General features: G+C 43.0%; 3 protein-coding genes and 1 long non-coding RNA gene across 4 annotated transcripts in view; 1 reads left to right on the top strand and 3 right to left on the bottom strand.

Moving 5' to 3' along the window:
* Positions 1 to 7,914: 7,914 nt before the first annotated feature.
* Positions 7,915 to 11,310, top strand: LOC131709302 (uncharacterized). The gene is made up of 2 exons (XR_009311470.1): positions 7,915 to 10,037; positions 10,746 to 11,310. It is a non-coding gene; the product is annotated as an uncharacterized LOC131709302 (long non-coding RNA).
* Positions 11,311 to 26,760: 15,450 nt separating this feature from the next.
* LOC117962704 (tyrosinase-like) lies at positions 26,761 to 37,078 on the bottom strand. The gene is made up of 4 exons (XM_034910946.2): positions 36,256 to 37,078; positions 33,642 to 33,849; positions 33,030 to 33,171; positions 26,761 to 27,451 (listed from the first exon to the last, which is right to left on the bottom strand). The coding sequence occupies exons 1-4, from the start codon at positions 37,012 to 37,014 to the stop codon at positions 27,277 to 27,279; spliced, it is 1,284 nt and encodes a 427-aa protein (XP_034766837.2). The 5' UTR covers positions 37,015 to 37,078; the 3' UTR covers positions 26,761 to 27,276.
* A 13,361-nt stretch (positions 37,079 to 50,439) lies between these two features.
* LOC117962847 (uncharacterized) lies at positions 50,440 to 57,897 on the bottom strand. Its single transcript, XM_059011652.1, has 13 exons — positions 57,772 to 57,897; positions 57,397 to 57,521; positions 56,917 to 57,060; positions 56,171 to 56,248; positions 55,341 to 55,511; positions 54,589 to 54,685; positions 53,876 to 54,099; positions 53,151 to 53,304; positions 52,782 to 52,990; positions 52,357 to 52,474; positions 51,989 to 52,076; positions 51,475 to 51,574; positions 50,440 to 50,572 (listed from the first exon to the last, which is right to left on the bottom strand). The coding sequence occupies exons 1-11, from the start codon at positions 57,821 to 57,823 to the stop codon at positions 52,045 to 52,047; spliced, it is 1,404 nt and encodes a 467-aa protein (XP_058867635.1). The 5' UTR covers positions 57,824 to 57,897; the 3' UTR covers positions 50,440 to 50,572; positions 51,475 to 51,574; positions 51,989 to 52,044.
* A 4,480-nt stretch (positions 57,898 to 62,377) lies between these two features.
* LOC131709231 (macrophage mannose receptor 1-like) overlaps positions 62,378 to 68,599 on the bottom strand; it is a 60,329-nt gene continuing 54,107 nt past the window's right edge. Inside the window, exon 8 of the mRNA XM_059011375.1 lies at positions 62,378 to 62,386. Coding sequence (XP_058867358.1) covers positions 62,378 to 62,386 — 9 coding nt within the window. The remainder of the gene's footprint in view (positions 62,387 to 68,599) is intronic.

Below are 68,599 nucleotides of genomic sequence, written 5' to 3'. Positions count from 1 at the left end.
ATTACTTTACTTTAAATACATGTTAATTTGGATTCATATGTTGTTTTTTTCTGACTTTATGTGAACGAAAAGACACAAAAACGGGCGAATTTTCTCATTGGAAATAGTTAAATTTCAAAATATCACTGTCCTGGTCACAAAAGCAAAGTTTGTGGGGAATAATAGCCATTTTCTATACTTTTGAGGCATAAGCAATTAGGAAATAACACTTACTACCCAGGAACAAAAATTGTGTTACATAGTGTTATTATTGTATTATTGTTTCTGCTATAGGTAAGCTATGTTATTGTTGTTTCTGCTATATTGTAGGGTGTCCCCCATATTTTATAATGATAAATAAATATAACTACCTCAACAGATACAATCTAATGTGTCAGCTGTAAGGAAAACATCAAGTTCTTTAGAAAATGACAAGAATTACAATTAAATGAAAATCACTCAATGTAGAAAAGTCATTGGATATTAAAAAAATAAAAATAAAAGGTTTTTATTTTATTATTATGTTTACTTTTGCTGGGCTACTTTTCAGGTCAATGATACCATAAGTATAGAGTTTAGAATCATAAACCGTGTATTTAAAATGGCGGTATAACACATGTATTATTTCACTGTCAAAATACATACCTTTAGCACTGCCTGTTCTTTATTTATATGCATTTCAAAATATTTGTGTTAACCGTTGTGTAAATACTGAATACCATTCTGAATATGAATACAGCTGAATTGTACATTGCACATAATGTCTTAGAATACTTTATACATATTTAGTATTAAAAATCAATTTTAATACTCGTTTATTATTTTGTGTATCAGCCTCCACACAAAGCCGAGCGCAGTGCGGTATACTGTAATGATGCTGCAGTCAGTCTGCCCGGACTGCACCTGAACCATCTTAAAAACACGAAGCCTCCAATAAGCTCATTTGTAAAAGTTAGTAAAGAATGGCGCTATATAATCTAAGGAAGCTGAATGTGAACTCCTAGCTGGAGCAACGAGAGAGGGAGAGAGGGGGCGGGGCAGAGAAGGAGGCGGAGACGCTGCTAGGCAACCGGCTCCTGAACATTCCACTCCGCTGAGCAGAGACCGTTAGGATTTAAAAATGCGAAAGTTCCGAGCGCCGTTAGGCGCTAAATTAACTTAACATAAATTAACATATCATTGCTGACATTTTAGATACTCAGATAGCACTGTATTAAAAAAAAAATGCTTCAGTTCCAGACCGTTTTCCAACAAATAAAAGAAGGTACATATTTATAAGAAGTATATTTGTTATGATATTAAGACTAAGCCTACGAATGTAATTCAAGTTGGTGGTACAGACAGTTAATCTGCTAGTGTAATCAAATCACAAATATTAGTCAGTAAAGCCCCTTTCACACTACCCGGGTCAGGGGACCTACCCGGATCAGGACCCGGTGCCAGTGATTTCACACTGTGTTTGATAAAGCAGGGTTGCCCTGGGTGACAGACGCATGTGCACAATGCACATATCATTACTGACACAGCCATGCAAGCTTCTCTGGATTGAACCGTCAGATCAAATGATGATTAGAGCAAATGTTTCTACATCCCTGCTGTAATCTGGCTCATGCTGTGTCTCTATCAGCAAAAATATGGCTAAACAGAAATGTTCCTTGCGGAAGTGAAACCTTCATGCAGGCATGGCTGTTTGTTATTGCGTCGGCTCACGAACAGCCGTCATGCATTTTGTTTTTGCTCAACCCGGGTCAAAGCGTGTCAACCCACATCCTGAGGTGGGTCGCTGGGACCCGGGTTAACCTGGGTATGACCCAGGTACGTGGTTTCACACTATGCGAGATTGTGCGGGTAGCCAGGACCGGGGTAGGAGTGCCAGTGTGAAAGGGGCTTAATTCACACATAGACACGCTGTGGTAACTTTAAGAAGTTAAAATGAAAGACTTGATTAAAGTTTAACCAAATAAATAAATAGCTACATTAATAACACTATGAAACAAAAATAAGTTTTGGTAGCTCATACTTATTTAAATTACAAAATGTGACGTGGCCAGAGGCCAGCACTAAACCCAGACAACACTTCACTATTTCACCGAGAACTGTAATTGCACCACGAGCACTTGAGCACTCACTGTGGGCTTGTGTTTGTGTTTCATGTGGGTGTTTAAAGAACGGGACTGTTTATTATTTCGGGACAAACCCGCGGATTACAGTAAAGCAATACACTCCGCTGCATTGCTTTACATTGTTATTATTTACTGTGTGTTCTGTGTCATCAGACACTGGGATATAAAATAAAACACCATTGCACCTGGATTATTGTTTATTGATCACCTGCACACTGTTAACCACTTTGCCACAGGGACTTATATACTAACTGACATATAAATCTAAATTCTATTTAAAACTGTTTGAGGGGCAGACTAGGACAGCCAGAAAGCTGACATAATGTACATTGCTGACAGACAACATTTGGAGGGCGTGTACAAGAACAGAGATTTTCTTTCAAGCATAAAGAAGGTAAATTATATGAATACTGTATTTACATATCTTCTGGTGGATTGATTTGGAGTAGTGATTAAACAGTTTGAAAGATAACATCCAAAGTCCTTTACCGGAGATTAAGGCCCTCGTAATGATCAAACTATTCAGTTTTGTTAGCGCTCCAAAACCAGAGGATTTATTTGAGTTTTGTATTGTTTGTTAAAAGAAGCCGTGTTCCGATTGGAAAAGAGACACGTGGAACAAATAAACATACAGGTACCGTCCTGTTTAAACCCCTCCTTTTATCTACCAAAGACGTGTTAGGAACCCAGAACTGTGTTCAGTTATACTTAGTGTTCCGCATTTTCCATTTTTATCTTAACACATTTTTCCAGGGAATTTTTTGGAGTTTATTTTACATCTATTAAAATAGGGATAAAACCAGTAAAGATTTGTTTTTAATTGAAACATCAGGAAAAGAATCTCAGTATACACACTGCATCAGCTGAGGATCCAGTAACATGGTGCGTAGGTCAGACAAGTCCAGTGCATAGTAGGAGGGGATCAAGAGATTATTATTATTATTTATTTCTTAGCAGACACCCTTATCCAGGGCGACTTACAATCGAAAGCAAATACATTTCAAGTATCACAGTACAAGTAATAATACAATTAAGAGCAAGATAAATACAATGACTTTGGTTCAAGCAAGTACAAGTGTGACAAAATACAATTCAATGATACAGCAGATAAGTGTCAGTGACAGTTACATCAAGATAAGATCAAATACAAAATACTACAGATTAAACACTTGGCAGATTACAGTAGTCTGACGTACAGGATTAAATGCAGTAAAATAGGGGGCAGATAAGAGCAAGTAAAGCGCATTTAAGGAAAGGTGATAAGTGTCCCAGGTGAAGAACAGAGGAGTTCTACAGGTGCTGTTTGAAGAGGTGAGTCTTGAGGAGGCGCCGGAATGTGGTCAGGGACTGGGCAGTCCTGACATCTGTAGGAAGGTCATTCCACCACTGAGGAGCAAGAGTGGAGAAGGAGCGGGCTCGGGAGGCAGGGGAGCGTAGCGGAGGTAGAGCCAGTCTTCTAGTGCAGGCGGAGCGGAGAGGTCGAGTGGGGGTGTAGGGAGAGATGAGGGTCTGGAGGTAGCTGGGTGCAGTCTGGTCAAGGCATCTGTAGGCTAGTACAAGAGTCTTGAACTGGATGCGAGTGGTGATCAGTAGCCAGTGGAGTGAGCGGAGTAGTGGAGTAGCGTGGGAGAAGCGAGGCAGAGAGAACACCAGGCGAGCAGCAGAGTTCTGGATGAGCTGGAGCGGACGTCTGGCCATCCTTTCTCGCTTTGGCTTCGTCACATCGTCTTCCTTTTCTGACTGCAGGTCTGATGTTGAGCAAGTTAAGGAGTCTTAACTTCTGTCTTGCCTTCAGGTAATCATCTGGAAAAAAATTAAAAGGATCTTTTGTTTATAAAATAAGGTTCCTGCCCTAACTTTTTCCCACCCAAGGGTTCAAACTAAACCTAACTGACACTTTCCTCCTTTGGATAGTAACTTGGCCGACTCTGATTAAAGGCATCTGTTATTCAGTTGCAATATGGAATATACATGTATACATATCCAAAATATTTGGTTACATCTTTTTGAAAAAAAAAATAAACACAAATGCCGTGTTTGTGTGAAAATCCTGAGCTCATGTTTGGTCCAGCCCTGGCCAGGATCTTCTCTGTTCTTGACTGCTCTGTCAATTCTCTCCTCATCGTTGGAGTTTGGCCACCAGGCTATTCCATCCTTATACCATGTTGCGGGCACCATGTGGATAGTTTTATTGGTCACAAATTCAACTATAAGATACAGATCTAAATCTAACACAAATAGACCAACACATTCATTTTTAAGCTTTTATAAACTGGTCCTGTTGTTTTAGCTTCCATTTTGGATACTGCTATATATAACAATGTTATGCTGCTCTTTGCTGGTATTGCTATTTTGATCAGTCAAAGACTTTCTTCCACCTACTGTGACTATGCCCAAACATTACTAGAAATGTTTGTTAAGCACTCTGGCAAAATCTATGGGCAAGATATTTTAGTATACAATGCTCATAAACATTGTACACTAAAAGAAACTATCGAAATTCCGTAGCCTTCCAGCGATCAGCTTCACGTGGCGAGGTTTCCTTGCAAATTCTGCTGGTATGTAGGCACGCATATCTGTCAAACTAGTGGGCAGTCTTTCAACAAGGCAGGCAGGCAGCACTTGAGTGGTCCTTTTGTCCAAATATTTCTCAAGCACCAAACAACCCCCAAACACACTAAATGCATATAATCCAGGGGAAACTGCGAGAGCAATCCAACGGGAATTCCACGAGCCCTTCGTTGCATTCACAACAGGTGGGGGAGTGTCACTGATATCATTCACCTGCATTTCATTTTCTTCAGTCACTCTTCTGAGCAGTCTGTCTACATTTGCACGAGCCCTTCGTCTGAGAGTAGAACTGGAGAGCAACATCTTTCTGTTCATTATCAAAAACTAAAAAAGTGCACTCTTAAAAAACAACAACGTGGAAGACTATATCAATATAGAAAAGGTAGGACAGTATTTGAAGTTGCAATGAAGTTTTTCAGGACTAAAAGGTGCATTGAATAAACTACAATATTCAAACTTATGAAACAGGAAATTACACATTAAAATTAAAACACTTTCTTTAAAAAAAAACCACAACATGAGTTTGTAACTGAAAAGAATAAACCTGCAGCTGCATTAGACGATCCTTTAACACAGATACGGTAATAATAATAATAATAATAATAATAATAATAATAATAATAATAATAATAATAATAATAATAATAATAATAGAAAAAAAACTGTTTTAACACAAATCACATTAATCTGAACTGTGGCTGTTTGTTACCGTTAATATTTGAATTCCGTTCATGTTCACAAATCCTAACTCATTAAACTACTAAACTAAATTCAGCTTTTAAAAATCTATGGCACAACTGTATATAATATTTCCATAAATAATCTAAACAGTACTGTGAAACACAGTAGGTACAGATTTAACATGGGCACTATTTAATCTTTTAAAGGCTCAGTACATTTAAGGTCGTACAATCAATAATCGGTGCATTGAATAATTGTTGCACCTTTAGTATATTATTTGCTCAAATGTATTGTTGAATATCTACAGATCTTTTTCTCCTTCCTTTCTTTCATAACACTTCAATACTTGCGCATCAACACAATGAAAATGTAAGCTTTTTATTTTTTTGAAGTGCCTGCTCGCATGCTCCTCAGAAGGCGCTGCTTGCTGTTCATGGCGGCGCGCTGAGCTGCCTCTCCGCACACTGCGTGCCGTTTTGAAGCGCTGTGTTTAAGATATTTTCATGTTTGAACTCCTGGCTCTCTGTTAAAATGCAGTCTGTCCTGCCATCAGTTCCCCTGCCTCCTGATAAAACGGGAACAACATGGAGTTTTTTTTTAACGCTGTCAAACTGAAGCCAGGGAAAATCTTTTATCCCCTGTTGGTTGAACTGTCGTTGATAAATCAGTGAATGGCGGGTATGGGATTTGTAGTTTTTAATGTGCGATTAACAGTGGGCAGTGGAAACCAATAAACTACATTCCCAGAGTGCATTGCGATAGAGCTTTGAGTTTAGATCTGACTGTTTGGTTCTTTTTTTCTCTTTTGTTTTATACTTTTCAGCTTTATAAATAAATCTCGTTTATTGTTTATATTCAACCTTTAGGGATTTCTAGTCGCATACGTGCGCCTAAATTAAAATGTGCGTTCACACAAGCATTGTGTTCGTCTCTCATGTGCAGAAACCGGACCCATAAAAAATATAACGAGTAGATCTATCGACGTTTGAATCAGACGCAAGAACGAAATATCTACAAATATCTATTCTTTCAAGTATACCGGTAGATCATTACTATAAGGTTCAGGCTGCACTCCCGATAGCTCTAGACGCATGCTCGGAACATTTTACACACCTTAGAGGAAAGAATATTTATCAGATATGATTCTCGCTCTCTCCTTCCCGCTGCACCCAGTCAGCCAATCGGAGCTCCCCTCTTGTCACCCAGCCAGCCAATCAGAGCTCCCCTCTTGTCACCAAACTAGCCAATCAGCGCTCCCCGCTGGTCACCAAGCCAGCCAATCGGAGCTCCCCTCTTGTCAACCAGCTAGCCAATCAGAGCTCCCCAATTGGATACAGTCACTCTAATAAGCACGTGTACTGCCCTGACTCACGAAACTGTGCGATTGTAGTAGGGTCCTATTATTATTATTATTATTATTATTATTATTATTATTATTATTATTATTATATCACGTGTGGATGGTGTTTCTCATATTATTATTTGATAAATGTGTATTGTGTGTGTGTGTGTGTGTGTGTGTGTGTGTGTGTGTTGATTTATTTATATAAATGTGTGTTTTGTTGTTCAGCTCTTTATTATTATTTCTCATCTCGAGTGTGGTTTGATGGATTTGCTTCACTGGACCCCCCTAAACTACTTTCTCTCTTTCCTCTATGGAACTATACGAGCGAAACTCCGATTGGCTGAAGGACTGTCTGCCCAATCCACGCCCCTCCCCCCTTGTTGCTTAGCAACCGCGTCTCCCGTTCCACGGCTCTGCTTGCCAGCGGCTCGCTGCTTGATCTCCCCGCCCTGCCAATCATCTCCTGCCTTTATAAATGCGGAGGAATATTGTGAGAGGGAGAGCCCGACTTGTGAAGGAGACACCCTCGCTGCAGACTGGAGCTGGAACGCGGAGAGACTTTATGAAACTGATAGATCCAAGTATTTTATATAAACTGCAATAATATAATATGTGGTAACTAGTTTAATTAACTTCACTATAAGAAACTGATCGATTTAGAGTTTGTTTTATTGTATCATCCCTATATATACTAGACAATTGTTATAGACTGTGAAGTGAAGGTGGCATTGTCATATGGTTTACATTATTGTTAATGTGTTTGAGATTTTTTAAAATCAATTATTACTAATAAAAAAAAACTTGTAAAGATTATTTTTGGTGTGTGGTTGCTTGGTTTCTCCTGGATAAAAGAGTTTGTACAGGAACCAACCACTCGAGGTCCTTGTTCTCAATAAACACAAGGTGGCGCAGTCACATTATTAACATCGATTTAGCAAAGACCTGTTACAAAAAAATAAGGGGGGGAAAGAAATATTCACAAGGTGAAATATTGGGTCCTGGGGGGGGAACAGATATTCTGTGACACCGGAACAAAACAAGTCCTGGACACAAAATCCATCACAAAAATAAACCCTTCTTTACAGAGGAGGGTTTATCACCCTGTCAGTGTCTGCTTGTCTCTGTCTGTGTGTGTGTCTGTCTGTTTCTGTGTGTGTGTGTGTGTGTCTGTCTGTGTCTGTGTGTGTGTCTGTGTGTGTTCCTGATTTTGGTTTATTATTTTTTTCTTCAGATTAACGGATTGGCGTCGACTGGATCTTACGTTCAGAGCGGACAGAAAGACAAGGCTGCCTCCCAGTCTCTCTTCACTGCCAGTTACGTCTACTAGACCAGTGCGCTTGTAGCCCGTCGGACTACGATTCTGCGTTGTGTTCTGGTGTATGGATAATGAACAGGACTCTGGACACTGGCTGCCGGTTTCTGGTCTTTTATTCTGAATTAGATGAAATAAATGCAGTGAATACAATGGAATGAATGGTCATGAGCTTCTCTATGTTGCACGCAGTGCACACCTGACATGAGGAAAAGTAAAGTGAGCGAGTGCTTACACGTGGGAAGCTACAGACACCCTGCTAGCATGTACTGAAACTAGCTAGCCTAACATTGCAACACTCGCTAAAAAAAACTCTTAACAAATTACTATTTCATCACAATCAATTCGTTAGCAACACAACAATGCTGGAATACATTCTAACATATTTACATAAAGTTTCACTTGTTCTAAACTTTTATATTATATGTACATTGGCGCATACGCAAACACATACCTCTCCTCAGTAGAGCCAAAGACAGCCTGAGGAGTAAAAACCGCGCGCTGCTGACTGGATTGTCCCGCAGGCCAGAGCAATACACCACAGAGCAATCGATACTCTCCACGGATATGTAAAATAAAAACAAACGGAAGGATTTGGGTGAAATACATACAAATTAATATTAATACTCGTTACACTGGCAGTATCCCAGAAAATACCACAGTGTTGGTCTTGTCTTTTAATGTCCTTCTTAGCTCTCTGAATTTGTTTTGCAGGGATATTGGCCTGTCTCTTCCAATGTTGTTTGTACCGATGTGGATGACTACTACCGGGTCATCTCCTGTTCGTTCTAGGAGCCTGTCCATGTTCTCAGTGATGTGCTTGACTGAGGCTCCTGGAAGGCAGCACACTGCTGTAGTAAGGGAGTCCAAACTGCGAACTGAACTTGCTGTGTTTCTCAATATGGAGTCCCCAACAATCATGACCTCCCTTCTTTTTGCTGCCTGGTCAGCACTGTTTATAGGGTCCTGGGTGTTGTTTCTTTCATTCTCTTGATGTTGGTTTTGATCATCTAAATGTTGAAGTGGCTCAGATTTGTTGGATGTCTGGATTTCTGGTGGTTGTGTTTGATGAAGTTTCTTTTTTTCCCTCCTTCTGCCTATCTGAACCCAGCTGTTTTGACTCTCTTCCATCTCCCTGGTGGCTTTCAGTCTGCTAGGGGTGCAGACATCCATGAATTGTGGGTGTGTCAGCTCCTGAAGCTCCTGTTGCTGTCTCATTTCCACCAGCTCCATTTCTAACAGGCTTACTCGTTGAAGCAAATCCTGGATCGTGCGGCACTTCACACACACTTGGTTGAGCTCTGTTGGGTTTTCTCGGATTTCCCACATCATGCAGTTGTCACAGATTACTGGCTTGAAGACCATGTTTGTTTGTTTTTTTAAAGTTTAGTTTAACTTCTGCAGCTGTCAACCTGCTTTCAAACTGCTTCTAACTGTGAAGTACTCGTCCACTCATACTTCTCCCACGCTGTCGCTCCACATGCTGTCACTGTGAAAACTGGCTGCCTTTTGTTTGTTTAGAACTGAGTTGCGATGCTGGCTCCGCCCCTCCACCCGTGTCTCAGAACGGCGGCAAATTTGAATCAGCTGCTCCAAGTTTCAGCTCGTTATCAGAAAAAGACACACAGCTGTTAGACTTTAAGCTGCAGTGTTTTCTGATTAAAGCAATTCAAGATGTAATTTAAAGGCATGTTGCTTTTCTTTGTGGTGTGCTGGCTGACTTTGTGACCAGGCACTGTTCTGCCTAGCAACAGGAAGCCCCGCCTGGTTAGCATCTCAGCCAATGGCGATCCAGGCAGGACTATATTAAGGCAGGGATTTGAGAGCAAGGAGACAGGGAGACAGGGAGACAGGGAGACAGGGAGACAGGGAGACAGGGAGACAGGGAGACAGGAGTGTGTGCAGGCAGAAGCTCTCAGCCTTGGAAGAATCATTTGGAATTTTGACTGTTTGCTGAACTGCTTTTCTTTTTTGGTGGAACACTGCAGAGGGAACTGGTCAGACTTTCAACCATTGGATCCAACGGGTTTGGAAAAATTATTCTTTCTTATTATTTGTTTTGTGCAGGACAGTATAGGACGGAAGGTTGTATTTGTGGCTGTTATTATATGAGATAACCAACATAGCTATAAAAAGGGATTCACATTCACATTTTCTTTGTCACTTTATTTTTTAATTAATTGGGACACTTTATTTTTATTTGTTGTTTTCTTTTGTTCTTTGGCGTTTGCTACCTGACTGTTTTGTGAAGACCAGGGTTATTGGTTGGTGTTCCAGCTTCCGGACACCCAGGCTTTTCTCCCCACTGATCTAGGAGACGGGTTGTATTTTGAGTTCTATCCACTCTGAAAGAAATAAGAAGAAAGGATTACTTGTGTTATTGTTTATACAGACTGGACCATTTTTTAGTCTATTTTTATATTGAAAAAAGGAAATTAAAAATACTTACCTACGCTGGTTGACACCGTACAACCCTCTTGGGTGCATTCGAAGCATACGGTGTGTCACTTACCCTACCCCCAAGTTTTCAGTCCAGGTTCCAGGTCAGCTCGGTGGCAGTGGACAGAGGATCAGGTGAGGTCCGAGGGCATAGTAGGAACATGGGAGAGAGGAGAGAAATGCGACATGAAAGACTGGCAGAAGGGAAGTGACCAGAGCTTCTGGGTGGAGGTTGTGGTTTACTTACCTGTGATTCAGTTCCTGGCGCTTCCCCTGCTTCACTCCTCTTTCTCAGGTCCGACAGAGACAACGGTGGACGGGAGGTTGTGACGAGTGCCAGGGAGCGTGGAAAGAGAGAAACGTGAAGTGAAAGACTGGCTGAAGGGAAGTGACCAGAACTTCAGAGGACGGGGTGTAGTTTACTTACCTGTGGTACAGTCCCTGATGGCCCCTTTTTCTTTACCATGCTTTCTGATCGCAGGTTCTTCAGGGTGGTGGTCAATCAGCTGGGAGAGGCCCAGCAGAGAGTGGCTGTCCTATCAGCGACGAGGAGTCCGATCACGGACTGAGCGAGTCGGAGGGGGAGACCCCGGGAGCATGGGATTTACCCCCGGACCATTTACTTTTTTTGGTTTGTCTTGTCTCTGTGTTACGACTGATTGTTTTGTTTTATGTGGACCTTGTTTTTATTTTCTCAGAGTGACCAACAGGAGGGGATTGCCTCGAGTGTGCTGTGGATTTTTTGCTTTTTGTTTTTTTGGCATTCCCTGGTGTGGTCTTTTTAAACTTTAGTTTTAGTATTTTTTTTGTATCGTGTGTTTTTACTACCCTGTCAAGAATAAAAAAATGGTTTTACCCGATACAGATCCATTGTGTGTGTGTGGGAACCTGAGAATCAAAGAACCTGAATGGGGGAGCATAAATACTATTCAGTTGCCAAAAACAAGGTGGCATAGTTGTCGGCTACTTAGGTATTATCGTCAAGGTTATCTCAGGTAACCCCACCCGTGACATTATCCCATGCTAATGTGGTTAATATTTTGCTTCAAGGGTATCAATAAATAATATAAGACATGTCTAGATCACTTGACAGACCCTATCAACTGTAATCTGCATATTGTATGTGAAAATTGCACTGTTTTCTGATCATGGCACTACAGTACCTGGTCACTGAATATTCTGAAAATGTTCACCAGTTTTGAACAACATGCATCTCCACTGTTGGTGAATTCTATCTGAATTTAAATTGGCTTCATCTTTGTTTTTACAGTTCCATTTTGGCAAGGAAAGGAAAAGAGCGCAATTAGATTCAGAGGCATCTAAATATCATTAAGGACAGGTATATAATATAATTACAGCGTTGCACATTGAAAAACTGCCAACTGCCAAATCTGCCTGTACTTGAATCTCCCGCTGGTGCACTGCAGTGAGGGAGGGGCCAAAATGTCACAGCACAGTGTGTTTGTTAAATCGTTTACCATTGGCTAAAGGAGTAGTTGATCCAGGAACAACAACTGAATGTTGGTTTGGGAACCATGGTGACATGTCAAAATCCGGTCGTGTGTGCGGGGTGCGCCCTATAGCCTGGAGATCCCTGGTTTGAATTCAGGCTATGCCATCGCTGACTATGGCCGGGAGTTCCCATGGGGAAATGCACAATTTGGCCAAGCACTGCCCTGTTGGGGAAGGTTTTAAGTCGGCAGGGTAATCCTTGTCTCACTGCGCACCAGCGACCCCTGTGGCGGTCGGGCGCTTGTGGGGATCAGAGCTTGGGCAGGGCCATACCTCAAGTGTTTCCAGGTACTAGCAACTTCTCTGGACTAAAGTCTGCCTGGTCTGAAATATTCTCTCTTCGACCCTTCTCCCTCTCCTCTGCATCTCTTCTTCTCTCATTTGCGCTCGTCTCCTTGTTCTCAGGCACAGTGCCGCCTCCATCTTTCCCACAAACTTCACTACCAGTCTGCCCTATTTATGCTGTGATTTCGTAGACATGCACCTGCTTTTAATTATTGTTGCTATTACAGTTTCTACCAATCGCTTACATACATTTCTTGAAACATTGTGCTTCTTTTCAAAACAGTTAATACAACACTCAAAACTGAAACATAGTTTGAAAAATGAGACATTTAATTTGCAAATTGCTCTAATGCTCTCAAAATCAAATATATGTCACAAAATGAAATATGTACATCAAAACAATACAACTTGTCATCTAATGAAAAGCTCACATTATCAGCCATTTCACAATGGTACAGTAAATACTAAATGCAAAACATCAATACAGTGTTTAACCCTTAGTGCAAACTCTCTCAGCCTTTGTCATCCTTTTTGATAATCAACTTGTGTAAAATCAAACATGTTACCTTTACAGTAAGAGATACATACATTTCCAATGAAAATTGTTTTTACAACAAAAAAGTAGTTTATTAATTTCTTCCATTTTTTAGAGGAACTCGCTAACAGTAAATCATAGCACTCATAAAGACACAATTGTACCAAAGAACACAGTGAATAGAAATAAATATATATGGAATATGGAACTGTGTTTCACATCCTCCCTCTCTGACCTGCTCCATTTCTCACAAACAACTGTAAATTCACCTTTGGTCTCTGTTATTCATGATAAAGGTCTGATGGGTGATTAAGCAATTGAGCAATATGCATTTGCACAGGTGAGGTATAGAGGAATGCAATTGGAAATAATTGCTTTCTGTTGCAAACAAACAGTTTGATTTTGATTAACAAGACTCATTCAATTGCATTGTGTGTCAAATGCTGAGACTTGTATCTTAAACACTTGTGTTCTGCAAAAACATGTTTAAGATTTGCATTTTGTGCAACCATAAATGACTTGTAGTTATGCAAAAAACAATGCAGTTTTGATTGTGTAGGTTTTGGCATTTATGTCTTTGACCAGTTTCATTAACATTGATTTAATAAATCGAGAAAACCTGTAATATGCAGTGAGGTGCCTGGTGATGTGAAATAATGTATAATGTGATCTCTTGTAACAATTGTAAGTCGCCCTGGATAAGGGTGTCTGCTAAGAAATAAATAATAATAATAATAATGTGACCCTTTACTGAATACATTCTGAATATCAATACCTGCAATGTGATTGCTGTAGCCATCATTTGCATACATTTCAATGGTATTTTCATGCATGTTAATTTTTTTACCACTTGCAGTTATCATGTTGATGAATATGAAGGGGATGTAGCACACAGTAAACAGGCTTACTGCACTCAAAACAGGTTACTGCTGTTTCATGCATCAGGCCCTAGATTTAGCTAGTGGCTACTGGCAGGTTGAGATGCATAATAAAAATAACAATAAAAACTGTATTTATAGAGCACTTTTCCAAACAAAATTGAGGCAAGACAAAATACAAGACAAAAGGGCAGTATAAAATACAGTAATAAAAAGACATTCAACAGAATAAGGGACAGCATTAACACAGATCCTTGAAGGCTAGTTTAAAAAATGTGTTTTGAGGCAGGTTTTAAAAATCTCAACAGACTCTGTGTCTCTTATAGAGCTGGGTAGTGCATTCCAGAGATGTGGAGCAGCACTGCAGAAGGCTCTGTTTCCCATGGACCAAAGCTTGGTTTTAGGTGGTCGATATTGTTGTTGAAAACGTTCAAGAAGCATTGAATCACCTTGATGAGGTATTTGTTAGATTACTGAAGGCTGGGCTCAAAGCAAAGCCACCTAAATGCCATTTATTCAGGTCTCTGATGAATTATTTGGGACATGTCATTTCGACTGAAGGTGTGTGTATATTATAGGAGGTTTATTCCAAATTTTGCTTCAGTGGCAGAGTGTGACGAAGTGCCCGCCCCTGTGTGTATTGTGTGTTATGTGTTGTATGTTGCGTGCGTGTGTTAATGTTGGTGTATAGTCATTGGTACACGGGATATAAATGGGTGTGTGCAGCACGAGTATTTAAATTGTATAATTATATTTAGGCACGGGATTGCACTATCACTTCACATGCATTTGAAGTATAGTATGTGAGCACGGGGTTGCACAGAATTAATTCACGTGCTGGGATTCAAGTGAATAATTAATTAGTAATTGAATCCCAGCCCAACAGTATATATAGATGCACGTTTGACTCACTCGGGGTTGGGTGTTCGAGAGTGGAGAACGGGTGAGAAAGTGAAGGAGAAACGTTAGTGAAATCATCTATAAGTGTTTGTACTCACCGTGTTTGTTTGTCTCTCCGTGCACCGTTTGTTAGTGTGTGTTCGTCTTTTGTTTGTCTGTTTATTTTGGCTCAAGTGCCGTGTCCTGTGTTTTTGTTTCAAACCTTTTATTTTCTGTTCTGTCTGTTAATCATTAAATACTGAGCATGATCACGCGCTCAGCTTCACCAAAACCCCAAGTCTCTGTGTATTACTTCCTGTTTCTGGTCTGACGCCACCCACTCCGGCCGTCTTTGTCACACAGAGCCGTTGTATAGACTGACAAATAAAGGGGCTAAATTTGAATGAAACAATGCTTGTCAAGATGCCTTTGATGAACTGAAGTCTAGGCTTCAACTTGGCCTGTGCTAGCATACCCTGACCCTAGCAAAGCTTTTGTGTTCGATACTGATGTTTGTGATTCTGGTATCGGACCAGTCCTTTCACAGTTGCATGAAGGGGGTGAAGGAGTAGTAACCTATGCCAGTCATACTCTATGCAGAGAAAAATGACTCCACTACAAGGAAAGAGTTGCTTGCAGTTGTTGTGTTCCTCAAGCATTTCCGGCATTATTTGCTTGGTAGGAAATTTCTGCTGAGAACTGATCACAGCTCACTTCATTGGCTAAACAACTTTAAGCACCCTGAGGGACAGCTAGCTAGATGGCTAGAACAGTTAGGCCACTTTGAGTATGAAATAGCGCACAGGCCTGGAAAGTTGCATAGAAATGCAGATGTGGTGTCAAGGTCCGTTACCTGTTACACCCAAGAAAAACAAGTATATAATGGTGTTAGCTGATTATTTCACACTCTGGGCAGAGGCTTATCCCTTACCTAAACAAGAGGCTGTCACAGTAGCAAAGGTCTTGGTAGAAGAGTTTATCTGTAGGTTTGGAGTGCCTTGCAGTATTCACACTGATCAGGGCTGTAATTTTGAGTCCGCCTTGTTCAAAGAGCTATGTTCTTTATTGCAAATGAATAAAACAAGGACCACTGCTTACCATCCACCAACTGATGGATTGGTCAAAAGGCTAAATAGGACAGTAGTTGGCATGTTGTCCAAGTTTTTACAGGCAAATCAGAATAATTGTCAAAAGCTGCTCCCATATGTCATGGTGGACTATAGGAGTAGTGTGAAGTCTTCCACTGGGTTTACATCATAGAGAGTAATGTTTGGGCATGAAATTACTTTTCCAGTTGGTGTAGTTATGGGAACGCCAGTGTGTCAAGAAAGTCAGAGTGTTATTGAGTATGTACAACAGGTGGAGGGGTATCTGAGAACTATGGGAGAAACTCTAAAAGAGCATCATGCTAAAGCTTCTGGGAGACAGAAACACTGCTATGATTTAAAAGTAACCCCTCAGAGATACGCAGAGCAAGAGATGGTTTGGATGTGACTTTGGGAAAAAAGGGTCAATCACCAAGAGTCCTTTCAAAATTGTCAAAAAGCTTTCTGATATCTTGTATGAAGTGGAGCAGTGTAATGGGGGGTATTGTGTAATTGTGCACTACAATTGTTTAAACCCTATGTTGCTGAGTACCTGATGTGGTCTCCCTGGAAACAAAACAGGAGGTTAAAAGCATTTCTGAAACCACTGATTCATCAGTAGGTAAATAGGGAAAAACAAACTTCTGAGTTAAGCTACCCTCAGTCATGCTCTCCCAGGAAGCAGTGTTAGGCATGGCTTGTGGCCAACATTTCCATTTGTGGGGAAGCGTCCTGAAACTAATGCAATTTGTCAGCCACATAATAATGTTAACACCCAGCCCGCTGTGCATGACTCAGAAATTGCCCCTAGTGAGAGTGCTGTTGAGACTGATGGTCAGGAATGCTCAGAAAACAATAATGTTAATTAAGGTGTCCCTGAAGTGGAAGTACAACCCAAAATGGTCCCTCCTGATACTTTTGACACTGGAACTGCCCAAGTGGATTCGGCTGAACCACTTAATGTGGAGAATTCTCAAAATCAAGCACTATCTGATGTACCTCAGAGAGTTATTAGAAGGTCAGTTTGGCAAAAATATTATATCCTGAATGTTTAGGGATAAGTGAACGCAAGGTCGTGTTCCTCTAAGGGAGGGTGTAGTGTGACAAAAAACTTAACAAGTACAGCTAATGCTGTGGTTATAAAATTACACTGGAGGACATCAGTGACACTTCATAAGTGAGTTGTTTGTGTATGGAAAAGTTGACAATTGTTACATAAAATTGCTTATACTGTTCAAGTAACATAAAGTTCTGTTTTCTTTTTATTACAGACAATTGAGGGTTTTCATGTACATTGAAATACACTTGGGTTTATATTGTAAAGTGTTAACTTTCTCAAGGTTATGTGGACTTGGTACTTTGTTGCGTTTACATGTAAAGTCTTTCATTTTCCTGGGAATGCCTACTTTTCCCCAAACGCTATGAAAATGAAGGAAAGTGGGAGGGGGTCAAGACCTCTTGATTCTCGTGCTTTTTAGCGTGAAAGTCACCAAAATGCTGTTTACATGAGCAGAGAACAGTCTCACGAGAAAGAATTCACGTGTCACCTCAAATTGCAATAAAAAAATCAGATTTGCTGATGGATTTTGATACGATGCATGCTGTTGCCAGCCACACTGCTTTTAATTTCACCCATAATCGGTCTGGGGCTTATATAAATACAATCTATTTTGCCTAAATACATTAAAATCGTATGAGCAGCATATATGAACCTGTTCTGTTAGTTAGGTTGTTGCAAAGATTAGCATACTGTATCTAGGTTTTTTATATAAAAAATCAATAGATGGAATAAAATTGTATTCATTATGTAACTCTCCTGCAGCAGCGAACACATATATTCTTCCAGTACTCTCACTCATCTATTGTCTTTTCCATGGCAAAAATGTTTTTAGAGCCGGAATACTTCAGTAGGCTGTTAAAAGAGCACAACTTTCTCTTGGCCATGTTTTGGTAGTACAACATCATTATGGAAATATTATTATATAATACATGGAATTTTATACAGCACTGTTGTTAATGTCTACATCTTATTGAGAAAGCATTACATTTGGAATCGGAATAAAGGAACTTATTATGCAATACAATTCACATCCAGTCTTCGTTTTGGCACTGTAGCATTTTCAGAATCATATTAAGTACAATTACATTAGGCTACCGTATTTTAAAATACAGGCGCACTCCACTTATAACATACCCCAGGGGACCATGGAAACCAGTATGTTATAAACAAAGTATGTTGTAACCATCATATAATTAAAATGCTGCAGAAACAATTAACTTTAAACTGTAATAAAACCAGGAAGCTGAAGTGCCAAACAACATGAGTTTATATCGCCTACATGCTGTTATTTTCGCTAAATCCATATTAGGAACAGTATGTATTAGTTTAATGCCATAAACAACAGAGTAAAGGTAAATATATACAGGTATAAATAATATTTGCCTGAAAAAGAAAGAAAACACAGGTCTACATGTATTTGCTTGTGATATGATTTCCCTTGCTGTTTACACACACTCTGAACGTAATGTCTACTTCTTAGCTTTCCTAGCTGTCCTAACTGTATCTATTTAAATTTAGAATAATAAATAATGTACAGGTTTTTTTTAAACTCAATCATAAATAGTGTTAATCAGCAGTTTGTAAAACTAAAACAAATGGATGCAGACCGATTTTCAGTTACTTTATTTCAGCGGATCACCAGCAACAGACATGGTAACCTCTTATCTGACAGCACTTTGAATAAACTTTATGAACACAACAGCACGATTACCAACACATGAAAAAAGTAGCGTAACGTGTCTTACACTGATATGCATTCAAATCATATTAAAAAATGATCGATAATAAACCCTTCATAAAACAGGATGGGAGTAAAATATTTAAATCATATATGCTGCTGTTATTTACGCTCCAGCAGTGCTTGGATTAAACCAAACAGCCTGAACAGAGCTCGACCACAGATGTTTTCTGAGAAAACCGCATTACTCATGGAATACGGAGGGAAATGCTTAGCAACCAAAACTAGTTCTTCATAAAATCAGCATAAAAACTATTAGAAAAACTAATTTTTTTTGTAATTCAGGCTCAAATGCTTAATTAAAAAAATGAATTTCGGGCTCCAATGCTTAATTACTTTGGTTCTCATGTGTAGCCTACATCCAATGTTTGAAGATATTAACGTCTAAAGTTGCACAAGGACTTTATAAACACATTGTACAGCCCCTCTAACAAACAAAAAAGTTGATATCTTAGACGAAATAATAAGTTATTTTATTCTGATATTTTACATTCTGACATCTCCCATTTAACTCCCCCCCCCCCCCCCTTTTACTGTCCCGGATGTACGTTTTATCCAAAAAAAATCTGTCTGGAATATGAAAACTATACGTTTTCAAAAAAATATCTGTCTGGAATATGAAAACTATACGTTTTCAAAAAAATATCTGTCTGGAATATGAAAACTATACGTTTTCAAAAAAAATATCTGTCTGGAATATGAAAACTATATGTTTTATCCAAAAAAAATCTGTCTGGAATATGAAAACTATACGTTTTCAAAGAAATATCTGTCTGGAATATGAAAACTATACGTTTTAAAAGGAGTATACGCTATAAACGAGTCTGTTTTAACCCGAGTAATTCCCCATTGAAACTTAAGGTTGCGGAAGCAACCCCGGTTCTCTGAAAGAGAAAATAGCCATCAACTAATGAGTATCACCGTCAGGTGATTGAATTCTGCTGAACTTATATGTAAAAGCTGCTGCTAGGATGTCAGCACCCCGCCCCTCGGTTGACTCTAGACCTGTCTCCCGCGAAGCAAATGCAAGAAGGGTGCACTGAAAGTCCATGCAACTCGCCTACGCATTTTGCTGAAGCAATAGCCAGCAGAAACGCAATCTTTAGGGACATGAGCTTCAGATCCACGGTATGGATTGGCTCAAATGGAGCTTTTGTGAGGGCTTCCAAAACTACATCAAGGCGCCATGAAGGAAGGCTAGGCATCCTGGGGGGACGCAACCTCCTTGCACCCTTCAGAAACTGGGATGCCAGTAAATGGTTCCCAGGTGATAACCCATTAATATGTATGTGACAGGCAGATATGGCTGCTAAGTACACCTTCAATGTGGAAGGGGACTTTACCTCATCCAGTAGTTTGTGTAGAAACTGCAAGATGACCACCATGGGGCAAGTAACTGGGTCCTGGCTCTGGGCCAGACACCAGTTCTGGAATAACTGCCACTTGTACGAGTACTGCGACGTGGTAGAAGGAGCTCTCGTGCTCTGAATAGTGGCTATAACCGCCGATGACAACCCTAGGGCTGACAGGCGTTCCCGTTCAGGGGCCAAACTAACAGCTGCATCAGCTGAGGGTTTGGGTGCCACAGATTGCCCTGACCCTGAGTGAGGAGATCCGCCCATAGGGGATCTGTCTCGGTTGGCCATGCAACAATTGCACCAGGGTCGAAAACCAGGTCCTTCTGGGCCACCGAGGAGCTACCAAGAGCACTGTTGCCTTCTCTACCCTGACCTTCTCCAGGAAGGCGGGGAGTAGTGGTATCAGTGAAAAGGCACACAGGAGATGGCTCAGCCACACGTGAGCCAGTGCGTCTACTCCTAAGGGACTGTCGTGATCTCTCATTGAGAACCAGAGGGCAGTGTGTAGACTCTCACGAGGTGAAGAGATCTACGTCTGCCCTGCCGAACCAGTCCCAGATGCACTCTACAACCCTGGGGTGGAGACGCCACTCTGAAGCCAGGGGACCTCCTCTGGAGAGGAAGTCCACTGCATAGTTGATTCGCTGTGTCCACCGCAGTAGCTGAACCATCATGCAGTGCAGGCTTGGGGATCTCAAGCCGTCCTGGTGGGTGATATATGCCACTACTGTCTGACCGCACCAGTACATGCCTGTTCCCAATTACTGGAAGAAAATGCCGTAGGCCGAGATCGACCACCCTGAGTTCCAGGATGTTGATGTGGGCTGAGGCCCACGGCCCCGCCCACATTCCTTGGGTCCCCACCCTGTTCCAGACTGCGCCCCAACCATGGTTGGAGATGTCCGTGGTGATCACTTCCCTCCGGAAGATGGGACCCATGCTTATTCCCTGGCGAAGGTTGGAGGGGGTCCTCCATCAACGTAGAGTTCTCCAGCAAGACTGAGACACCAGCAGTCTATGGTGTTTGTCTTGTTGTGGGTGAAGCGAACAAGTTGAACCAGGCCTGGAAAAGCCTTTGATGAAGTAGGCCCAAAGGAAGGGCCTGCGAGACAGCAGCCATCAAACCCAGCATGCGTTGACACAGCACCATGCTCACTCTTTCTCTAACCTGAATAGGGAGAGGCAAGACTCTATTGTGGCAACTCTCTGAACTCTCTTGTCAGTATGGCCTTCATGGACAACGAGTCCAAGTGAAGGCCTAGGAAATCCGATTGTTGGCATGGTGTGAGGCGGAACGTCTGCAGGTTTATCCTGAGGATGAGCCGCTGAAAGTGGTCTATGACCAATGCCGTGTGCGCCAAAACTTGCTCCTGTGACTGAACGCAGATGAGCCAATCATCTAGGTAATTCATCAGTCGGATGACCTGAGCCCGCGGGGTGCCAGAATGGCATCCATGCACTTGGAAAAAGTGTGGGGAGCAAGAGACAGGCCAAATGAGAGTATGCAGTACTCGTAATATTTGCCCTGGAACGCAAAGTGAAGGTACTTCCAGTGTCCGGGCCTGATGGCTACTTGAAAATACGCATCCTTCAGGTCCACGGTGGTAAATCAATCGCCTTGCCGAATGGCCTGGATGATGTGACGGTGCATGAATATCTTGAAACGTAACACCCGGAGGTGTTTGTTCAGAAGTCTCAGGTCCAAGATCACCGTCCTTCTTGGGCACTGGGAAGTACTTTGAATAGAAGCCCTCCTTGTGAGAGGAGGGGTCTAGTTCACGAATGGCATGCTTCAAGAGAGGTGCGAGGATTTCCAAGCTGAGAGCCGCATGTTGACTCGGGTCCTTCAATGCAGTTACTGTCACCCCCTGAAAGGGGGTTGGTTTTTCTCCTTGACCTCTCTGCTGCCTTTGACACTGTTGATCACTCTATTCTACTATCATCTCTTGCTGACCTGGGGATCTCTGGCACTGCTCTGGCCTGGTTCTCCAAATACCTCTCCAACCGCACTTACCAGGTAACCTGGCGTGGAGCAACCTCCACACCTCACCCTCTCTTAACTGGAGTCCCCCAAGGGTCAGTCTTGGGTCCTCTCCTGTTCTCTCTCTACACCTGCTCCCTGGGCCCCCTCATCGCATCCTATGGTTTCTCATACCATTTCTATGCTGATGATGCTCAGATTTTCCTCTCCTTCCCCACCTCTGACTCCACCATCTCCTCCCGTATCTCTACCTGTCTGTCTGCTATTTCCTCCTGGATGCACTCGCATCACCTCAAACTCAACCTCTCTAAATCTGACCTCCTTTTCTTTCCCTCTTCCTCCCCCTCCTCTGATCTCTCTATCTCTGTTCCTCTGGAATCTACCACACTCTCTCCCTCTTCCTCCGCTAAGAACCTTGGAGTCACCCTGGACCCCTGCCTTATTCCCAGCACATCTCCACTCTAGCACGCACTTGCCGATTCTTCCTGAGCAACATCCGAAGAATCCGACCCTTCCTCACCAACTATGCTACCCAGCTCCTGGTCCAGGTCCTGGTACTCTCCCGCCTAGACTACTGCAACTCCCTCCTGGCTGGCCTCCCTGCGTCCGCCACCCGTCCACTCCAGCTCATCTAGAACTCTGCTGCCCGCCTGGTGTTCTCTCTACCTCGCTTCTCCCATGCTACTCCACTACTCCGCTCGCTCCACTGGCTCCCGATCACCGCTCGCATCCAGTTCAAGACTCTTGTACTAACTTACAGATGCCTTGACCAGACTGCACCCAGCTACCTCCAGACCCTCATCTCTCCCTACACCCCCACTCGACCTCTCCGCTCCGCCTGCACTAGAAGACTGGCTCTACCTCCTCTACGCTCCCCTGCCTCCCGAGCCCGCTCCTTCTCCACCCTTGCTCCGCAGTGGTGGAATGACCTTCCTACAGATGTCAGGACTGCCCAGTCCCTGACCACATTCCGGCGCCTCCTTAAGACTCACCTCTTCAGACAGCACCTGTAGAACTCCTCTGTTGTATCCTGGGACACTATCACCCTTCATTTAAATATGCTTTATTTTGCTCTTATCTGCCCCCTATTTTACTGCATTTAATCCTGTACTTCAGAATATTGTAATCTGCCAAGTGTTTAACCTGTAGTATTTTGTACTTAATCATATCCTGATGTAACTATCACTATTTAATCACATCCTGATGTAACTATCACTATTTAATCATATCCTGATGTAACTTTCACTATTATCTGCTGTATTATTGAATTGTGGTTTGTCACACTTGGAAAAAAAAAATTATTGTATTTCTTGCTCTTATTGTATGACTTGTATTGTAACACTTGAATGTATTTGTATTTGCTTGCGATTGTAAGTTGCCCTGGATAAGGGCGTCTGCTAAGAAATAAATAATAATAATAATAATAATAATTTTAACTGGAATTTAAGGCTGTATCCAGCCCGCATAATCTTGAGCACCCAACTGTCATTAGTGCTGAGTTGCCAGTAGATTAACTGGGGGGAGAAAGGGTTTGGAGGCTGCTGCGTCCTTTCAGGGATGCTGAGCCTTTGGCTTCTCTGGGGGTGCAATTGCACGACCCCTGGGTCGCTGTTGATTGCCACCACCCCAGGTTGCCTATTGCCCCTTCTGTTCCAGGGCTGCTGACGCGGCCAATCGCACTGTGGAGCAAGTGCTGTTGGGTATGTCGCTGCAGTGCGGGCAGACCTCGGCAGAGGCTGCCGACCCCATAGGGGATGATCCTTTGTAGGAGGAGCAGGCTTCCGTGGAAACAGTTGTGCATACTGCTTCGAAGCCTCCCCGGTCTTTAGATTTTGCTGGAGCATCTCCTCCACTGCGGGACCAAAAGTGTGGCCCGGGGTGATGGGAGCATCCAGGAGTGAGGACTTGTCCTGCTCTGGTACCCTGGCTTGGGATAGCCATAGCTGCCGTCTGGTGACCACCAGGGCTGCTAGGCAATGACCCTCTGCCCATGTTGTGAGCTGAGCTATCCTGGTGACCGCCTCAGACACCTGGTTCAGCTCCTGTCTCTGGGACTCCGAGATGGTGTCACGGAGCTCCCCGATCAGGGACGACTGATAAATGGAGGGTAGGCTTGAGATATTCGAAAGCCTTGCCGTCTGTGTGCAAGGAGCGTAGGCCTTCTTGAGATGAGTCTCAGTGGTCCTACACTGCTTGTTTGGGTAGTTTAAGTCCTTGGCCAGGCCAATGCCAGGAGCCTGAACTAAGGCCTTAATGATGGCCGGAAAACCTCTAGACCACCATTCTTTGCACCTTGCATGGTCGAGAAAGCCTGCGCATCGGTCGCCGTACTGGGGCCGAAGCTGGATTCTCACATGACAACTGGACATCCTTGATGAAGTCTGGGAATGAGGGCAGCGTCCTCTTGTGTGCAGGCTTTTTAGCGGGTGGCCATTCCACCCTGAGGCAGCGAGCCGCTCTCTCAACCAGTGCCTCGAACCTGGGCTCTGATGTGGTGTCAGACTCTCGCTCCAGCTGGTCCAGCGAGCTGTTGGAATGAAAGGTCTCTTCTTGGTAGGAGAGGGAACCCTCCTCCTCCTCCTCCGATGCATGCAGGGAGAGCACGTCCTCCATATACTCCTATCTGGTTTCAGCCTCAAGGGCTGGAGCCAGAACTGGAGTTGGTTGGATCGCCAGTGCGGGGGGTTGGGCAGCAGTGGGGGGGAGTGTTTCTGATGCTCAACTCTCCATGTCGGCGAGCAAGGACATCGCTTGGTCACTGGAGAGGGGCTCCTGGAGAGCTCCAGCCGGGGTGGAGATCGAGTTGACGTCCCAGAAGGGGGAACAGACTGGGATGCCCTACTAGAGGGGGACCCCAGTCCCACTGACCTGCAGGACCGGCTTTTCAGGACGCGTTTCTGAAACTTGCACTAATCGCGCAAAAGGTCAGATCGACCAGAGAGGAACTCATGCGGGTCCTCAAGTAGCATGTTGCGACTGCATGAGCCACACTCATGGAATCCCGGTATAGCAAGGGTGAATGGACTGTATGTGCACAGGGGCAGGGGCACTGGCATGGATGAGGTGCATGGGTCGCACGGATGTGCTCGGAAGCACAGAGTCACGGGCATGGATGTGCACGGGGCACGGGTGTGCATGGGTGACTAATCAGAGAGAGTTAAACTGACTCCTGATCTAGACCAGCGGTTCTCAAACTTTTTACATCGCACCCCCCTTCAGCTTTATTATAATTGCTTACACCCCATCCCCGAAAATAAAATCAACTTGCATTATCAATACAACGGTACTGCTCACCAATATTCAGCTGTGTGCTGTGAAATAAAGCTTTGAAAATGTCAGTCTAGTAATATCAAATCCACTTGGAACTTTTCACGTGGATACTGTACATTCAGCTGCAGTTTACTGGTTAAATTACACGAAAACAATATGTACCAAACAAAACATCATGACGTTTTTTCTGAATATTTTAGTCAAGAGGCAGCTTTTTATACCTCCATGCTGCATTTTATGAGTGTTCTTCCTTAATTCTTTGCAGCTACCTGTTCAGCATTGTTGGTGTGTTCCTCTAGTTATAATACACAAAGCTCCATTTCATTATCTATGTACTCACTTTAAGAAAATCCTCCAGTAAAACTTTAAAAGACGATGCTGCCCACTCAGCACCCTACCTTGATTTTCTTCAGTTGAATTAAAAGAGGGCCAGGCTATTGATTATCACTCAGCTAACCCTTTGATGTTTGTTGCATTTTAAAATATATATTTCTTATGTCGATCATCGTTGGGATTTTGTGCTGCGTTTTTAAGTACTTTTCCTCTGATTATCAAATGTATTATTTATTATATTCTACTCAATGATTGTACCCTCCGTTGCTCTGTTGCTTTGTGTGGACTGGTGTCATTTAAAGGGAAGATGAGCTTTGTTTCCCAGGGTGCTGTTTAAATCCAAAGAGGAAGTGTTGTCACATCCGACCCTTCCTCACCAACTACACCACCCAGCTCCTGGTCCAGGCCCTGGTACTCTCCCGCCTAGACTACTGCAACTCCCTCCTGGCTAGCCTCCCTGTGTCCGCCACTCGTCTGCTCCAGCTCATCCAGAACTCCGCTGCCCGCCTGGTGTTCTCTCTGCCTCGCTTCGCCCACGCTACTCCACTACTCCGCTCGCTCCACTGGCTCCCGATCACCGCTCGCATCCAGTTCAAGACTCTTGTACTAGCCTACAGATGCCTTGACCAGACTGCACCCAGCTACCTCCAGACCCTCATCTCTCCCTACACCCCCACTCGACCTCTCCGCTCCGCCTGCACTAGAAGACTGGCTCTACCTCCGCTACGCTCCCCTGCCTCCAGAGCCCGCTCCTTCTCCACCCTTGCTCCGCAGTGGTGGAATGACCTTCCTACAGATGTCAGGACTGCCCAGTCCCTGACCACATTCCGGCGCCTCCTTAAGACTCACCTCTTCAAACAGCACCTGTAGAACTCCTCTGTTTGTATCCTGGGACACTATCACCCTTCATGTAAATGTGCTTTATTTTGCTCTTATCTGCCCCCTATTTTACTGCATTTAATCCTGTACTTCAGAATACTGTAATCTGCCAAGTGTTGTAGTACTTTGTATTTAATCATATCCTGATGTAACTATCACTATTATCTGCTGTATTATTGAATTGTGGTTTGTCACACTTGTACTTTGCTTGAACAAAAGTTATTGTATTTCTTGCTCTCATTGTATGACTTGTACTGTAACACTTGAAATGTATTTGCTTGCGATTGTAAGTCGCCCTGGATAAGGGCGTCTGCTAAGAAATAAATAAATAAATAAATAAATAAATAATAAATGAGTAACCTGGGTAGCTTGATTTAGACGCCTCCAGTGGTCGCTCCTGGCATGGGATATTTTTATTTTTTAATATATATATAAAAATATATATAACAAAGAACACATGCAAGCTATTGTAATACAAAACAACGGAATTTGTTACAATACCAACAACCAATAGAAATAATTAAAAGAAAGCCAACTCCCATTTAATGAGGAAATCAATATATTTTTCAGGAAAGGTTTAAAAGTCTACTATATATTTAACCTAGATTGGAATTGTTTGGACAGATTCTACAAGGAAAATGATTCAACAGCAATCCAATTTGAAGTCCATGTGTACAGTATTTTATTAGTTCAGGACTGACACGACACATATGATTAAAATAGACTTACTGTATGAATGTATATTTGTTTTATCATTTCTGTTCTCTTAATTGTAAAAGCTTTGGCAATACCGGAGGACTCTTGTCATATTAATCAATAATAACAAGACACAGCGGAAAACTTAGCAACTGCATATACTGTTTTTAGTGAAAATGATTGAGAAAAACAGGTAATAATAAGGCACAATAGAGTACTACTAAAAAACTATACTCAGGCTAACGGTTGCAAATTTATTGTTCACAGCTCACAGTTACCTGATAATATGAACAGTACAATTATTGAAATTGAAAAAAAGGAATTGACCCCAACTTTGCTAATCATCTGCATACCTATATCCAAAGACTATGCTGTGATTCATGAAGTATTTATTCTTAACTAGAGGGAAGAAAGGGACCATGAAATCATCAGCCTTCTGTCCCTCAGGAATGGTATCGCTGTTTTCTGGGTATGTAGCATCTGGATGGGCATCCATCCACTCTTCTAAAATCCTGAAAAAACAGATTATTATTTAGAACAGGAAGGGTTTCAAAGCAGATCTGAAGATTCATGGCTGGTTTCACAGACCCAGGTTAGTGCTAATCTTGGACTACTTAATGTTAATTTAGGTAAGGAAATCCAAGACTAGTGCTAATCGGGGTCTGTGAAACCAGCTGGTAGAGTTCAACACAAGCTCCTCCATGACGTAAAGGTTACTTGTAGGGCTCAAAATGTAACAAAAAATAAATAAAAATAAACTCATCCTGGGATAAGTACCTGCAAAGAAATTCTGCTTTATTTTACTGGAAATGTGCTCTTGAAATACAAATAAAACCTTGGTCTTTATACAACCTATTGGACATTTTTAAAACCACCTTATGTCTCCATGAACAACAATGAACGGGGTTAAAAACTCATGCTCGCCCGTTCGCCTGAGGTGAACTAAAATTGTTGAGGACTAGTTGATATCTGTGTGTCAGTAGTCCTCTTGGCGAGTACCGGTAAAGAAAGTGTACATATCTACTCATGTTTAATGCAGGAAAAGTCAATATTATAATGTAATCATTTAGTAGTACATGCCTATTCAGTTGAAGCGGTAGCTGTATAGTAGTATTTAGTATAGTACAACAAATCCAATTGTGATTGGTGCATTCCTCAAGCTTCATGATACTCTTTTTTTTTTAAATGGCGCATTGGTTGCAAGATCAGTGACATCGATGACAGATAAAGCCATCAAAGCGGGGAATTTGCTTTATCCTTAAGAAGAATGGCGCCTGGCGGTATAGTAATTGCAAGTGTGTTTTACTGGAGTTATGGCTGAGATAAAGAATACAGTATACATTTCTTAAATAAAACGAATTAATAAACAGGCTAGAACACCATAGGCTACTCTCAGTGGCTATCACAGTGCTACCGAGGTGCAGGGACACAGCAGATAGTTAATAAAGCCAAGGTGCGTTTTTTGTCCAACTGAACAATTAACGGTATTGTGAGGGAGCCAAGTGTGCAATGCATTTTTACTATTTTATATGTATACCCTGATGTTTTTTATCCTGTTTTTATTAAGTCAGCAGAAAGCCGATGTTTATATTATGTGTTCACTTAGGCCACCGAGTTCATTGGTACTACGGTACTGTATATTGTATAATAATAATACTTCTTGAAAACAAATAGTTCCTGACGTGCAGTGGGTTCTGTGAGCGTGAGTGCACAGGGTAAAGCAAAAAAAAGAAATTAAGAAACTAGGCTAGGTTCTGTAAATGGCACAGGAGGGGAAAAATAAAAACAACAGCCCTGCTGCAAGTGCATAATGCATATTTCCCACAGTCCACTTACTAGGTCCCAGAACATGATTGTTCTCTTTCAATTCAAAAATAGCCATCAACTAAATGGGTATCGCTGTCAGGTGATAGGATTTGTTGAGCTTAATATAAAAGCTGCCACTATGCCTCCGTAGGTCTGACGTCAGCGCCCCGCCCCTTGGGTGCTGAATAACTAGACAGAGCGCAGGAAGCTCAGTCTCTTTTTGCTTCAGCATTGACACAGGATTGAGCGTAAAGTATTGTTGTTCGCAACTATCTTTATTATTATTATATTCTACTCAATGATTGTACCCTCCATTGCTTTAATAAGCATGGTAAGCAGGCAGCTGCCCCTTCCCCCAGTTTATTTCACTGTTTTTTAGAATATTTTCTGAACTTTACGTTCGCTGAGTGCAGGCCGCAAATCACCGGGCTTTTTGCTCTCTTTACTCGGCTCAGCCCCCCTAAGCACTCAGCTGAGTTGCTCATGTTTTAGAGCTTGTTTTTTCACAAAACTCGCTCAGATTTTCAGCTTGCTGACTCTACTGAGTCTGCTCGCTAATTTGTGTATTAGTAATTTAAGAGAGTGTATTACTAATGAATCTGTTGTTGTATTTGTGTTTTTTCTTTCTTCACAGGAAGGAAACAATGAGTAGTGGTGCATGTTGTTGGCCCTGGGCCTACTTCAACACAGCAGGAGCAGTCTCGAGGAGGCCAGAGCTCTGCTCTAGACACAGCTACACACAGCTCTAAGGCACAGTTTACTTGTAAACAAACTGTGTATAGCTTAGATCACCCAATCTAATTTTTAATCGGGTTTTCTAGGGTGATTCGTCCCCAAACGTTTCTCACCACCTCCTCACAACAACATCAGTACATGAGAGGATGGAGAGGGAGTTCAGGCTGCTGTCTTGCCTCAATTTTTTGGATCAAGAGTCTCTGATCAGACACCCATGTGTGTCCGTGCACCAGACACTTGTGCGTGTCTGTTCACATCCGTGCATCACACTGGACCCCTGTGCACTCCGTGCACCCCGTGCTTCCGTGCACTTCCGTGCCTCCATACACCCGTGAAATTGTCTGTGCACTATGCCGGGATTTCACATCTGCGGCTCGTGCAGTTGCAAGATGCCGTCAGAGGACCCACACAAGTTCTGCGTCTCCTGTTTGTGGCCAGAACACGCTGCCTCAGCTCGACCTCACTAATTACACAATCCGTGCAAAATTTCAGAGTGTTCTAAGACCCGGTCCTGCAGGTCAGTTGGACTGGGATTTCCCTCTAGTAGGGCATCCCAGTCAGTCTGTTCCCCTTTCAGGGGTGACAGCTCGATTTCCATCCCGGCAGGTCCTTCTCCAGTGCCTGAGCGACACTCTTGCTCGCCAGCACAGAGAATTGAGCAGCGAGCACACTCCCCTCCTGTGAGGTGCTCACCCCCTCATAAACAACAGCTCTCCAGGTCTCCTTGGAGAAAACGCTCTATGAGTGGCGAGAAGATCTCGGCCCTCATGGATCCTGGTGGTTATGGGGCAGCAGACCTTCATGATGAACATGATGCCTGCCCCTGCCATTACCCAACCCACCATGTTGGCCAGTAGGCTGCCCCCTCCTCCAGTTCTGGCACCAGCCCTTGAGCCTGAGCCCATAATGGGCTATATGGAGGACATACTCTCCCTACAAGCATTCCAGGGTGAGGAAGATTTTCCCCCTACCTGGATGAGACAGTTCTTTCAGCTTGCTGGACAAGTTGGAGCTGGAGTCAGAGATCACACCAGTGCCCGGGTTTGAGGCAATGGTTGAGAGAGTGGCTCTCCGCCTCGGGGTGGAGTGGCCACAGGACCAAGAGCCCCCACGCTCTTGGTTCCATAACAAAGTGCTTACGAGCAAGAAGACACTACACTACACTCGGAGACCCAAAGGCAGGAGCTGAACCAGGTGTCCCAGGCGGTCACCAGGTTAGCCCAGCTCAGAGCCAGAGCAGAAGGTCGCTGCCTAGCAGCTCTTGTGGTCACCAGATGGCAGCTATGGCTGTCCCAAGCCAGGGTCCCAGAGCAGGTCAAGGCTTCGCTCTTGGATGCTCCTATAACCCTGGGCCATACTTTTGCTCCAGCGAAACTTAAAAAAACTGGGATACCTCGAAGCAATATGCACAATTGCTTCCGCAGAAGCCTGCTCTACCAGCAAGGAGTCCCCCCAGTGGGGCTGGCAACTTCCACAAGGCCTGCCCACGCTCGCAGCACAATTGGCCACATCAGCAGCCCTGGAACAAAAGGGGCAATGGGTGCCCTAGGAGAGGCGGCAATTGCCAGCGAGTCAGAGGTCCTGTGACTGCGCCCCCAAAGCAGCCCAAGGCTCAGCATCCCTGAGGGGACACAGCAGCTTCCAAAACCCCTTATCCTCCCTCCAGTTACTCTATGGGCAATTCAGCACCAATGACATTTGGGTGCTCAAGATTATACAGGCTGGTTACAGCCTTCAGTTCCAGTTAAAACCACCCCCCTTTCGGGGGTTAATAGTAACTGCAGTGAAGGACCCACTTCAACACACGTCTCTCAACACAGAACGGCAGGTTCCGCCCTATCTTGGATCTGAGACTTCTGAACACATAGCCCAGGCCATCCGGCCAGCCAACTGGTTTACCACCATGGACCTGAAAGATGCGTATTCCCACATACCCATCAGGCCCGGGCACTGGTAAGTACCTTTGCTTTACTTTCCAGGGCAGGTGTTACGAGTACTGCGTACTCCCCTTTGGCATGTCCCTTTCTCCCCGCACTTTTTCCAAGTGTATGGATGCCATTCTGGCACCCCTGCGGGTACAGGGCATCCGACTGATGAATTACCTAGACGACTGGCTTGTCTGCACCCAGTCACAGGAGCAAGCATTGACGCATACGGCATTGGTCACAGACCACCTTCAGCGGCTCGGTCTCAGGGTAAACCTGCAGAAGTGCTGCCTCATGCCAAGCCAACAATCGGATTTCCTGGGCCTTCACCTGGACTTGTCATCCATGAAGGCCACATTGACAAATCAGAGAGTTGCCACAGTCTTGCCTCTCCCTATTCAGGTTAGAGAAAGAGTGAGCATGGTGCTGTGTCAACGCATGCTGGATTTGATGGCTGCTGCCTCACATGCCCTTCCCTTGGGTCTACTCCATCAAAGGCCTTTCCAGGCCTGGTTCAACTTGTTCGCTTCATCTGCAACGAGGCAGACACCGCAGACTGTTGATATCCCAGTCCTTCTGGAGGACCCTGCATTGGTGGAGGATCCCCTCCAAACTTTGTCAGGGAACAATCATGGGTCCCATCTTCCAGAAGGAAGTGATCACCATGGATGCCTCCAACCATGGATGGGGCACAGTCTGGAACAAGGTGAGGACCTGCGGAATGTGGACAGGGCCTTGGGCCTCAGCCCACATCCACGCCCTAAAACTCAGGGTGGTCAGTCTCAGCCTACGGCATTTTCTTCTGGTGATCTGGAACAAGCATGTACTGGTGAGGTCTGACAACACCACAGTAGTGGCGTATATCAACCACCAGGGTGGCTTGAGATCCCCAAGCCTTCACAGCATTGCGGTTCAGTTGCTGCTGTGGACACAGCCCCAGCTGGCTTCTCTTTGAGCCGTCCACTTGCCGGGGTGAATCAACCACGCAGCAGATCACCTCTCCAGAGGAGGTCCCCTGGCCTCAGAGTGCCGTCTCCACCACAGGGTGGTAGAACGCATTTGAGATATGGTGGATCTCCTCTCTCAGGCTCACAAACTGCCAGCTCATGCAGCTATTGGTTGGCTGTGAGTCCCTTGGACTGGTAGAGACTGTGAAAGTCATGTAAAATGATGCTGTCAAAAACAATTCCCTATAAAAACCATTATTAGCTTGTTATTTTTTGGTAGAAATCTAGACAGAAACTAGGCTGTGTTAACAAACTTGGGCAGTATCCAGCTATATTAAAAACAAACAAACATAAGAACATAAGAAAGTTTACAAATGAGAGGCCATTCAGCCCATCTTGCTCGTTTGGTTGTTAGTAGCTTATTGATCCCAGAATCTCATCAAGCAGCTTCTTGAAGGATCCCAGGGTGTCAGCTTCAACAACATTACTGGGGAGTTGGTTCCAGACCCTCACAATTCTCTGTGTAAAAAGTGCCTCCTATTTTCTGTTCTGAATGCCCCTTTATCTAATCTCCATTTGTGACCCCTGGTCCTTGTTTCTGAATAAATGGACCGCAAAGAGTTAAAGGTAGCTCCTAATGCTTCCCCTATATCTGCTCCTGCAGTTCTCATACATACTTGTCGACAAAGCTGTGATGTACCATGAAGATAGGATCATTTACAGCGGTTGGAACGTCACACATGGTTCCATTGAAATAGTTGTGCACCAAGTTATGCATAGCAGAATTCAGCTGTCTGAAGTCCTGGGGAACATCAAACCCTGAAAGATTAAGTCAGAAAACAGACATTGTATTTGTATATATAATACTAGTAATCTTTGGCATGTTATCTTTTTAGGAGAAAATAGCAAGTGGCTTCCTATTTAGTACCTTGGCATTAATATATATATATATATAGTTTTTAATTATAGGGTTGCTTTTATATTGTTATTTTTTAATTTATAGTGCCCAGTTATTTCATCAATTTAAATTGTGCAATTATTTTATTGGGGAGAAAACGGGTTAAAAAATGGCCGATTCCCCCCCCCCCCCCCCCCAAAAAAAAACCCCCCAGCAGATCCTATTTTTTGTTTAAAAATGCATTCACCACACCTCATATGAAGGACAGTATAACTTTATGTTGTGGGGTTGTAGGGGCACCTTAAATTCTTCTTGCATATTTCACCCTGGATAAGGGTGTTTGCTAACAAAATAAATACAAATAATAATAATAATGTTTCCTTGTGCATACCTTCAAGAGTGTTTCTGAAGCTGTGTTTTACACTTTTGTTATATTCTCTCACGTCATAATTTAAGACTTCAATTGTTTTCTGTACATCACCAGATGTGGGTAGAGTATTACAAGTTGGGTCTCCACCAGGGTTTCGTAAAATAGAACTTTCCTCTAAATCCTGTATGCAGATGATTCCCAGAGAATTATTATCCTTATCGCAGATGGGCTAATGAATCAATATACAAAAAAGTAGATTAAAACAGATGCACACATAAGCATACATAGAACATGCACCAACTGTACCTAACAGTAACTGTAGTCTTGCAAACACCAGTGTTTGATATATATTGTAATGCAGAACTCCATGCAATTGTGTATCTTGATTCTGATCAATATATTCTATTACGTACAGTACCAATACATTCAACATTGAATTGGTGTTTTGCGCTATTATTTACCTTTTTTGGCTGTAGGGTAGCTTCATCTGTTCAAATGTAGGTTGTTTTTTTTTTGCTTCAGTTATTCCTGAAATATGCGTCCATTACATTCACAGTAAAATGGAATCTGGAGTTTCTAAACTATGCAGGGGCAGGGTCAGCCTTTTCCCGGTGGGGGTGGGGGTGGGGGTGGGGGTGGGGGCTCAGTTGGGCTCGACTGAATATTGGAGAGGGGCTGCTCTATACATCTTGTGGTGTGCAGATATGTGTGTGTGTATATATATATATATATATATATATATATATATATATATATATATTGTAAGACAGCAGGGAGGGGGTTAAATCCTCACTGCACAGAGAACGTGTGCAGAATGCGCAGTGGGCTTAGTTAATTGGTTTGCTTATTGTTTAATTTAATTTGTTAATTATTGTATTGTTTTGTTTTATTGTTTGTAATCCCTTGCACCCGGGCGTGATTAAAAATTAGAACCGGGTGCAGGGTATTTAAGAAGTGCAGCCAGTGTTCTCGTGGCTGCTGAGTAGAAGGAAGTAGGAGAGGTGCTCTGCTTCTGAGCAGTCTGGAGAAAAAAAGGTACAGTTTAAACCTGTTCGGTTTTGGGGCAGGTACACGGCTTAGCCGTCCTGCGAGTGAGTCAGGTTCCAGTGTGTATAGTAATCGCTCCACAAACGGAGTTAGGAGGTTGTTTGTGTTTTGTTTGGTTTGTAATTAAAAATAGCGCAACCGCGCGTTTAAAATCCATTTCTGTGTGCTGGGTCGTAGTTTTTAAAGGGGCCCGAACCCGAGTGAGTAGCAGCTCTTTCACTATATATATATATATATATATATATATATATATATAACAATATACATTTAAACGTGTGTTTTTATCTGTTATCCTCAAAAGTAGAATAATAATATATACACAGAAATACATGGTTTTAAACTTTACCGAGTGCAGCTCATTGGTGCAACACTTATTCACAATCAATAGGAAAAACAACTAAACCAATAAATAAACGAATAATACTAAATAAATATTAACAATAATACCAATAAAAAACAAAACATTGGTTAATACTAGCTAATGTACTGTATTGTTATATTTTAAAATATTTGCACATGCGAAGAAAACGAAACAAAAACACACATAAACTAAGCAGACCTACAACTTATTTGCCCTAGCCGATCGGGCATGTAAATAAAATGAAACCACTCTCAAAATACATATAATCTAATTATTAAAATAACAATGAACTTCAACCTAAATCGTCATGTGACGTGCTATGAGAGTATGACTCATCCGGTGCTCGCCCAATTATTTTATTATTATTATTATTATTATTATTTTATAAAACACAATTCTAAATACAGAAATCTTGTATTATATTTGGTCAATAACAGTCTCTGTAAGTTTCATCGTGTGAAATTCAGCAATTTTAACATTTTTGGAACACACTTAACTGTGGCCTTACTGAATATATTGCTTTCCCATTCTTTAGTGTTGCAAATTAAGCATCTGTGGCGCTGCAGCTTCCCTGACTTTCTAAAGCACCTTTTCCATCATGTAAATCTCAGGGTATCGGAGATCAGAGTATCGGTACTCTGTGTTACTGGTATTACCTCCGAGTCCATTTTTGTAAAAAAATAATTTTAATACCACCATTCTTTATCCATGTCAACAGACTAACTGTGACTTGACACACAAATAAGATCCTGCGCTGTTTTGTAATGCACTCTGGGAGTTGCAGTCTATAGCCTACACTGCTGAAGTAAACCTCGCAGCTGGGACAACAAAGTACCAACTACAGGCAGCTTAATGTAGCTGACAACCGCTCTCTAGTTTGGAAAGAAAACGGGGAGACACTCAGTAATTAGCGTTGTGCACAAAGTAGAGGTGCCACTTAAGTTTTTATTTTGTTTTCCTGGTTTGACCTTGCACTGGGAGGGGTGGCTACGGGGGGGCTAAGACATATCCCCCCCCCCCAGCGCTGCCCCTGGCCTGGCTCACAAATGTTTTCGAACACATATTAAAATTGGTACATTGTCATTTCTGTGCTCCACACAACATATGCATTCTATTTTGAACTACTAATTGAAATGTGTACTAAACAGTATATGTTTTTTACCCAGATGGTCTTCCTAAACTGCATGTAAACCAAGGCACTCTATGAGACAAATACAAAAATCCTACCTTCCACTTAGAAAATTGGGACTGAGGACTGATTAATCCTGTTGCATTACTCTCTCCAAAATAATCATTGTTGCAGATATCACAGTGATCTGTTTTGGTCCAGTTCCAGTAAGGAATAAAAAAGCTATCATCGCTAGTCATCTCTCTCACTTCTCGCTCAAAGAAAAGCAAGAACATTCGGTGCCAGAAGGGGAAAGCCGGACCTTCATGTGCAACGTTCCTCCCTGTCCCTTTGAGAGGCTTGGCGGCATAATAATGCATCCAGATGTATACGTCATACAGAGAGGCATTAATAAACTTCAATGTGCTATTTATGGAGGTATCATTGCTTGTGAGAATGGAGTATTTACTACTAATATTTGTTTTTGAATACTCTAGGTATTTGAAGAACTTTGTTTTCTCCTCTTCTGTCAAGCTGTGGATCTCTTTTCTTTCAGTCGTGTGAGTAATGTTACAATGATGGCCTTTAAATCCATGTTTACACAGGCCACAGTCAAACCCATCGAAATTGCCATGGCACCTGCAGAGGCTATGGTAGAAATGAAAGGGCCATTGCTCACGGTAGTCTATATAGTCAGTAGTTTGAATTGTTCTGTATGAATCACATTCGCCTCGCCCTGCTCGCACCCCACAAGGAGAGCCTTCCCATTCTGGGCAGCAGGTCTTGGTGTTGAGGGCTTCATCCGTTGTGCATGGTTTGGGGAAATGAGCATCCAAACTGTTTGGCAGCAGCAGCAACAACATCACAAACTGTAACATTTTGCCTTAGATTTATAGCATAACCAGCTATGAATATAAAAGGTAAGTTAAATGATACTTCTGTGAATGGATTGCCTTTTAAACACATCAACAACCAATAGAAATAACTGAAAGAAAGCCAACTCCCATTGAATGAGGTGATCAATATTTTTTGTCTGCTTTCAGGAAAGGTTTAAAAGTCTAAATATTTAGTTTAAAATAAATATTTATCATAGATTGGGATTGTTTGTACAGATTCCACAAGGTCAATAAGCCGAAAATAAGTAAACTCGACAAGTCTTAGTTAGCAGTCCACGTGTACAGTATTTTATTATTTCAGTATTACAGGACAAATCCCACAACATGAAAGATAGACATACAGTATGAATGAGTTATACAGAGAATGAAGAACAACAATTTGTCATTATGCTTATGTGGATTGAGGATCCCTTACCTGGCTGTTGGATGAGGCAGGAGACCCTCTATTGTAGGGAAGGGCAATAATGACATTTTAAGTTCCCTTTCAATTCGAAGATGTCCACCAAACATCATTTATGGGATATACGCCTGCCTATTGGTAGGTGTCACTGAGCTTCTTCTATCAAAGCCGCCGATAGGCCCCCTTCCACCAGTGACCTCCTCGGTCCCGCCCACCGAGGAGATAAACCCGTCACGCAGGGAAGGCTCGACCTCTTTTCGCTTCTCAAGATTGGTACGGTAAGACCTCTCTGTGTTGCATTGAGCCCTTTTTTCTTCTTATAAGTGCTGCATTGAGTTACTGCTAGTTCCCCTGCACTTCGTGCTGAAAGCTGGCTCCGCTGCTTTCCCGGAATCAGTAGCTCTCAATCCATAGCCTTTTTCTGTTTCCTCTATCAGCACCCGCTCACTCTGCGTGTCAGGCTGCTTCTCTCTGTCTGTCACCTTTTAGTCGACTGGAAACAGTAAGTATTATTGTTAAGAGCTGTGTTTTTTCACCCTTTCTTTCTTTGGAGAGCGCTGTTACTCCACGGGGCTGGGCCTGCCTTGTCCCCGTTGTAGAGTTGCCCTCCAGCCGCCTGCGGGCCGCTGGTCGGGCCTTGTTGTTTTGATTGTAGCTGCGCGTCCCCGTGCTTGCGCAGAGGACTAGCCGCAGCGCAGCTGCTTGCAGCCGGACCAGCCGCATACTCCTCACCGAGGCTTGCTCGTTGCTGAGTTGAGACATACACAGGCTGTGTCAGCCTTCACCACTGGTGTAGGCTTTTCAATTCGACAGGCAGTGTGCTCTCCCCCATCTGTACTGCTGTATTATTGTTATTGCCTTTTTGTATTATTGTATTGTTCTTGCTAAAAGTCAATCGCCCGCTGCGGCTTCTGCCCTGTCCCCATGTTGTACGCTACGCGCTGCTCAGGTGTGTGACCACACGGTTAGGGTAGGCACCGTGCACAGCTGCCCCGGTGTTTTCTAATACCGTGGTGCGTAAGACTCAGCCCCTGCTACTCAGGTACCACGGTGCTTATTGACTCGTGCTACCGCTACAAGGCAAGTGCGCCGGTGCTGCAGGTACTTGGTGCGCGTGGTGCACTTGGCACTCGTGCTTGCGGACCAAGATCCAGCGATGACGGGCAGGGCTGGTTTTCATACCTGCGAGGCCTGTGGGGTTAACATCCCACAGGAAGACAGGCATACCTTGTGTGCTCGGTGCTTAGTCCCTGAGCATGCCTCTTTAGCCTTACAAGGAGGATCCTCCTGCAGCATCTGTGCGGCTTTTCAGCCCCAAGTGCTTGCCAGTCGGATGGAGAGAGTTGTAGGGGGGCGTTCTCCGTCCCCCGCGGCAGGTTCTTCTCAGTCTCGCCTTGTGACGCTGTCACAGAGCACCTCTCTGGAGATTCCTGTGTCCGCCCGCAGCCACTCCTTGTCGCCTACAGTGAGACGGGTGAAAAAGTCTCGGCAGGCGCGGGATATTATGGACATGAAGGCCCAGATAGCTGGCATTATGGAGCTTCTGGAGAGGCCGCAGCCCCGCTTGAGGGCCCACCCTCAGAGGGCCACTGTGCCGCCCCCTCATCCCCCCGTGGGGGAACAGAGTGGGCAGGAGGAATGAGCGCTGTGCTCTGATGAGGACGCGCTTTCTATTGCGGCCTCGTGGGGGGAGTCCGCCTTTACGGCAGAGATGGAAGTCGAGGCAGAGCCTGGGTTCCAGCCTGTAGTGGCCCCTAGCTCCGAGGGTTCCTCGGTTACTGACGCACCACCTCTGGCAGGGTAAATGTCCGCGCTCATGGGACAGGTGGCGGCATACCTGCAAGTCCCCTGGGCAGCAGCGGCAGAGCCTCCTTGGCCTCCGCCCTTCCCCGTCTTCCCCGATTTTATGGAGGAGGTGCACTCCTCTTGGCATCGCCCATGCCACAGCGCCTAGCCAGCTGAGTAGGCTTCACAGCTGGCCTCACTTGAAGGGGGCGGAGAAGCTGGGCCTGGCAAAGGATTATGGGTAATACCCCATTGACATAAAAGATCATGTTACCCATTTCTAAAATCCTTATTTTGTGCAGTTTTGGAAAAATATATACTTTTGCATACTTCCCTCATTCTTTGGTGGTGTACTGGCTATTTGAAATGAGGGTGGGTACAATGGACAGCAGGCTGCGTTTTTCAAAGGTGAATGGTCAAAGTGTCTGTCCAGAGCATGTAAACCCCCTAAAACCAATGCAAACATTTCCACATAGGCACAGACACATCCAGCAGCTTACAAGTTTCTGCAATTTCCACCACAAATTCACATTATAGTGATTAAATGTGATGGTGATATAACACATTTTATGAAAATGCAGCATTTTCTTTTCAATAATAGCTGTATTTTGTGGTCACATGACCAAATAAACCACAAAAACAATATATGGTTTATCAGGGTCATCTGAAAAAGAAAATAGTAATTTTGATGTAAAACTGGAGTCACAAATGCCTTAGCACAGAAAGGGTTAATAATGGGCAGCAGTGTGGAGTAGTGGTTAAGTCTCTGGACTCTTGACTGGAAGGTCGTGGGTTCAATCCCAGGTGGGGGACACTGCTGCTGTACCCTTGAGCAAGGTACTTTACCTAGATTGCTCCAGTAAAAACCCAACTGTATAAATGGGGAATTGTATGTAAAAATAATGTGAAAAAAATAATGTAATTGTATGTAAAAATAATGTGATATCTTGTAACAATTGTAAGTCGCCCTGGATAAGGGCGTCTGCTAAGAAATAAATAATAAGCAGTGAGAGAGCAGTTTATTAATAAGCAGTGAGAGAGAGCAGTGATTTTAAAAGCAGTGAGAGAGAGCAGTGATTTAATAAGCAGTGAGAGAGAGCAGTGATTTAATAAGCAGTGAGAGAGAGAGCAGTGATTTAATAAGCAGTGAGAGAGAGAGCAGTGATTTAATGAGCAGTGAGACAGAGAGCAGTGATTTAATAAGCAGTGAGAGAGAGCAGTGATTTAATAAGCAGTGAGAGAGAGAGCAGTGATTTAATAAGCAGTGAGAGAGAGAGCAGTGATTTAATAAGCAGTGAGAGAGAGAGAGCAGTGATTTAATAAGCAGTGAGAGAGAGCAGTGATTTAATAAGCAGTGAGAGAGAGCAGTGATTTAATAAGCAGTGAGAGAGAGAGCAGTGATTTTAAAAGCAGTGAGAGAGAGCAGTGATTTAATAAGCAGTGAGAGAGAGAGCAGTGATTTTAAAAGCAGTGAGAGAGAGAGCAGTGATTTTAAAAGCAGTGAGAGAGAGAGCAGTGATTTTAAAAGCAGTGAGAGAGAGCAGTGATTTTAAAAGCAGTGAGAGAGAGGAGTGATTTAATAAGCAGTGAGAGAGAGAGCAGTGATTTTAAAAGCAGTGAGAGAGAGAGCAGTGATTTTAAAAGCAGTGAGAGAGAGAGCAGTGATTTTAAAAGCAGTGAGAGAGCAGTGATTTAATAAGCAGTGAGAGAGAGAGCAGTGATTTAATGAGCAGTGAGAGAGAGCAGTGATTTAATAAGCAGTGAGAGAGAGAGCAGTGATTTTAAAAGCAGTGAGAGAGAGCAGTGATTTTAAAAGCAGTGAGAGAGAGAGCAGTGATTTTAAAAGCAGTGAGAGAGAGAGCAGTGATTTAATAAGCAGTGATTTTAAAAGCAGAGAGAGCAGTGATTTAATAAGGTAGAATGTTCATTGACAGAAAATCATTAAAATAATGTAACTTGAGTTGTTTACATGTAAGCAAATGCAAACTGATTCAATAATAAGCTGTTCTAAGTGTTTACAGCAAACCCACTATTTCCATGGCTGTCTTCCATGACAAATGTACAGCTTCAATGTCTTAATGATAATGTCATAATAATGATTGCTTTGATATTTTTAATTCACATATCATAGACATCAATGAAGATGAAAAGGAGAGAAACTGGATGTATTCCTGTGGCAATGTGCCCCGCCCGTGTGCATATTTGTGTTATATGTTGTATGTTGCATGTGTTCATGTTGGTGTATTGTAGCTGCTAGACGGGATATAAATGGGTGTGTGCAGCACGAGTGATTTCAAATGTATAATTGTATTTAGGCACGAGGATGGCACATCACTTCACGTGCCTTTAAAGTATTAGTATGTGAACACGGGAAAGTGCACTTTAATTAATTCACTTTATTTACAGGAACAGTGACAGCAGTTGCCCAGCCTGACCTGTATTTTTATTTATTTTGTGTGCGAGATTTGTTTTGTTTGATTGTTTTGTTTGCTCGGTGAGCACAGTGTTTTTGTTTGAACCTTTTATTTCTTTTTGTATTATTTAAAATAAAGACGGCACAAACGCCACTGCACCCTACCTGCGGTATCCGTTTCAGTTCCTGCTTCTGGCCTGACGTCATCACACACGCCACCCTATTTATGACCTGTGATGTGTGAATAAAACATCAAAGCAATCTTGTTCTGAGTCACTTTAAGGGGTGAGAGGTGAATAACCAAACCTTTATTAAAATGCTCTGTGTTGGGAGTGACAGGATATTGCTCATTGCTCAGGTGTCATAGCAGATAGCTGAGAGACTCTAGGAATGAGAAGCAGCATGCTAGTTTTTGCCCATTTCTGATGTATTTTCCATTGTACTTCAAAATAAAATAAAAAACAGATTTTTTCAATTTTTGAGAAACACATGTCTACTAAAACAATCTTCAGCTATATGAAACATAGCTTCATGTAGCTATATTTGAACCTGCTATATATAGCAGAATAGAAACTAGGCAGACACTTTATAAATATCCCGGAATGGTGGTTGGTTTGTTAGAACAAGATCTGTTATGAATCATTATATGCATAGTGGGATGGGTTTAGTAATTGTAAAAATACCCTTAGTAGATAAAACCACCTAAGAGTGATACCCCACTGACATCCATTACACATGCTTTGTGTCGAACTAGCTAAAGTAAGATTCTATGATTACATGACTCGTAATGTTCATACAGGGATCCCCTCACTTGATTTAGTTTTGTTTTACCATGAGAGTTTGCCTCACCTAAACCCTTCGTGAGAAACAGTGCTTGGATTTGCTCCATTGCAAAAGGTGGTAATCCGTCCTCCACAGTGATGGCCATGGGTATTGTAGCACCTTTTATTTTAACATGCTCAACAAGCTATTATTGATATGTTTACTTTAAAGTCAGGACAGTAACAATATTTTTGGCTCTGCTGGTTGAAAAATAGATGGCTGCAGTAGTTTAAGTATTACCATATTACCGAACCACTGTAGCTTCAAACCATGAGGCCAAGCAACAGGTGAAACAGACCATAGGAGCCATTGGGAAAGAGAAAACCCTGTGCTTGTCTGTCATACTGACACAGTACTTAATATCTGTAGTCACTCGGTACCCCACATAGGATGGCCTTGAGTTTCTGTTATTCTATAACATTTTCTAAGCTGACTGGCTATATGTGTGTTTATTCTAGTTTGTTAGTAACTATATAACTGATGCATTCTGCCAAAAATAACATGAAAACACAAATAAATGGTCTAAAAAACAAATTTTGCTGAGGCAGCAAAATCAAGAAACTCTCCAAAACAACCTTGACTCCTAAGCAGCCTATACCTCACCTTCTCCCTGCTGGCTGGATACACCATGAACTGTTTGTCTGAGCAGAAGTGTGGAGAATGGGGCTGCATCAAAACTACGTAAGAACATAAGAACATAAGAAAGTTTACAAACCAGAGGAGGCCATTCAGCCCATCTTGCTCGTTTGGTTGTTAGTAGCTTATTGATCCCAGAATCTCATCAAGCAGCTTCTTGAAGGATCCCAGGGTGTCAGCTTCAACAACATTACTGGGGAGTTGGTTCCAGATCCTCACAATTCTCTGTGTAAAAAAGTGCCTCCTATTTTCTGTTCTGAATGCCCCTTTATCTAATCTCCATTTGTGACCCCTGGTCCTTGTTTCTTTTTTTCAGGTTAAAGATGTCCCCTGGGTTGACATTGTCTATACCTTTTAGGATTTTGAATGTTTCAATCAGATCGCCGCGTAGTCTTCTTTGTTCAAGACTGAATAGATTCAATTCTTTTAGCCTGTCTGCATACGACATGCCTTTTAAACCCGGGATAATTCTGGTTGCTCTTCTTTGCACTCTTTCTAGAGCAGCAATATCCTTTTTGTAACAAGGTGACCAGAACTGAATACAATATTCTAGGTGAGGTCTTACTAATGCATTGTAAAGTTTTAACATTACTTCCCTTGATTTAAATTCAGCACTTCTCACAATATATCCGAGCATCTTGTTGGCCTTTTTTATAGCTTCCCCACATTGTCTAGATGAAGACATTTCTGAGTCAACATAAATTCCTAAGTCTTTTTCATAGTTCCCTTCAATTTCAGTATCTCCCATATCATATTTATAATGCACATTTTTTTATTGCCTGCATGCAGTACCTTACACTTTTCTCTATTAAATGTCATCTGCCATGTGTCTGCCCCGTTCTGAATGCTGTCGAGATCATTTTGAATAACCTTTGCTGCTGCAACAGTCTTCGCCACTCCTATTTTTGTGTCGTCTGCAAATTTAACAAGTTTGCTTACTATACCAGAATCTAAATCATTAATGTAGATTAGGAATAGCAGAGGACCTAATAATGATCCCTGTGGTATTATTATTATTATTATTATTATTATTATTATTTATTTCTTAGCAGACGCTCTTATCCAGGGCAACTTACAGTCGAAAGCAAAATACATTTCAGGAATCACAGTACAATTAATAATACAATTAAGAGCAAGATAATACAATGACTGGTTCAAGCAAGTACAGGTACGACAAAATACGATTCAATAACGGAGCAGATAACAGTGTCAGTGATAGTTACAAAATACAAAATACTACAGATTAAATAATACTTGACAGATTACAGTACTCTAAAGTACAGGATTAAATGCAGTAAAATAGGGAGCAGATAAGAGCAAGTAAAGCGCATTTAAGGAAGGGTGATAAAGTGTCCACAGGGAAAAGAGGAGTTCTACAGGTGCTGTCTGAAGAGGTGAGTCTTAAGGAGGCGCCGGAATGTGGTCAGGGACTGGGCTGTTCTGACATCTGTAGGAAGGTCATTCCACCACTGCGGGGTGAGGGTGGAGAAGGAGCGGGCTCTGGAGGCAGGGGAGCGTAAAGGAGGTAGAGCCAGTCTTCTAGAGCAGGAGGAGTGGAGAGGGCGAGCGGGGGAGTAGGGAGAGATGAGGGTCTGGAGGTAGCTGGGTGCAGTCTGGTCAAGGCATCTGTAGGCGAGTACAAGAGTCTTGAACTGGATGCGAGCGGTGATCGGGAGCCAGTGGAGCGAGCGGAGTAGCATGGGCAAAGCGAGGCAGAGAGAACACCAGGCGAGCAGCGGAGTTCTGGATGAGCTGGAGCGGACGGGTGGCGGACGCAGGGAGGCCAGCCAGGAGGGAGTTGCAGTAGTCTAGGCGGGAGAGTACCAGGGCCTGGACCAGGAGCTGGGTAGCATAATTGGTGAGGAAGGGTCGGATTCTTCGGATGTTGCTCAGGAAGAAATCGGCAAGCGTGTGCCAGAGTAGTGATCTGCTGGGAATAAGAGAGGCAGAGGTCCAGGGTGACTCCGAGGTTCTTAGCTGAGGAGGAGGGAGAGAGTGTGGTAGATTCCAGAGAAACAGAGATAGAGAGAGCAGGAGGGGGAGGAAGAGGGGGGGGGAAGAACAGGAGGTCAGATTTAGAGAGGTTGAGTTTGAGGTGATGCGAGTGCATCCAGGAAAAGATAGCAGACAGACAGGTAGAGATACGGGAGGAGATGGTGGAGTCAGAGGGGCGGGGAAGGAGAGGAAAATCTGAGCATGATCAGCATAGAAATGGTATGAGAAACCATAGGATGCGATGAGGGGGCCCAGGGAGCGGGTGTAGAGAGAGAACAGGAGAGGACCCAAGACTGACCCTTGGGGGACTCCAGTTAAGAGAGGGTGAGGTGTGGAGGTTGCTCCACGCCAGGTTACCTGTTAAGTGCGGTTGGAGAGGTAGGAGGAGAACCAGGCCAGAGCAGTGCCAGAGATCCCCAGGTCAGCAAGAGATGATAGTAGAATAGAGTGATCAACAGAGTCAAAGGCAGCAGAGAGGTCGAGGAGAATTAGGACCGAGGAGAGAGAGGCAGCTCGGGCACACTTAAGTGAGTTGGTGACAGACAGGAGGGCGGTTTCAGTGGAGTGAGCAGAGCGGAAGCCAGATTGGAGAGGGTCAAGCAGGGAGTGGTTGGACAGGAAAGCAGAGAGCTGGCGGTGTACAGTCCGCTCGAGGGTTTTGGAGAGGAAGGGTAGGAGGGAGACAGGACGGTAGCTCTGGAGGGAGGTTGGGTCGAGGGTAGGTTTTTTGAGGAGGGGAGTCATAGAGGCTTTTTTGAAGGCAGAGGGAAAGATACCAGAAAGTAAAGAGGTGTTGAGGAGGGAGGAGATGAAGGGAAGTAGAGCAGGAGCAGCAGCTTGAAAAAGGTGAGTGGGGAGGGGGTCCAGGGCACACGTGGTGGGTTTGTGACCCTGGAGCAGGGAGGAGAGGTCAGAGTCTGAGAGGGGCAAGAAGGTGGAGAAGGAGGGTGAGTTAGTAGGGGATGCAGTGGGTGTTGGGTACTCTATTAACAAACGTAGGTTCTGTGTTTTTAATATCAATTTGTTGTTTGACAACGAGACTACTAAAGCAAATAAAATCTATATTAAAAATGCTTTGCTGCCTGTATTAAATGCTGTTTTAAATGATTTTCAGTGTCTTCAATCAGGGATTTCATTTTAAAAATCCAGTAATAAATACCGTAGACGTCCTTGTTTCTACATTTCTTATATATACCATGACTAGAGCAGCTTTTTAAACTGCTGTCTGCTCATACAAGCGGTCCATGTGCAATCAGGCATATATTTTGTCATTGAGTATTGTATAGCTCTGTGGTTTATACAAATAGTTTTTTCATGTTTAACTTGATGTTGCTTTGAAGCCCATTTCAGTTCTACGCTTTCCTGTAAAATGTTCCCCGCTGTTACAAGTTTGTTATAACTTTTTATTATTTATGATTTGGGGAAATGCGCTCTCGTTAGATATTTTATGATCTGTAGTTTCAAGTCGTTATTATTTGTAGTGTTTTAGATTGCAAGGTTGTGAGATTTTAAACAGCAATCTCACACGCCTGCATGGAAGTTAGAATCAGGGATGGAGGATTTATAAACTGCAGAATCAGGAATGGAAGACAGAACAGGCATTTTCAATACTTGGAAATGGGACTTTTAGCAGCAATGCTTCCATCTTTTGTTTGAAGTAGATTATGATTAGCTCCTCCGCAGCTTAATATGCAGATCTGTACTGAATCCACAAGTCCACAAGTTCATCGCAATTGACCCAGATGGTTCTCATTGCTGGCTTCATTAGGAGCACTAGGCACTGGGAAATGTAGTTCTGATGCCATTTTAAAATCCCAGAACTACATTCTCTTTAACAGATTTGCATAAGTGCTGTGCGCTACACCACTATCTGTGGAAGAGGCTGAAAGCAGAGCCACGCAATGCTGTTACAAAGCAATGCCAGCAGCATTCATCTGGAGAGCCTGCACAACCTCTGCACCAGATTTACAGCCTAATAAAGTCAAGGATACCAAATCTGCTAACACAAATTCTGCGTTTCTGGAAAGAAAAAAAAAACGTGCTAATGACAGCTAATGACAGCTTGATATATTATTATTATTATTTAGCTGACGCCTTTATCCAAGACTACTTACAGAAATCTGGGTGTGTGAACTCCCTACAACACGTACAACAACGACTCACTCGAAAGACGGAGCACAAGGAGGTGAAGTGACTTGCTCAGGGTCACACACACACACACACAGTGAGTCAGCCGGGATTTGAACTGGTTACAAGTCCTTTTTTTAATCACTGGACCACAGAGCTTCCTAATAATGAACAGCGTTTGAGAACTTAGGAATTTAGCCAATTTGTGTGTTAACGCGTTAAAGAAAATAATAATAATAATAATAATAATAATAATAATAAAGGTTTGTACTCACGCAATCTGAGGCTTGCCAGGTAGAGTAGAACAGCGAACACAGCCACCGGGATGAAGAATTTATAAAACCGCGCTGACCCCATTGCTTTACTGACCGTCTTCATTTAAAAAAAAACACTTATTTTTTCGTCCCTTTTTCCAGGACAGTTACCGCGTGAAACAAACAGTGAGAACTCTGGTTTCAACCGTTACACGCAACCCGACATACTTCATAACAGCAGACACGTATTTGAAATCCTATTGCAGTATCTGTGCGTCTGTCCTAACGCTGGTGTTTTGCATTAAGAAAACAAATTGAACCTACCAAATAATCTGACATTCATCCCTAAGTTTCACCTATTGTCATTTTTTGGAGAGTTTGTAAGTTTCAAAAGTTTCAGATTTTTGCTTAGCGCTCGCTCGCTCTCGCTCTCTCTCTCTCTCTCTCTCATTTCGTAACCCACGTTTGCTGACTGGGTTTGTTTTTTGTAGATAATGCAAGGTGAGGTTCAGTCTGACCTCTTAGTGTAGGCCTACATGCAGAAGTTTTAGAACACCCCCATTTTTCCAGTTTTTATTGAAATTTAAGCAGTTCAAGTCCAGTGAATAACCTGAAATGGTACAAAGGTAAGCGGTAAACTGCCAGAGGTTAAAAAAAAGTTTTGGTTACCAAAAACTGAAAAATAATGTACATTTCAGAGTTATACAAAAAGGCCTTTTCAGGGGACAAGTAATGGGTTAACAACTTACAGCTGTTAAGCCTTGAAAGTTGATGGTAACAATTCCTACAGGTGTCCCAACTTTTGTTGATTACTTACAAACCCTCTGTCTGTATAAAAGCAGTGTTGGAACAGACTGTGTTACTACACCCTCTTAAGCATTATTTGGGCAGTGTTGTACTGCAGGAAGTAGTATATTGCTCTCATAGTGGCGAGAAAATGGTTATTAACAAAGGAAAACAGACAGACCATTATAACCCTTAAAAGTGTAGGTCTTTCCTTTAGAGAAATTGCAAAGAAAGCCAAGGTGTCAGTGAGTACAGTTTCCTACACCATCAAAAGGCACTTGGAAACTGGAGGACACTCTGACAGGAAGAGGTCTGGCAGACCCAAAGCCACAACAGAATCAGAAGACAAGTTTCTAAGAGTCAATAGCTTGCATGATAGGCGGCTCACAGGACAACAGTTTCAAGCACAGCTTAACACTGGTCGAAGTAAGCATGTCTCAGTTTCAACTGTGAAGAGAAGACTTCGAGCTGCAGGTTTGACATGTCGATTGGCAGTAAGAAAGCCATTGCTAAGATGGCAAAATAAGAAAAAGAGGCTTGCTTGGGCCATGAAACACCGCCAGTGGACTACTGAAGACTGGAAGAAGGTCTTATGGACCGATGAATCAAAATTTGAAATCTTCGGTTCATCACGCAGGGTTTTTGTACGCCGTCGAGTAGGCGAAAGGATGGTTCCTCGGTGTGTGACACCAACTGTCAAACATGGAGGAGGAAGCGTGATGGTCTGGGGCTCTTTTGCTGGATCCAGAGTCGGCGACTTGCACAGAGTGAGTGGCACCCTGAACCAAAACTGCTCCCACAGCATTTTGCAGCGCCATGCAATACCCTCTAGTATACGCCTAGTTGGTCAGGGGTTCATCCTACAGCAAGATAATGACCCAAAACATACCTCCACGCTATGTCAGAACTACCTTAGAAGAAAAGAACAAGACAGTAGGCTTCAAATCATGAAATGGCCAGCACAGTCTCCAGACTTAAACCCCATCGAGCTGGTTTGGGATGAACTGGACAGAAGGGTGAAAGCAAAGCAACCTACAAGTGCAACACATTTGTGGGAACTTCTGCAACAGTGTTGGGAAGAACTTTCCGAACAATATTTGATTTCCATTGTAGAAAGAGTGCCACGAGTGTGTTCGGCTGTTATATCTCCAAAAGGTGGCTACTTTGAGTAAAAAATTTAGATTAAATTTTGTTAAACAAAAAGATTCCATGATTTATTTTTTTATCTCCAATTGCTTATTTGTTCTATGCTTTAATTTCAGAGTACATTGAGACATTAAACTGCGTAAATTTCAATAAAAACTGGAAAAATGGAGGTGTTCTAAAACTTTTCACGAGAGAGAGAGAGAGAGAGAGAGAGAGAGATTTCTACAATGATATCTGAAGGTGCAAAGCCAAGACTTAAAACAGGAAGTTTTGTGAATGCTGTGTTACTGCATTTTAGCCATAGATACCCAAAAACATCTACTTTACACTAACTGGTAGTTTAAGTGCAGTAAACGTGACACAGCTGTGAACTCATGGGCAATTTTGGGAGACACGTCACACAGAGCGAGGGGAGAGTATAGAACGGACACCCACCTAGCCGCGCCTACACTGACGTCACTGCGTGACCCAACCGAGCGCAGGTACCATGAACAGGAGGAGCGCAGACGGACCTCCCTTGCAAATTAACTTTCTGTAAGCAAGTCTTTAGCACTCTGCTTACAGAATGCAGGAGATTTAATTCTGCGTGCCATTCCCTTACCTGGACGCGTCACGTTTGACAGCGATAGCGTGGAGTTTCTGACCAGGTACCCATTCACTCCAGAGCTGTACGCATCGGTTTGAATTGAGACCAGACGTTAGCAGTTTTTACCCCTTTCAAAAAAGGGTTCCCAAATCCCGGTTATGGGAGACACCTCAATCTGTCACTTCTTTCTAACAGAGCGCCGAATTACGCAACTGAACTAAATTCACTTACTAGACTTCAGAGCTATAATTAGATATAGGATTTAAGATTTTTCTAGATAACTGAGAATCTGCAAAGATTTAAGTAAGCAAATCATTTCAATTAAGGGTGTAGTCAAGTAATGAAGAGCTCAATTGGAATGAAAGCCAAACACTATCTTAAGACTGTTTGAACAGCAAGCCGCGCTGGATTCCTGGTGTACCTTCAGGGTACAAGAAAGCAATGGGACACACAAGAATCGAGATGTAAAAATCTTTATTGGGTTAGACAGCAAGTTTAACATCTCCTGAATCCGACAGCAACAAGAATGACGAGCAGAACTCCGAGGAGAGCGGACGCCACGCCCAGCGCCGGAACCAAGGGGGCGTCACCTGAAATTCAAAACATGATGGGGTGAGCACTAGGACCCGGGGGGCCACAAGATTCCTCCAATTACTGTAAGCGTTGCCTAGCAACTTCAAGAAATTCTACAAGTTAACATGGAGGTCCTAAACATTAAAAGAGTAAACTAACATTTGAACACCATCTTTATGCAAATTCATAAATTATTTGTTTGGGGGGGCGTGAGGAAAATCCTTAATTTAAATAATTAGTTTTGGCTACAAATTGCTGCATCCAGTTCTGAAGGACAATTATCAGAACTGATATTTCATACCAGCTATAGTATACCGACTTAGCATCACAGGAATGGAAATAAGACCAGTTGGATAGTTTTGTCTATTCCTGTTTTTACTAATATTTTAATAAGACACATACCTGAGCCGGTTACCTATACAGTCTGATCATGCTTCTAGTAAAAAAATAAAACCACATACACCCCATCAAAAGCTTAGTGCTCCTTTAGCACCATCTAGTGGTTTATTACTGCAAACACTGGAAGTTAGTGGATTAGCAGACACTTTGCCAAAGCGACTTAGACTAGGGATGTGAACTCTGCATCACAACTGCTGCAGAGTCACTTCCAATAGGACCTTGTTTGTTTGGGGTCTCATCCGAAGGACGGAGCACAAGAAGGTGAAGTGACTTATTCACAGTCACACACAGCGAGTCAGTGGCTGAGCCGGGATTTGAACCTCCTGCTAATAGACCCCCTTTCTTTAAGCTCTGGAGCAGCAAGCCTCCTATATATATATATATATATATATATATATATATATATATATTGAGAGGTTTTAGTTTGCATCCCCTCCAGAACCAGAGCACTCCACAGCATCGGATGAGGAGGGTTAGAATTCAATGACCAGGATATTCAACAGAACTCTCAAGGTCTCACCTGCTGTTTGAAGGTCCAAGACTTGTCCTTCTGGTACCAATTGGACCGGCCCAGCAGAAATGTAGCCTCTGATCTGGCTGTAATCGATCCACACTACGGGCTGAGAGAAAGACAAAATTTAAACAACTCTCCAGGGTACAGATAAAAGGACTATTGCCAGCTTTGAGGTTTGACAGATAAAGATTTCTTTGGATTCATTTTTACTGTAATGAAATGTTCAGGTTTAATGGTTTAGATTAAATTATTGCAACAGATATTGCATGAAAAGGCATCATTATAAACTCACTCAATGCAGAGAGAGCATTACCAGCACAATTCAAAAAATCTCCTCTTACAAACTCAAATAGAGAATTATATTACACAGGAAGAAGGACCCATCAGGATATTCAAATCTTAGAGATTAGGCTTTGTATTCCCTTCACTCAATGATAGCAGCTTCAATACAGCAGCGTTGATGCTGTACTGCAGCTGGTCATGCTTGCTTGTATTACAGGACTGATCTCCAGATGCTCACCAGATCTCCGGGCTCCAGGCACACAAGTCTTATTGCAGGTATCCTCCAGGTTGGGATCACAAACCACAGCCATGCAATGGAAATACACCTGGGGAGGGACAGAAGCAGCTCTCGTTAAACAGGAGAACACTGCCACACTGTGGCTGAAGTCAGTAGTCCATCAATCCCTCTTTCCTATTGGCTCTATTCCAATTGGCTTTGAAACAGTCGGCGACATACAATACAAGATCGGTGGTACAATGTTGAAGACAGAAAAGTCAATGCCACAACATAGCCCATGTCAGGTATGGGGTTGTTGCAAGTTGGTGAACCTGGCAAGGCTCTTGCAGATCTAACTAGTCAAGAAATCACCCCCCCAGTTCACTTACCAACATCCTTCACATCGCACACAATAGCAGCCGGGTGAAAATACGGCTCATTCTGAGGGACAATGTTCAAGGTGTAGTTGATGTTCAAGGTGTACCTCCTGATGAGAGCCCCAATGTACTGCAAGAGAAAATCAGGTCAAAAGGTTACAGAACCACCCCACCCCCCCAAAATCCTGGACTGTCACCTGCTGCAGACTGGCCACTCCCAAACAGTGCATGATACAGTCCATGTGCAATATTAGATTTCCTGTATAATTCATGTTGCAGATTTGTTCAAGAGTCTTCCCCTGTGACACCTCATGGTCACGTGTATATAAATTAAGCTGGCTTTCACTATGAACAGGAGGCTTCCCCCCCCCCCCCCATTGGTATGGTTTTGTGTTCAATGGTTTGGTACCTCCTTATTCGAGTGGGTTAATCCTCACCTCTACAGAGACTAGCGGGTTGTCGAAGGGGACCTTCAGGACGAAGTCCTTGGTGCCGTTGGGGTGCTGGACCTCGCTGATCTTCACGCCTCTGTTCTGGGCCTCGGGAAGGGTCAGAGGAACCCCGTTGAGGGTCAGGTTCTTCAGCTCAACGTCCGGCTTGAAGTTACCAAGGGTCACCGTGAAGCCCTTCTCACTCGGGATGGTGTCTGAGAGCAGGGATTAGAGAGGTGAAGCGCAAGAAACATAACTGAAGAGCTCTGAACCCCAGGACTGGGTGCAGCAGCACTAGAGTTTCTAACCCTGTTCACCCCCCAATTGCGTGCTCCAAGGTTACCCCTACAGTGCAGGGCTGTGGAGAGTACTCACTGTTCACCACATATGGGGTCTCAGGGAGGTAGGGGGAGCGGGCTGGCTTGAAGGAGCGGTGCTGGGTCACCTCCCACAGGTCATCAGCCCATTGGTGCTCCAGGAAAAGGTCAATCTCATACACCTGGTTGTACTTGTTATCAATCACATGACTCTGTAAAAAGACAGGCATTACAGATATACAAATCAGTACAACATCTGACTCTGACCCAGAGCAAGTCACTTCACCTCCTTGTGCTCCCTCTTTCAGGGGAGATATTGTTGCAAGTGACTCTGCAGCTGATGCATAGTTCACACACCCTAGTCTCCAAGTCACCTTGGATAAAAGCATCTGCTAAGAAACAAAACAGACTTCCCCCTATATCCCCAGATTCTCATATGCAATAACTTAGGCCAAGTAGTCAAGGGATTTTCCCCAGATACAGGGAGAAGTACAACATGCAAAACTGCTGCCATTACACCCCCTTCCCCAGGGAGAACGGGCTTTTGATTTAGAAGGACGCTTCTCTAAAGCAACTTGACGAGACTAGGGGGGTGTGAACTATGCATCCTCAACTGCAGAGTCACTTCCAACAGGACCTCGTTTGTTTTACGTCTCATCCGAAGGATGGAGCACAAGGAGGTGAAGTGACTCGCTCAGGGTCAAGCCAGGAAAAAGCCCTTCTCTAAAAATCACCAAGCCTCCACAGACAGAGACCCAACCAGAGGGTCCCTGGCTATCTTACCTTGCGATACCCCCCCACAGCTCCGAAGGGAATGCGGATTTCCACTGCAGTGCCGTTGACTAGCAGCTGGTACCCCCTGCTGGTAGCAGCGACCTCATCCAGGACCCTCCCCTCCACCCCCATCGTGATCCGTTTATCCAGGAACTTGGTGGGATGCAGGACCAGCGGGGTGATGAGCCTCGGGGTGACCCAGCTGAGGTAGGTGCCATTGAAAACAGAGGGGTCTGGAAAAAGATGAAACGCGAGGCATTTTGCCATGGTATACTATTCTTTCCCCCCCTTGGTGTAGAAAAGGGATTTGTTTTTATAGACTTTTTAAACAGTCAGATGACAAGATGTTCATGGTCTTAATGCATGGAAGATGAAGCACTTCTAAAACACTAGCACCAGAACTATAACTTATTGGAGAATTTATGCAGTTTGACACTAGACTTATAGGGTAGAGATTTAACATGGAGCTGTGTCAGTCACATGCTCAAATACAAAGTTACACCCACCCTCAAAGGAGGACAATGGCACTTAATGGGTTAATAGGTTGTGGAAGAATGAGTTCCACATAGCACACAGTGCCACCAGGTGTCAAAGTGTAGCTAGTGCAGCCAATTCAAAGTCAAGTGTACAATGCACTAGACTGTTCCACTTAAGTTCCCAGCTCAGGTAATGCTTCCCGACCATTAGCCCTCCTAGGATTGCTGTGCTCCTCGGTGACTCACTCTTGGCGCAGGCAGCTGAAGTGTCCACCAATAGCAGCATCCACCTCTGCTTATAGAACACAGTGGCTCTGATGGCTTCCACAGGGATCCCCGACACCTGAGGATAGAGAAGAGCGTTGCAGCAGAGACCGCGACGAGCCCCGCGCCTCACCGCCCCCTCAAGACCCCCCTGTTCAGACTGCGCTTGTAGATCTCCTGATCCGCCCCTCCTGCTCTGGACTCTCCTGACCTCAGCACCACATTACTGGATCCTCAGCTGATGCATTATTGCACCACTATAGACACAACTTGCTATAATCCTAACTTGTTGCATCCTAGAAGTTATTTCAATAGTGTTGTTTACACCAAGTGCAAATATGAATCTTGCATTTTAACACCCGTCAGTCACCTTGGCTCTGCTAAAGTCATTCCTAGACTACTATTATGGCATCTTGCAATACAAAACACTTTACATTACACATTAAATAGATCTAAATTGTTCAAAACAGCATATTAAATTGGACTAGATTTTACTCCTAGTCATATGCAAAATTGAGAAGGCAGCTATAGCCAAAAAATGAAATTCAGAAAATTAAGTTGATTGCAAAAGAGATTTAACTTTAAATCCATCAGCATTTAAAAACGCCAAGTTTGTTAACGTCCTATTTTTTGCCTTGCTGTGTATTTCTAGAGAGCCCTCAGATATTAGCACACAAAAGGACGCTATTAAATAATGGAAGCTGGTTTGGGATCACAGTATTTTAAGAACTCACCAGGAGCACCTCGGACATGGGCATGCCGTAGGGCGATCTGAAGATGACGCGGCTGGACGTGGAGTTGACGAGGTATCCTGCGCTACGGGTGTCCTCGGCGGTCATGGTTTTGGGGGGCATCCCGGTCTGGTGGAACACCACCTGCCACACGGACATCACCGCTCCCTGGGCCTGCAGAGCAACACAACGAAAAGCCAGCTGAGACCCAGAGCCATTCGGGAAGCTGCAAGAGGTGCAGTTCAGAGAGCGTCCACAAGAGGCACTGCAAGCACTACAGAAAGAAACCTCTACACCAGAGGCATCAAACTCCACTCCGAGGGACAGTGTCCATTCCAGCTTCTCTCAATGAACTTACTTGAACCAATTGGATAGGGTTAATATTTTTGCATGGTCTTGGTGGATCTCAGAAAAAAATTCATTCAAGGTACACTACCTATACAAACAGAGGCCCGGGAGAGATGGTAATGTGTCTGATTAATCAAATGAAACCAAGTGCTTCAAAGCTGTGGGTTGAAGACACTGTGGTCCACCAGGAACAGTTTGACAACCCTGCTCTACACCAGCCCCCCCCCATTCCAACCAGTTTATCAATTGCTTACACCCTTCACTCAACTAATAGTGAATAAACCTGCAATTGTCCTCAGCTTTCAAGTTACTTCTAAAAGTTGAATACACTGCCAACCATTTAGACGCTGAACACAATTAAAAAGGTCTTAAGCCAATAGTTCAATTGAGCGCTCAGGTGGAATTAAACAGACACAAGGGGTCCCCCAGGACCTGGGAAGCCCTTACCCCACCCCCCCCCCAATCCCAGTTGAAAGTTCACTCACTATGGAGAGAGCCGCTTCCCAGTCCTCCTTCTCCAGTCCTTCCTGAGCGATGACCGGGACATTCATCCTAACAGACACCTGGGGGCAGGAGGTTTGAACAGCAGGGATTGGACCAAGACTCCCCATGCATAGCAGGCTGTGACGTGCCTGGTTTTGCGACAAGCTTGTTACCTAGGCACACTGTGGCTAAAAATCGAGCTCACAGTAAAACCTGGACCGGAAGTAAAATTGCTATGCAATAGGAATCGCGTTTACCCCTGAAGTGCAACTCCATTAGTTAGAATTATTTCTTAGCAGACGCCCTTCTCCAGGGAGACTTACAATTGTTACAAAATACCACATTATTTTTACATACACTTACCCATTTATACAGTTGGGTTTTTACGGGAGCTATCTAGGTAAAGTACCTTGCTCGAGAGTACAGCAGCAGTGTCCCCACCTGGGATTGAACCCATGACCCTCCACTCAAGAGCCCTAACCACCACTCCACTGCTGCCCAGGGAGCAAAATAAGACTCCCATTGCAAAGCAGTTTGATCCAATCCTGGTTTTACTACAATTAAGACACCCAAGGTTGTTACCTACACACTGTGAGTAAAATCAAGCTGATCATAAAACCTGGAATGGGTGAAACTGCTATGCAATAGGAGTCATTTCCATCCTTAAATCACTAGGGTGTGATTGATCTATTAATAGGAGCAGATACATTGCTCAATTGTGAACCCTAGTTTTGGGGGTCCCCTTCACCTCCATGTAGTTATCCTCACAGACGATCTCACGGGGGTTCCAGGGGCTCTCCATGCTGCAGGACAGGGAGAAGGGGTAGACCGTCTCTCTGCCCAGAGAGTCCAGTCTCACGAAGTGGTACTGGAGCGCATAGGAGACGTCATTCTAGAGAGAACGTGTCAGTACGGGAGACTTCTTCACAAGCGGCATACGGGGCTAGGACTTCCAAAAACAGGGTGGATGACAAGACCATTGCACCCCTAAAAGGAATGGGAGACCATTTCTGAGATAGTTCAGCTCTTTCAATTGAAAGGAACTTAATGCACCAAACCGGCTTCAAATGAATGCGTTGCCATTGCGAGATGTTTACCTGCCGATTGCAGACTTGATGAACATTGTAATTGATAAAGGGAACAGGATTATATAGATGCATGTTTTTCAGTTCCCCGTTGCGGTGTACGAGAGTGTGAAGCGTTTTTTTTACTGCAGTGACGTACTCACCACGCTCTCCACGTGACAGGCCAAGAACGACGCTCTGAAGATCAAGTCTCCGGGAAGGTTGAAGGAATACGTAAACCCGCACGCCGCTGCGTAGCTGTCATTCAGCGGGTAAACCCCGCTTCTATCTGGAGGGGGGATAAAAATGAGGGAGAACATCGCAACGGGCTACCGAGCCAATCCCATAGGGATTGAAATCATTTCAGAGATTCCGTTTATCTGTGGCACTCTTAACCAGCCAATAAGAGTTTCCTTTAAATTACTTTAATTCTGATACCCCACAAGGTTTTTATTAACAAAAAGAGACCCAACGTTTTACCCTATACTCAAAACCCGAATGCCGGCACAGCTGCCGTTACTTAAACCGACCCAACTTACCGATGACGTCAAAGCGAAAGTTACCGCCGGCAAACTTGCCATTGGTTGACATCCAGAAGTACCGATCCCGGCACTCGGTCACAAAGTTACCTGAAGTCAGAAATGAACGCACAGAGCCGCTCCGTTATTTAAGAACACCGGCAATACAAAGTCACACACACACCATATTAAATAGAATAGATAAAACGTTTTGTAAGTTGGTTACATAGCGTTTCATAAGCCTAAACAAAGCTGCCAATTCAATCGATTAATAGAATACTCATAACTTGAATCAACTACAACGTTCAGGAAGTCTAAACGTTACATGCCAAATCATCAAGGGCGAGTTCCCAGTTCAATTAATTCTCTTCATTAAGCATCTCGAGTGACTGTCAATTATCTGATCTGCCCCGAGAACCATCACCCTTTTATTCTGTATACAAGGGCGGTCAATCAATTTATTAAACATATCTGATAATACTGTGATAGACATAATACACAGATTCCAGTTAGCGGGAGTCCTGGACTAGCCCAACTGGATAACATTAAATACCCCAACATTAGTGTAGAGTTGGGTTTGTGAACCCAAGACACACAAGTACCACATGAACACAAGTGATACAGATATATTACACTGCAGACTGGAGATTGTTCTGCGGCGTGAATATTGATCTTACCAGACAAGTCCTGAGCGACCAAGCCAGCCGGGAACACCGCGCATAACCAGGCAACTCTGGAACAATAATAATAATAATAATAATACACATATACATGTGAATTCTTAGACATCCGGCACACTCATCCGCAGCAACCAGTTAACTGAAGTAGAATGCTGAAGTTCAATTTAACTTAAACAGACCAAGGACTAGGCTAAATTGTTAATTATTTTAAATGTGCACAGATAGAGGGGTTGGTGGAATTGTTTGAAAATGTGATATCCACAGTCCACGAATAGCGAGACAACATCTATATCTATCTTAAAATCTAATTTACAAAAATTAAACTCACCCTAAAAGCAGCCTAAACCCCATCTCAATACGATTTCTCCAGCCGTGTCCACCACAGATCACCAATCACTAACAACACCTCGCTTCTCTACCACAGAAAGAAGCCGCTGCGTTCGCTCGCTCGCTTGGTGGGACACGGCGCGCCCCGGGGTTTATAAAGACCTCAGAATCGCACCGCTTCCGTTCACACGCGCCCCGATCACAGCACCTGACTGAGATTGAACTGAAGAGTCAACACGTGGTCTTAATCACGCGTGATTAACTGCTGATCGGGTGTCCCCAGTTATCATCATTTTTTGTTTTCTGAGTTTAATTTAATTAATGACGCAATGCGGGTCGATTTCCTCAATTGATCCTCCAGAGCGCGCAATGGGTCGGAATTGCTTGATCAATCCCACCTGCTATCGCTGCCGAGACCCGGCGTCTCCAGTATATATACTCGGGTCGGGTCCGGTTAAACGGTATCGCTGGTGTTGAGGTGTCGTGGTTAGTCGGGCAATCAGCGTGGAGGACAGATACCATGGCCGTCGCGCTCTTTTTACAGAAAGTGTAATGTTATTTATGTTTTTTAAAAAAATCTTATTTAAATTAGGAGGTAGCTATATATATATATATATATATATACAGTGCCTTGCGAAAGTATTCGGCCCCCTTGAACTTTGTGACCTTTTGCCACATTTCAGGCTTCAAACATAAAGATATGAAACTGTAATTTTTTGTGAAGAATCAACAACAAGTGGGACACAATCATGAAGTGGAACGAAATTTATTGGATATTTCAAACTTTTTTAACAAATAAAAAACTGAAAAATTGGGCGTGCAAAATTATTCAGCCCCCTTAAGTGGGGTATGTCTCTATCAGTTTTGCACATCGAGAGACTGAAATTTTTGCCCATTCCTCCTTGCAAAACAGCTCGAGCTCAGTGAGGTTGGATGGAGAGCATTTGTGAACAGCAGTTTTCAGTTCTTTCCACAGATTCTCGATTGGATTCAGGTCTGGACTTTGACTTGGCCATTCTAACACCTGGATATGTTTATTTGTGAACCATTCCATTGTAGATTTTGCTTTATGTTTTGGATCATTGTCTTGTTGGAAGACAAATCTCCGTCCCAGTCTCAGGTCTTTTGCAGACTCCATCAGGTTTTCTTCCAGAATGGTCCTGTATTTGGCTCCATCCATCTTCCCATCAATTTTAACCATCTTCCCTGTCCCTGCTGAAGAAAAGCAGGCCCAAACCATGATGCTGCCACCACCATGTTTGACAGTGGGGATGGTGTGTTCAGGGTGATGAGCTGTGTTGCTTTTACGCCAAACATAACGTTTTGCATTGTTGCCAAAAAGTTCGATTTTGGTTTCATCTGACCAGAGCACCTTCTTCCACATGTTTGGTGTGTCTCCCAGGTGGCTTGTGGCAAACTGTAAACGACACTTTTTATGGATATCTTTAAGAAATGGCTTTCTTCTTGCCACTCTTCCATAAAGGCCAGATTTGTGCAGTATACGACTGATTGTTGTCCTATGGACAGAGTCTCCCACCTCAGCTGTAGATCTCTGCAGTTCATCCAGAGTGATCATGGGCCTCTTGGCTGCATCTCTGATCAGTCTTCTCCTTGTATGAGCTGAAAGTTTAGAGGGACGGCCAGGTCTTGGTAGATTTGCAGTGGTCTGATACTCCTTCCATTTCAATATTATCGCTTGCACAGTGCTCCTTGGGATGTTTAAAGCTTGGGAAATCTTTTTGTATCCAAATCCGGCTTTAAACTTCTCCACAACAGTATCTCGGACCTGCCTGGTGTGTTCCTTGTTCTTCATGATGCTCTCTGCACTTTAAACGGACCTCTGAGACTATCACAGTGCAGGTGCATTTATATGGAGACTTGATTACACACAGGTGGATTCTATTTATCATCATTAGTCATTTAGGTCAACATTGGATCATTCAGAGATCCTCACTGAACTTCTGGAGAGAGTTTGCTGCACTGAAAGTAAAGGGGCTGAATAATTTTGCACGCCCAATTTTTCAGTTTTTTATTTGTTAAAAAAGTTTGAAATATCCAATAAATTTCGTTCCACTTCATGATTGTGTCCCACTTGTTGTTGATTCTTCACAAAAAATTACAGTTTCATATCTTTATGTTTGAAGCCTGAAATGTGGCAAAAGGTCGCAAAGTTCAAGGGGGCCGAATACTTTCGCAAGGCACTGTATATATGTATATGTGTGTGTAAACTAGAAACACTTTTTTTTTCTTTCTATTTTGTGTGTGTCGAGCACTTGGTTTGAGACGCTTAACTTTATTCTTTTCCAACGGTGACAACATTCAAACGTTAATATGTCTTTTAAAAACCTAATAGTATCTTTCTTAACCAAATTAAAAGTTAACTTTTTTTTTCTTCGCTGTTTTGTTGTTCAAATGGTATCCAATTAATATTGGAGAGTGACTCAAGAGGAGAAAAACTGACAAACTTAAAAGCCCGCATCCAACCTGTCCGTACGTTTGAATTGGTGCACTTCGTTGTAATAATGATTTGGTATAATTCGGGGGGGTAGTAATAACCTGTACCTTAAAGGGTTAATTTTAATTGTTCATTTCCCCTCACTCGATTAGCGCATACCCTGCAGCGCGCTCGTTTCACGGACCTGTCTCTTCCAGACTCGCACTGCTGTGCGCGGCGCTTCTCGTGGACGCTGACGCGCTCTGTAGTCTTCATTCTAAACTCCCAAAGCTGAACACATTGGCCAACGGATTAGACTACAACTCCCATGAGCCTCTGTCCTTGATATGAAGTGAGTCCTGAACTCAAGTGCTTCAAAAGCATAGCAGTGACCTACAAAGCTTTTTTTTTTTTTTTTTCCCCTCTAGATGTGAGCTACTCCCAGTTCAACTCTGCATTCCCCGTGTCCCAGTCTCTGCTGGAGCCCGTGTTTTTCTACAGGTTGAGCTCCTGCAGCTCCACAGCCAGACTGACCACCTGAACTGGACTCCAGCCCTCAATGGGACCTGGTCACTGACTGGTGAGGGGTCTGCTAGTCCTCTAGCGCTGCCCATTCCGCTGTGCTTCCAATGCAGGCTTGCCATGACTCCTGTTCCTGTCTCTGTAGCTGCCTGGTCACTGGAGACTCCTACAGGACCCACTTCCCTACAGATCCCACCTGGAGGATACCTGCAGTAAGACTTGTGTGCCTGGAGCCGAGAGATCTAGTAAGCACACATACACATATTCATGCACACACATACACATATTCATGCACACACATACACATATTCATGCACACACATACACATATTCATTCATTCATGCACACACACTCTTGGAATCCAGATTTCATCCGAGACATGAAGAGAAACAAGCTAATAAAGAGAGAGTACAGTGTAGTATTAGTTATTAACCCTATAGGCTGATAGAGTCCCAGCACCAGAAAGTGTGCAAAACACTCCTGATTATTTTTTATTTCATAAAATGAAACATAACTATAAACCAGAGCTGAAGAATCAGCTTGCACTGCTGTAGTTGAATCATGTAACACAGAATTATAATTAATTATATAACAGAGGATCAACTTTACTTCCCACCCCTCCGCTAATTCGGGCCTGTGGTCATCCATTAATCTATATTCATTTCAAGAATTCTGAATGTTGAAATACAGAAAGCTGAGTAAACAGTGACATCTAGTGGCGAACATAAACCAGGCACCAGTCAGTGTCCTGGCAAATCAGTTACAATAACAGGCTTCCTGTGCTGTAAACCTGGACTTCATGGAGACGGGCAGAACGCAGCTCTCGGTATTTCTTATCCAATGCTGCCATCGTGTGGTCATTTACTAGAACTGTTTATCTATCAGCTCAGTTGCCCTTTGAAATGACTCGGATAACCTTAACCCCTGTATAAAGATAGACATTTCAGATACATACTTAAAATACAGCAGACAGAATATTTACAGGATACGCAGGAGAGTACTGTGTATAAATAATAAAGTGTTCTGTAATTGCTCTTATTTGAAATCATTCTCATGTATTTATCATGCTTACTGCCTGTTCTTACTGGGCTCATATAAGCAAATAGTTACTATCAGGTTTAGCTGCTCTTAGTCGAATTCGCTCTTATAATTTACTGTGTGCTTTATTATTCTGCTCTTACTTGAATTGATTTTATGGTACTTTCATATCTGCTCTTATCTGTATTATGATATTCTGTAATGTGATGTTTTATAATGTGATACTTTGTACTGTGATAATTTGTAACAATTGTAAGCAGCCCTGGATTTCTGCTAAGAAACAAATAATAATAACAGTAATTCATTACTGAATTTCACTACCTGTACTACCCATTGTAAACAGCAGAGGGCACCAGCAACCGCTTGTCACGGAGCTGTGTTCAAATAACATGTTAGTTTAATACAGTGGTGGCCGGTACGTGGATCGCAAAGATTTTTGGTGGATGTCGGGACGAATCATAGCATATACTCACACAACAGTGTTTGTTTCGGCTGATGGGCAGAGTCTTCTGTGTCGTCCAGTAGCACAGATGAAATCACAACAGTTTCTGCGTACGAGACGAACAAAATGCTTGTGCGAAAATACATTTTAATTTAGCCGCACGTAGGCGACTAGAAATTCCTAAAGGCAGACTATAAAAAATAAACGTGATTTTATTTTTTCAGCTGGAAAGAAAAACAAAAAAACCCCTCACATTCGGATCTAAACTCAAAGCTCAATCGTAATGCACCCTGGGAATGTAGTTTATTGGTGTCCCCTGCCCACTGTTAATCACACATTAAAAACTACAAATCCCATACCCGCCAGTTTCACTGATTTATCAGTGCGATGGCTACTCGTTTCCAGACAGTTTGTCAAACCAAGATGAGGAAAATAACAAATTCAGATATGTCGGCGTCTTTACAGGGAATGAGCAATGCAGGTGTGTCAGAAGATGAAAGTGAACAGGGAGCTTCGAGTGAGTTGCAGCGTGTTCACAGTCGTGTAAAATACAAGTTCAACCAACAGGGGATAAAAGATTAACCCTGGCTTCAGTTTGACAATGTTAAAAACCTCCATGTTGTTCCCGTTTTATCAGGATGCAGGGGAACTGATGGCAGGACAGACTGCATTTTAACAGAGAGCCAGGAGATCAAACATGAAAATATCTTAAACACAGCGCTTCAAAACGACACGCAGTGTGAGGAGAGGCAGCTCAGCGCCTTCTGAGGAGCATGCGAGCAGGCAGCTAAAATAAATACATACATAAATACATACATAAATAAATACATAAATAAATAAATAAATGAAACGTTAGCCATTTTAATTGTGTTGATGCAAAAGAATTAAACTGCACACGTGTTATGTAAGAAAGAAGGAACAAAAAGATCTGTAGACATTCAACAACACATTTAAGCAAAACATGTTTATTTTTATTATTATTATTATTATTATTATTATTATTATTATTATTATTATTATTATTATTATTATTATTATTATTATTTGTGTGTGTGTGTGTCCCTAAATGTCAGTGCGCGTCAAGCATTTATATTAAATCTCGCTTATAATTGCTGGTCATAGCTTTTAGTTGGTCAAAGCAAGTAGTTAATACAGTGCTATTTGAGTATTTAAAATATGGTTACTTCAAAATTAAAATGTCAGCAACGGTGTGTTAATTAAACGAAGCGCCTGACGCCGCTCGGAACTTTGGCATTTTTAAATCCTAACGGTCTCTGCTCAGCGGAGTGGAATGTTCAGGAGCCGGTTGCCTAGCAGCGTCTCCGCCTCCTTCTCTGCCCCGCCCCCTCTCTCCCTCTCTCGTTGCTCCAGCTAGGAGTTCACATTCAGCTTCCTTAGATTATATAGCGCCATTCTTTACTAACTTTTACAAATGAGCTTATTGGAGGCTTCGTGTTTTTAAGATGGTTCAGGTGCAGTCCGGGCAGACTGACTGCAGCATCATTACAGTATACCGCACTGCGCTCGGCTTTGTGTGGAGGCTGATACACAAAATAATGAACGACTGGTAAAGAAATCACATGGATTGCTTTTTAATGCTAAATGTGTATCTGGTATTCTAAGTATTACCTACAATTAAAAACTCAGCTATATTCATATTCAGAATGTGATACAGTATTAAGACAGGGTCCAGTATTAGAAATAAATAAACACGCTTTAAGAGAAACAGCAGTGATGTTTATTGACCATTCCCATCCATTCTCTATATGTTTCTACATTGTGGTTGCAATCCACAGGGTCAAGGGACTCAGCGATGTTAAATAAAAAACTAGAGCCCACAATTAATCAATATAGAAAGGAAGGGGTGAGAAATGTATTGCCTGCGTGCAGCACCTTCCACTTTCCTCTATTAAATGTCATTTGCCATGTGTCTGCCCAGTTCTGAATGCTCTCGAGATCATTTTGAATGACCTTTGCTGCTGCAACAGTGTTTGCCACTCCTCCTGTTTGGAACTGCAAACACAAGTCAAAAAAGAAGTTAGAAAGGCCAAGAGAGAGACAGAAATGAACATTGCTAAGGGGGCTAAAACCAATTCCAAAACGTTTTTCCAATATTATAACAGCAAGAGAGGAGGTTAAATGTCTAAGAGACACAAACGGCAAAATCACAGACGAAGAAAATAAAATAGCGAGTATATTAAATGATTACTTTTCACAGGTTTTTACTGCGAAGGACTCGGACAACATGCCCCACATGTCGACCTGATCCTATCCAATTTAAAAAAACTTTAGCATAACAGAGGTAGAAGTGTTAAAGGGACTAGGAGCTCTTAAAATAAACAAATCCCCTGGGCCGGATGAGATCCTCCCAATAGTACTCAAAGAAATGAAAGAAGTTATTTACAAACCGCTAACCAAGATCATGCAACAGTCTCTTGACACAGGGGTTGTACCGACAGACTGGAAAATAGCAAACGTAATACCGAACCACAAAAAGGGAGACAAAACCGAAGCAGGTAACTATAGACCAATAAGCCTGACTTCTATTATATGTAAACTTATGGATCCAAATTGGAAAATTACCTATATGGTAACAATATCCTGGGAGACAGCCAGCATGGTTTTAGGAAAGGGAGATCGTGTCTAACTAACCTGCTTGACTTTTGTGAGGATGCAACATCGACAATGGATAGACATGGTTTATTTAGATTTCCAGAAAGCTTTTGACAAAGTCCCGCATAAAAGATTAATGCTCAAACTGAACGCAGTAGGGATTCAAGGAAATGCATGCACATGGATTAGAGTGGTTAACATGTAGAAAACAGAAAGTACTGATTAGAGGAGAAACCTCAAAATGGAGCGAGGTAACCAGTGGTGTACCACAGGGATCAGTATTAGGTCCTCTGCTATTCCTAATCTACATTAATGACTTGGATTCTGGTATAGTAAGCAAACTCGTTAAATTTGCAGACGACACAAAAATAGGAGGAGTGGCAGACAGCAAAGCAGCAAAGGTCATTCAAAATGATCTAGACAGAATTCAGAACTGGACAGACACATGGCAAATGACATTTAATAGAGGAAAGTGTAAAGTACTGCACGCAGGCAATAAAAATGTGCATTATAAATATCATATGGGAGATACTGAAATTGAAGAAGGAATCTATGAAAAAGACCTAGGAGTTTATGTTGACTCAGAAATGTTTTCATCTAGACAATGTGGGGAAGCTACATAAAAGGCCAACAAGATGCTCGGATATATTGTGAGAAGTGTTGAATTTAAATCAAGGGAAGTAATGTTAAAACTTTACAATGCATTAGTAAGACCTCACCTATAATATTGTGTTCAGTTCTGGTCACCTCGTTACAAAAAGGATATTGCTGCTCTAGAAAGAGTGCAAAGAAGAGCAACCAGAATTATCCCGTGTTTAAAAGGCATGTCGTATGCAGACAGGCTCAAAGAATTGAATCTGTTCAGTCTTGAACAAAGAAGACTACGCGGCGATCTGATTCAAACATTCAAAATCCTAAAAGGGATAGACAATGTCAACCCGGGGGACTTCTTTGACTTGAAAAAAGAAAAAAGGACCAGGGGTCATAAATGGAGATTAGATAAAGGGGCATTCAGAACAGAAAATAGTAGGCACTTTTTTACACAGAGAATTGTGAGGGTCTGGAACCAACTCCCCAGTAATGTTGTTGAAGCTGACACCCTGGGATCCTTCAAGAAGCTGCTTGATGAGATTCTGGGATCATTAAGCTACTAAAAACCAAACGAGCAAGATGGGCTGAATGGGGCCTCCTCTCGTTGGTAAACTTTCTTATGGTCTTATTCCTTATACAATGCTGCCACCGTGTGGACATTTACTAGAACTGTTTGTTCTAATATATATATTTATGTCAAGTCTCAAGTCACAACGGTCAAGGGTCAAGTCTGGAAACAGCCAAGCCTGATTGACCTGATGAGGAAGATAAGGATGATGATGAGGAGGAGGAGGAGTGTGAGGGAGGAGACCCTCACATTGTCTCAGTATGTATCTGGACATTTACTGCAAATGTTTTTAATCTGTTTTTGTATGGTGTTGCTGATCCTTGTGTCTAGTAAGGAAAATAATAAAAACAAAATTCACTTCCCTGTTGTACGGGGACTGGAGGCCTGTGGTTGGGAGTGTCCTGAACAACAAAAGAAAGGTTAATGAAGAGTACGGTTTAGAGAGCTGGTTTGGAAAGGAGCACACTTCCAGAACAATGTATTGCAGTACTATTGTTGAGATAAACTGATATGCAATGGTTCAGGTAACCTGAGTTGGGTGTGGTGGTGAGGTCCTCCATCTTGACAGGAAGTGGGGAAGCAGCCATGTTGGTGAGGGAAGCTTTTATTGACTTCCCTGAGTACTGACTTCCTGTAGTCAGGGCAGTACCTGTAGAAGATATTGAAAGGGGGGACAGCTGATTTTCAGTACGTTTCCCTCTGCTTGTTTTAAAGCATAGTTTTAATGCACGTGTTAGATTAATGTTTATATATATTCATTGATTTGTTTCTTTTTGAATACTTTATTTATTCTTGATAACTGCTTGCTGGTTTGTTTCTATATACCCACCTGCAGAATGGTTTATTCTGGGGGAGGGGGAGGTCTGGAAGGGTATAAAGGCTGTTAGTTTTGTTCAGTCAGGATCGTCTTTTTGTGCAGATCAGAGGGCAGTTTTGCAGCTCTGTGGTTGGACTCAGTTATTGGAGTCAGTACCTGTGATTAGGTGACTATAAATAGTTATTTTTGGTTTCCACTTTCTTTCCTCAAATTGTTTGATATTTTGTTCAATTAGCTTTTTGTTTATTATTGTTCTTAAATAAAAATAATTGGTTTGGCACCAAACTGCTCTGTGATCCTTGTGCGCGTGTGTGTGTGTCAGTCACACACACAGACACACACACACACACACCGAGACACACACACAGACACTCACACAGTGAGACACACACACACTGAGACACAGACACACACACACTGAAACACTCACACAGTGAGACACACACACACACACACTGAGACACACACACACACTGAGAGACACACAGATACACTGAGACACACACACTGAGACACACACACACACACTGTGACACACAGTGAGACTCACACACACACACACAGAGACACACACACTCACGCACTGAGACACACACACACACTGAGACACACACTGAGACACACACACAGGGACACACACACACACACACTAAGAGACACACACACTCACGCACTGAGAGACAAAGACACTGAGACACACACACACACACTGAGACACAAACACACTGAGACACACAGAAACTGAGACAAACACACACACTGAGACAAACACACTGAGACACACACACACACTGAGAGACACACACACTGAGACAA

Source organism: Acipenser ruthenus, chromosome 42 (assembly GCF_902713425.1).
Source record: "Acipenser ruthenus chromosome 42, fAciRut3.2 maternal haplotype, whole genome shotgun sequence".
In the NCBI taxonomy this organism is placed as follows: domain Eukaryota; kingdom Metazoa; phylum Chordata; class Actinopteri; order Acipenseriformes; family Acipenseridae; genus Acipenser; species Acipenser ruthenus.
Note: the sequence above shows the minus strand (reverse complement) of the source record. Positions and strands in the feature narration are given on the sequence as shown.

Excerpts from the sequence above, each read along its gene's own strand:
- LOC117962704 (XM_034910946.2), bottom strand. The coding sequence starts at position 37,014 with ATGTTACAGTTTGTGATGTTGTTGCTGCTGCTGCCAAACAGTTTGGAT. Across the intron at positions 33,850-36,255 it reads CCCAATTTTCTAAGTGGAAG|CCCATCTGCGATAAGGATAA; the intron begins GTAGGATTTTTG and ends TTGATTCATTAG. Across the intron at positions 33,172-33,641 it reads CTTCAGAAACACTCTTGAAG|GGTTTGATGTTCCCCAGGAC; the intron begins GTATGCACAAGG and ends TTAATCTTTCAG.
- LOC117962847 (XM_059011652.1), bottom strand. The coding sequence starts at position 57,823 with ATGTCAACCAATGGCAAGTTTGCCGGCGGTAACTTTCGCTTTGACGTC. Across the intron at positions 57,061-57,396 it reads CCTGTCACGTGGAGAGCGTG|AATGACGTCTCCTATGCGCT; the intron begins GTGAGTACGTCA and ends CGTTCTCTCTAG. Across the intron at positions 52,475-52,781 it reads ACCCGCTAGTCTCTGTAGAG|TACATTGGGGCTCTCATCAG; the intron begins GTGAGGATTAAC and ends TTTCTCTTGCAG.